This window comes from Narcine bancroftii, chromosome 5, assembly GCF_036971445.1.
Source record: "Narcine bancroftii isolate sNarBan1 chromosome 5, sNarBan1.hap1, whole genome shotgun sequence".
Taxonomy (NCBI): Eukaryota; Metazoa; Chordata; class Chondrichthyes; order Torpediniformes; family Narcinidae; genus Narcine; species Narcine bancroftii.
Window position 1 is genome coordinate 255905780 of NC_091473.1, and position 60948 is coordinate 255966727.

Here is a 60948-nt window from a genome sequence, read left to right on the forward strand (position 1 = left end):
GGCCAATGAAGGCCAAAAGATGAGTAGGAATGCACACTCTCTCATGCACACACACACACACACACACACACACGCACACACACGCACACGCACGCACACGCACGCACACGCACACACACGCACACTCACATCTACACACACACAGACACAGACATACTCACACACACACACACACACACACACACACACACACACACACACATACACACTATACCCTCACACACACTCGCACACACATACTCTCTCCCAATCATAAATTATATATTAAATATTTAATCATCTTTAACTTCCCTCAGCTCTGATTTTGCCAAATCATCACCGTTCACCTCTGTCAGAACTTGCTCACATGTGTGTCAGTCAGCGGCTTTTGGTGCTTTGACACGATACCCAATGAGTGATCATCTGTAGATTGTACGAGTGAGGATAAAGGTTTACTACTCACACAGTCAATATTCAGATGGGGAGAGGAAATGATTGAAGAGAGAGATGAGAATGAAGTCCAGCAAATGATGATGGATGGTTGGTGGGAACTCACTGATCCTAAAACTAACTTTATGGAGGAAAAGTCCAGACCTGTTAACATGATCTCATCGGGAAAAGATTTGTGAGATGGTTTATTTTAGTGCCCAGGACTGACCACTTCATCCCGGGCTGGGCTGACCACGTTGACCTGGGCTGGACGGACCACATCATCCCGGGGTGGGCTGACCACATTGACCCAGGCTGGATGGACCACATCGACACCGACCAGTCACACAGGACTGACCCCAACTCCTTCAGCAAGCAGCTTGCAGATGCAACTGCTCTGACTTGGCTGGTGGAACTCTCCAACAGTTCTAGGCAAGTTAACAAGGGAGCAGCATCAGGAAGGCCAACAGGCAGAGAAGAACAATCGCTGGAGGGTGGACACAAACTTTGAGCCTATAAGGGGACTGAGAGTTGGTTATTGGACAGAGTAGAGAGGGGATAGACATTCCCCTTTATGTGAGAGACCCTGTCTTGTGGGAACCACAGTTGTGGGCAGAATCACATGCGGCAATGAGGAAATGTACAGGAGGGAGAGAGATCAGCTCGGTGAATGGTGTAATGACAACAACCTTGTGCTCATTGTTAGCAAAACCAAGGAGATGAGTGTAGACCAGCAGGAAGTTAGGTGAACATGAACCAGTCCTCATCGAGGACAGTCAACATCTCCAAGGATCTTCCCTGGAGCCTCCATGTCGATGCAATCACGAAGAAGGTTCACCAGTGGCTGGACTTTGTGAGGTGGCTGAAGAATTAGGTAGGTCACCGGAAACTATTGTAAACATGGAGAACATTCCATCTGGTTACATGGTACGGAGGCACCAACTCTCAGGACAAGAATAAACTCTAGAGGGTTGTTAACTCGGCCTGCAACATCACAGGCATCTGACTTCATTCCATTGAGGACATCGACATGAGGTGGTGTCTTAAAAAAGCAGCCTCTATCTTCAAAGATCCCCACCAGCTAGGCCAGGCCCTCTTCACTCTGCTACCCTTGGGGAAAAAGTACAAGAGACAAAAGGCAACCACCCAGTGGCACAAGGACAGCTTCTTCCCCTCTGCCATCAGATTCTTGAATGATCAATGAACCACAGACACGGCCTCACTTTGACTTTTCATCCACTATTTTTATTGATTGTTGTAGGTGGTTTATATGAACGTTTGCCCAGTGAAGCTGCTGCAAACATCAAATTTCGTGACTTGTTCATGACAGTAAATTCTAGTTCTGATTTGTTCCTGGAGCCTAGATAGTCAATGTCCATAACAAGGCATCAGATATCATATGCAAAACTAGGAGTGGTTGTGAACAGAGAGGGGGATGGAGAGAGGATTAGGGGATATGGACAGATGGAGGCAGTGGAGAGATGTTCAATGGTTTTCCACTTTGGTGAACAAACAAAAATAGGGTAACTCTGGATTGTAAGAGATTGAATAGTGTTGACAATCCATGATGGTGGGACCCATAAATCCTTTCAACTGAGAGAGGGAGGTGTCGGTCCACGAACTGGAAGAGGGATGTGTCAGTGAGCTGCCCATTGTCTGACACTGCACTGGGAGGGTGATCTGTTCACTGCCTATCCCTGACTGGGGGAGTGATCTGACCGACCTTAGACTGGGATAGGGATAGGGATCTGTCGGACCCCGACTGGGGGAAAAATCTGTCCGCTGTTGCTGGGATTGAGATGACCATCTTGTGGGAATCAACATAATGGACCAGAGACTTTCCACTAGCCATTACCAGCTCCTTCTGTCTCCATCCAAATAACTCTCTGTCACTTCAATCAACTAGATGAGCGAAGTCTAGATCACAAGGAATTCAGTGTTTACGTGGAAGTACATTTTGTATTCCAGCAACTGTTCAGACCCAAGTCGATATTTCTAGTTCTTGCAGAATTAAAGATAAATCTGCATGTGTACTTGTACAAACCTCACTGTTAATCACATCTATCTGCTACATGTGTTCACCAAGGTTGAAACACAGTTAAATAATTGCTTCTAACAACTCAGCTTTCTTACTAACTGGTCGCTCCCTGAAGCAGGCAAAATCCTGATGAACTGCTTCTGCACCCTCTCCCAAACCTCTGGATTAAACTCCCTCTGCATTCCTCTTGGCAAAACATGCAATGGGTGCATGGTGTAGAACGGATCCACTCCAACCTTGCAGAGTTGTGCTCCTCAGAAGGAGGGGGTCTGTGAGGAGTGTGTGCAATCTGCTTGGGTGAAAAACCTTGAGGGTTGATGGCCTCCATTACTCCCACTCCCCCTCACCTGGAATTCACCGTGAGACACATTCCCTGTAACAACAGCTCCTCACCAGTTATTGTCTCGTCATTTTGTTTGTAAGCACCGTTGTTGACGAGGCAGACCTCTGTAGAAAAGTGAACTGCCTGAACAGTGAACACTTGAAGCTGCACTTTCTACTTCTGTGCTCCATTTTTCTAGACGCAAACTGGAGAGATATTTATTGTCACCTCCTGGATGGAGAAGAGATTGTCAAAATGGTCAACACCAAGTCAGAATGACAAAGCCTGAAGGCTAGCACCCAACAGCACAAAGACAGCTTCTTCCACGCCCCATCACCTTGCTGGATTGACAACGACCCACTCTCACCACCTCACCTTCTCCTATTTTCTTGGACTCTATTTTTGAAATATAATTTGAGGCACTGAAATGTTGCCACAAAACTTTTAATTTTGTGATGTTCATGACAATGAATTCTGATTCTGATACTGTGATTCTGTCTGTGAAGACGTGTTGGTGGAGAAAGCAATGAAACATTAAAGACTAGAACTTTCCCTCGTGAACTGTACACCATCCAATTCTCCACAGTCCTCTCTGACCAGTGACTGACTCCTCACGACCAATTTCCTGTGAACGGTTCCCCTGTGACCAATTCCCCAGTGACAGACTCCCTAGTGACCGATTCCCCTAGTGACTGATCCCCTGTGACTGATTCCCCGTGACCGATTCCCTCGTGACCACTGACCCTCTCTGACCAGTGTGGGATGGAATTATCCATGGTCAAAAGTCCTGGTCTACAAATCGAAGGATTGCCAGGTGGCCCTCAGCCCCATGCATCCGGGAACCACCTGGGATTCCAGATAAGTCTGGATATTTTTTTTCCTTGGCATGAGATCGATGAATTCAATTAAAACTTTTCTTTTTGTTCTTTTTGTTTTTCAATTCTATTGACTATTTCCCTGGATGGATGGGAGGGGGGAGGGTTGGGGCTTTTTCTCCTTTTTTTTCTTACTCAAAATCAACATCGAGTGATAAGATTTTATGTTTTTTTATGTAATTAATGGATTTCATGTTTTGACGTTGATTTGAAAATATAAATAAATTAATCAGAAAAAGATACAGGTTATTCAATTGCTACCTGTGGAAGCTCCATGAAAATTCAGTTGCCCCCTTGTCTAACCAACGTCATCCATCAGTTCCACGAAGGTGTGGAAAGCCACATCTGTATGTGTTGCGAGTTGTCAGATTGGGCTTCCTGATCATTTCAATCTGTGTTTTGGCTCCTGTTCCGTTTGGACAATTCATGATGTGTTTTTCAGGATGCCACATCAGCCCTGAAGTTAGGGGTCTTCGTCCAAACAAGGACTGACAGTGGGCTCCTCAACCTCGAGTGAAAACAAAAGTTGGGACATTGTGGTGCACGAGTTACAGTTTACTGATGACTGGGCACTGGTTGTCCCCACTCTTGAATACTTACAGGAGGTCACCAGTCGCTTTGTCAGTGCTGCTCAGAGCAACGGATTGACAATCATCCTGAAAAAGACAAATGTTTTGTTCCAACTAGCCCCTGACTCAAGCTACAAAGAACCAAATGTCCTCATTACTGACCCTCGTCTCAATGCTACCAACAAGTTTGGCTACCTGAGCAACACAATAATGTCCTCAGCTTCTTTAGATGTAGAGATGTAGTCATGAACCAGAAAGGCCTGCTTTGCCTTTGGTCAGCGGAAAGATTGGGTTTTGTCCACAGATAATCAGGTTGGTCATCAAGTGCAGGGTGTACAGACCATTGTCATATCAGCCTTAAATATGGATGAGAGACGTGGTGCCCATATCAGTCACTTATGTCATCTTGACCAACTGCAGCAGCGTCACCTATGTTCTCTGATGAAGATCACCTGGTGGAGACAAGGTCTCCAATATCAAGATCCTTTCTTGAGCTGGAATACAAGCAGTTTCACCATTGGTGATATCAGCCCAACTGCACTGGGCAGGACGTGTTGTCAGAATGCCTGACTGAAGATTGCCCAAGAACATCTTGTACAGCCAACTGTCCTGTGGGACCCGAAAACAAGGAGGCCAGCAACTACGGTACAAGGATGATCTGCACAGGAGTCTCAAGAAAGCTGACATTACCCCATCAATGTGGGAGGATCTGGCTCAAGATAGCTCAGAGTGGAGGGACGCCATTAGAAAAGGCGTGGATGCTGGTGTGAACAACCTCAGAGGTAATAGAGGAAAGGCACAGGAAGCACCACAACAGAGCTTCTGCCCCTGTGCTTCTCCAAGCCTCACCTGCCAAGAATGTGGCAAACAGGGCCTGTCAAGGATTGGCCTGTACAGCCACATATCAAACCCCACAAACTGACTGGAAGGAACCATCATCATCCTACGGGAATGGAGAAGAAGAAGAGGAGGAGGAAGAGGAATAAGAATAGAAGGAGGAGGAAGAAGAATAAGAGGAGGAGGATGAAGAAGAAGAAGGAGAAGAAAAAGAAGAAGGAGAAGGAGAAGAAGAAGAACAGATGAAAAGGAAAAGAAGAAGAAGAAGAAGGAGGAGGAGAGGAAGAGGAAGAAGAAGAAGAAAAGATGAAAAAGAAAAGAAAAAGAAGAAGAAGAAGGAGGAGGAGAAGAAGAAGAAGAAGAAGAAGAAAAAGAAGAAAAGATGAAAAAGAAAAGAAGAAACGGAAGGAGAAGAAGAAGAAGAAGAAGAAAAGGAAAAAGAAAAGAAGAAGGAGGAGGAGAAGAGGAAGAAGAAGGAAGAGGAGCAGCCTTTAACTGCTCTTGTTGGAATTACAGATGTAGGTTGTTGACCTACTTCTGCAGATCGAGTTGTAGCTGTTTCTTCACGATGAGCTGGAAGACCCACTTTACTTAAATGGAAAGACTCTGATTCTCCGACATTATTTCTTGTTATGTCTTTCTTAACTCTAGAAAAAAAATCAGAAGTCGTACTTTACATACAATGACTAAATTTGAAGAAACATGGAAATCATTTATTGATGAATTTTATGGGATATAACTGGTGTTGTTCTATGAATGAAATCTTTCTTTCCAGATGTAATAGAATTCTTGCCGTTTTTGTTGTCTGTAGGTTTGGACTGGGGCGATGTTTTAAACTGGTCGAAAGATACTCTGGATAGGCTGCTCAGTTGGGTTTTATATTATATGGTTTTTTTTAGCAGATTAGTTGGGGGTTTTTACATAATAATTATAATTATTACTTTATCTCGGTTTCCTTTGTTAGGAGAATTAATTCTAATATGTCACATTTTCGCTCTTTTGAATTTATATCTGGACTTGGACAGACCATTTTAATTGTGTTATTTTTATTTCTATTACGCTCTGTGAATTAGGAAATGTTAATAAAAAGATTGGAAAAGAAAAAGAATTTTGGTGTATGTACATAGAACATAGAACACGAGAGCACAGGCCCTTCGGCCCTTGGTGTTGTGCCGAACCATTTGTTCCATTAAAAAATGACTAAACCCTCCCTACCCCATAACTCTCTACTTTTCTTCCATCCATTTGCTTGTCTAAGAGTCTCTTAAATGCCCGCTGTGTGTGATTCTAGCAACATTACCCATGTCTCAAAGAGCAGAGTCATTTCCAGTCATCATGTGACCAACTTTGAGACTGTCACTAAGGGGTTAAGTTTTCATGGTGTGTTTTCCCAATACAGAAGTCTGAATCCATGCAGGGTTGGAAGGAAAATAATTCTCTGTCTTATATCCTGACATTCCGAGTCATTTCAACGTAAAACTTAGATAGAGAATCGACGTGAGCAGTGCTGGACGATCCCAAACGCGACCATTTGAGGGACGTCAGCAGGTCCCCTTTACTCGCTGTAGCTGGAGTGTGTGGGGCTGGTTGTCTCTCTCTGCAATCCCTACAACTGCCATTCCTTGTGTAACACAGGCTCATTTGGGGTACATCCAAATTTAGAAACACTGCTGCATTAAATTTGATTGAGATTCTTCCTTATTCCAAATATTTTGTGTGGCTCTCAGTGAAATTGTTGCCATAGTGACCCAGCCTTCCCAAGCTGTTGTCAGGTGATTATTAAAGGCCCCGGACACATTCTGGGATTTGTAGTTCTTTGTATTCCGGGTTAACTTTGAAATTTAGCAAAGGTTCCCAACGTTGGCAACTGGGCGGCATTAAGACTGGACCAACTGACTATAGACAGCCTCCCCAATCTGAAAAGTAGGGTGCTGTTGAAAGGGGCAGGACTTGTTGAAGGCTGCAGGTGGGCATGGATTAAAAGGGACACCGCCATGGTTGGTGTACAGGACACACACAGCGAAGGGTAACATCCAGGGGCCTTTGAGGAGTAGAGGGAGCTCAGTATGCTCCAGCTGAGGGGTCCCTGAAGAAGGGAGAATATGGCACAAGGCCACAGCAGGAGTATTCAGTTCTGGTCGGTCACCACACTCGAGGAAGGATGTGTCTACACAAGAGAGCGTGCAGCTATGTAAAACTCTGGTGAGACCACACATGGAGTATTATGTTCGGTTCTGGTCACCTCATTATAGGAAGGATGTGAAAGCTATGGAGAGGGTTCAGAGGAGATTGACCAGGATGTTGCCTGGATTGGACAACATGTCTAATGAGGCAAGGTTAGCAGAGGTGAGACTTTTCTCCTTGGAGCATGGAAGGATGAGAGGAGACTTAAAGTGGTCAACAAGATTCTGAGAGTAAGGTGGACAGACAGCACCTTTTCCCCATGTGGGAGTAGCAAATACCAGAAGAGATGTGTAGAAGGTGAGGGGAGGGAAGTTTAGGGGAGACATCAGGGGTAGAGTGGTGGGGGCCTGGACTGCCTTGCCAGGGGATGGTGGTGGAGGCTGGAACATTAGGAGCATTTTAGAGTCTCTTAGACAGGCACATGGATGGAAGAAAATTCGAGAGTTATTGGTGTAAGGTAGGGCAGGTTGAGATTGTTGAGTAGGTTTAAACATTAATCATCTCCTCTCTGAGTAGAAAAATTTTGGGATGATCTCAATCAGATATTAAATAAAATAACAGAAAACAATATACCAAAGAATCCAGAGATCTTTCTCCTAAGTAACATAAAAAATAAAGAATTTGGAATTGACTTGGAAGATGCACAAAAAAGATTTGTTAAGATAGCCCTAGCCGTAGCAAAAAAATGTATTATGTCAACCTGGAAATTGGAGGATAATTTGAAAATACAACAATGGTATATAGAAATGAATAAATGTATTCCATTAGAAAAAATAACATATAGTTTAAGAAATAATATTGAAATATTCGAACAAGTATGGGAGCCTTACATTAAATACAATAGCGAAAATCTACCGGGAACAAACATTACCTAAGTTGATGGAAGGAGAAGAAAAGAAAAGAATGGACTCAGTAGAATTTCTGGTGTATTTTTGTTGAATGACAACATTGTCTGACTGGCTTAATGCAACCTAGATTGTATACCTAAAATGGATGAGGGGGGGGGGGGGGTGGGGGGGTGGCTTGGGAGGAGGGAGGGGGGGGAGAAAAAGTCACTGTATATGTGTGAAAAAGAAAAAGTGTATATCATGGCTAACGTGATTTATGGTGTGAAAAATAAAAAATTAAAAAAAAAGGAAAAAAAAATCATCTCCTCTCTCAGGCCCTCTCCCCTTAACCTTTGAACCCATCAATCTCTGCCTTAAATACACCCAATGACCTGGCCTCCACAACCGCTTGTGGCAACAAATTCCATAGGTTCACCGCCCTCTGGCTGAAGTTCCTTAAACATGTAAATGGTTCATGTCTTTTAAAACTTTTTAAAAAATTTTTCACACTATGAACCGTACTGACCAAAATACACACAAACATTTCCCTCTTGAATATACAAAGTGTCATTTTCTCCCCTTTCCCCCCTCCCTTCCCTCCCTCCTTCACCCCCCCCCACCCACTCAATGTTCAACATACATGATACATTAAACCCGTTAAACAATTTCATCACACAATGAAAATAAACAAGAAAATTGATTCATCTACTTTTACCCACTGGGTCAGTTCATTTCGTCTTCTCCTTTTGTCATTTTAGGGGGTGGAGGTCCGCGGTAGGCCTTCTCTGTTGTGTTCCATGTACGGTTCCCAAATTTGTTCAAATACTGTGATGTTATTTCTTAAATTATGTTATTTTTTCCAATGGAATACATTTATTCATTTCCATGTACCATTTCTGTACTCTCAGGCTCTCTTCTGATTTCCAGGTTGACATTATACATTTTTTAGCTACAGCTAAGGCTATCATAATAAATCTTTTTTGTGCTCCATCCAGTTTGAGTCCAAGTTCTTTACTTCTTATATTACTTAGAAGAAAGATCTCTGGATTTTTGGGTTGAAGCAAAGAGTTGAACCTGATGTCAATGCTCAGATGCTGCACAGGATGGAGAGGCCATAATGCCCTCGCTACAAAAGATCAAGGTCATATCACTCCAGGTTTACAAACTCCTGATTAGTTTTCCATAAACGTAGCCAAGATTCTAAGCTCTGCAATTGAATGCGTTTGGTGAACTTACTCTTTTTGTGCAATTTAAATCACAGCTAAATTTTAAATTTCAACATACAGCACGGTATTAGCCCTTCTGGCCCATAAGCCCATGCTGTCCAATGATACCCAATTAACCTACAACCCCGTATGCTTTGGAGGGTGGAGGAAACCCACACAGACATGGGGAGAACGTACAAACTCCTTACAGACAGCGCCGGATTCAAACTCGTGTCACTGGCGCTATAACGGTGTTGTGCTGATCGCTTCACTGACCCTGGCATCCACTGTGTTTACGAATAAAGTCTGTGCAAAAACACAGATCCAGAAATTGAAACAGCACTAATTGGAATGTCCAACAGATCACAAAACTCTGAAATACCCTGTGTTTGAGGACACTGAACTTGTCCCATCCAGAGCATGTTCCTCAGTCAACCCTTGGTCAAGGCTGAACACTGATGACCACTGTTGACAGAGACGCAGGTGCATTCAGCAGGACCTGGGCAGGACAGAGGCTGGCACCCAGCTCCAGGTTCAGCTCAGACCCCGTGAGCCTGCTCTTCCAGAACACTCCACTGTGCTAGGCACCTTGGGCACGCTTTTTTGAGCCCTCGCCCTCTGACAAGGTTGGCACTCCTTTTGCTGATATCACGGCTCCACACTCACGTGGTTGATCTTGACTGTCTCTCCAGGTGCAGGTGGCACAGGGCCAGAACCCCGTCTGAGAGGGGGCTGGAGGAACCATTCAATTGTTTAAATGGACCACTGGATAAGGAGAGAGCGACCAGAATTCATCTTGTGCATTGGGGCAGAACATCAGTTCAACGGATTCACAACTCAACTGCAGCATCCTGGAGTGTGAGAAATCTGGCTGTTCTCCCAGCGCTACCACACGGCTACACTCTCAGACCATTGTACTTGGTTGATGCCCACTCCAAGGCTTTATTGGGACTGAGGGAATTGTTGACATTTTTCAACCTCTCATTTGAGATTCTCCTACAAGAGGAAACATTTTTCACATTTGCCCTGTCATGACCCTCAGGACTTTCAATCAAATTCCCTCTCACTCTTCTGATCTCCAGAAAACACTGGCCCAGCCCTGACCCACATAACAACCAGACACCAGACCAGCCTGTCCCACATATCAACCATTCATTGCAATCCCCGAGGTTGCCAGGAATCTAGATCGTCTATATTTAGGTTCAAACCATAACCAAGTTGTCTACAGAAATCACTCTGTTGCATTGGAGGTGGAAGGACCTCACTGCGGCAGTCTCCGAGCTGACAACTTCCCAGGGTTTAAACGAATCACATGGACGAGGTCCCACTTCCAGTCTTGTCTCACACATGCTCCTGGCTAACCAAAGAAGGTCCCTGGGGATGGGGCAGGTGCAGAATGTGGCCCATCTGGCTCAGGCACTTACCACTGAATTCAAGAGAGAGCCCACCAGATCAATGAGGTTGCAGGAGCCGAGCTCACGAGAGACAAACTGCAGGAGAGAATCTTTATATTTTAAACATCAAGATGTTACTGTATTAATGATGTGAACATCATTATCTGCGTGTATCTGCATGGGTTTTCCTCAGGGGCTCAGGTTTTTTTCCCACTGTTCACAACGTACTGGGGGCGTAGGTCAATTGGGTGTAATTGGGCAGCATGGGCTCGAGGGCCTGAAGGGCCTGGGTGTACCCACATTATCTAATTTACCTGTCGATCAAGGAACTCTAGTCAAATTGTCAAACAGCATTTCCCTCAATAAACCTGTGCTGAAACGCCAAAGTCTGCAGATGCTGTGATTGTAGTAGAAACACAGAAATGCTGGAGGAACTCAGCCGGTCTTGTAGTGTCCACAGGTAAAGATGGATACCCAACGTTTTGGGGATGAGTTCTTCTTCAAAGGAAGAACGGCTCAGGCCCAAAATGCTGGTTAAATATATATTTGCCTCCAAGATCTGCTGAGTTCTTCCAGCATCTCTCTGTTTTTACATCAATCCGTACTGAGTCTGTCAGACCTACGGGAATGACCACCCTTCACTGCACATCAGCAACTCTGCAGTGGAGAAAGTGGAGAGCACCAAGTTCCTTGGATTTCACTTAACTAGAGACCTATTGTGGACACTCAGTATCTCCTCACTTGTCAGGAAGGCACAACAGGGACTGCACTTCCTGAGAAAACTGAAGTGGGTACAGCTACCAGCCGCCATCATATCAACCTTCTACAGGAGCTCTATCGAGAGTCTCCTGGCTGGCGGAGGAATAGTTTTGATGGGTTCAAAGGGAATCAAGGCAGAACACGAGCTATCAACAAACAGTGGGCTTTATTTACGCACAAGGAAATTCACAAAAGGGTACTCACACAGACTAACATACAGAGCACACAGTCATGGCATACCGAGAAACAAAGGTTTAACCTCTTCAGCACCCACCACCCACGGACATAGTGTACTGCGTAACTAACGAGTATATACGTATGAACCTGATCACCACTGTCGCCGCTGCTCGGGATCCGGGATGGGCCTGTTGCATTTGGCCCTCTGGAGCTGTCTGTGGCCTGCAGTTCAGTGACGGTCTCCTTGCAGCAGCAAACAAAAAAAAGAGAGGGCAGCGACGGTATGTGCTTGGCCTTCTCAATTCAAGGCCCATTCGTGTGACCTGCAGGGACCAATGGTGCATCAGCCTCGCCTGTGGGCAGATCTAACCCTTGATTGGCAGGTGAGGTGACTTCCAACTAGGCTCCAGCCAGAGAGGTCATGTGACTCTACAGCATCACAGTGTGGTGAGATTGCTGGAAAGAAATGGATCGGAGGTCAATCCACAGGACCATAAGAGCGGCAGGGAGAATCACTGGGGTCTCCCTCCCCCTATCGACATGATCCACTGGGATCGTTGTCTGAAGAGGGACTGGGCACCATTCTGATATCCAAAGCCATTAGACAGATGAATGAATGGGAAGGCTTTAGAAGGAAATGGGATAGCTCAGACATCAACATGGCCAGCATGGGGTAGTCGAGCTGAAGCACCTGTTTGCTTGCCGTAGGACTAAGTTGTTCTGATATTACGTGCTTCCGTGTGGACTCCAGCACTCTCCCTGTACACTCAGAGGTGGAAGGCACATGGAACCAGACGAGAACACAGATAAATCCATAGATGGTTTGGATTGGAGGGCTCTGGGCCAAACATGGGGGAGTGGGGGTAAAGCAGAAGGGTAAGTTGACGGGCAAACAAGCTGGGTCTGACACCTGGTTTCCTGCTGTAAGACCCTGTGACTCAAAGACCAGACGGAGAGAGTTTAAAATGGGGAAATGTGGGGATTGGGTGCAGTTTGGTATCCACATGGGGGTGTGGGGGAGACTGTGAGTGAGGGAAGCTCAGAGGGGTTTGTGTGTCCTCGGGCATGAAACATAAAACACTCGCAGGCAGGTGCAATACATCATTAAAAAGGCGAAAAGAAACGCCGGCAATTCCTCTTCTCCGCAGATGCCTGCTCAACATGCTGAATTCCTCCAGCTGTTTAACATCATGGGGTGCTGGAGAAACTCCGCAGGTCACGCAGTGTTCTTTAGAGCAAAGGTATGTAACCATTGTTTCAGGCTTTGTTCGGGCCAGGCTAGGGGTTTATTCCCTGGACCGTAGAAGAATGATCAAGGTATTTAAATTATGAGAGGGGTAGACAGAGTAAATGTCGGCTTTTTCCATTGAGGGTGGGTGAGATACAAACCAGAGGACATGGGTTAAGGGTGAAAGGGGAAAAGTTTAGGAGGAACATGAGGAGAAACCTCTTCACACAGAGAGTGGTGGGATTGTGGAACAAGCTGCCAGCTGAAGTGAATGCGGGCTCAATGTTAACATTTAAGAAGAATTTGGACAGGTTCATGGATGGGAGGGATGTGGAGGTCTATGGACTGGGTGCAGGTCAGTGGGACTCAGGATATAAAATGGCTCAGCACAGACTTGAAGGGCTGAAGGGGCCTGTTTCCGTGCTGTAATGTTCTATGCAAAAACATAATACTGGAGGAACTCAGCAGGTCAAATAGTGTCCTTTATATCATTTATTCAGGGGCCTCGCCAATCGGTGTGGCTGATCAAGTCTCTCTATCCATCATGATCTCTGACCCTTCAGTGAAGACTCCATCTTTGAGCTGAGACTGTAGTCAATATTGAGTTCATAATTATACAAGGGGAAAACAATGAAGTGGTTTCCTGTTGCTTTTTTCATTTGCAGTGTCCATACTGGACGGATAACCCTGGCCACTGATCAGCAGATTCTTCTGCCTAGTGTTTTTAGTTTTACATCTATAAATTCCAGTTTGTAAAATCCATCCACCATCTGCAATCCATGGCTTCACGTAACCCTGATTGGGAGGCTAAACAGGTCCTATACCGTGCCCAAGGGAGACCTGTAGGCTATCGGATAGAAGGATTGCCTTACACCTCCTTTTGCTGAACAAATGCGCAGAACCAACACCGGGATCCTTTATATAGCAAAGGTTAAAAAATACATAACTGACGTTTCAGGCTTGAGCTCATCATCAAAGTCTGGTCTTGCTGACCAGTGAACTGCTTGTTCCCCCACAGTATAGTCAGTGAGCCACAGGTGAAACATCAGGCTTTACGCTCAGGGGTATTGGTGTCCTGGTACCAGACCGTGATGTAGCCAGTCAGCCCACTTTCCACCACACATCTGTAGAAATTTGCCAGGGTTTCTGGTGTCATATCAAACTTCCGCAAACTCCTGAGGAAGTAGAGGTGCTGACGTGCTTTCTTCACGATACCGTCGGTGTGTTGGGTCTAGGAAAAATTGTCTGAGATCGTGACCAAATGTGCTCACCCTCTCCATCTCTGAACACCCAGTGATCACTGGATTGTAAGCCTCTGGCTTTCCCTTCCTGGAGGCTGCAATTAGCACCAACCTACTTCAGGCTAACTTCCTCTGAAATTGTTAACTCGTTTTAGTTCCAAGTGCAGGTTCATTTTCTCTATTGCGCAGAATTATGGACACATTGCAGTTACTCCCAGAACCACTGAAAGCAACACCAAGGTGAAGCATGAGGACGTGAATGACCCTGAATCACTCTACACCCAAGACTGTGTGGCTATGCACAATTCCAATGCTTTCTACAAATTTTCTGATGACACTACAGTGGTCGGCAGAATCACAAACGGCAAGGAGGAAGTGAACAGGAGGGAGATAGATCAGCTCGTTGAAGGTTGTAACGACAACAACCTTGTACTCCACATCAGCAAAACCAAGGAGATGATTGTAAACTTTAAGAGGAATTCAGGGGAACATGACCCAGTCCTCATCAAGGCCTCAGTAATGGAGAAGGTAAAGAACTTCAAAGTCTTGGGTGTCAACATCTCCGAGGATCTGTACCAGAGCCTCCTTAAGCATATCCTCCCTCATCTCCAATTTAAATTCCATACAGAATATTTTGGAGGAGCAAGAACCAGCCAAGAAGAATCACAAAGAAGGCTATATCATCTGAGGAGATTTGGTGTCACTGAAGACTTTCAAAAACTTCTACAGGTGAACCACGGAGAGCATTCTGCTGGTTACATCACTGCCTGGTATGGAGGTGCCAGTCTCAGGACAAGAATAAACTCCAGAGGGTTATTAACTCGGCCTGTGACATCATGGGCACCAGACTTCACTCCATCGAGGACATCTACTTGAGGCAGTGTCTTAAAAAAGCAGCCTCTATCCTCAAAAACCCCCACCACCCAGGCCAGGCCCTCTTCACTCTGCTACCATCAGGGAAAAGGTACAGGAGCCTGAAGACGAGGCCTCAGCGACACAAAGACGGCTTCTTCCCCTCCGCCATCAGATTCCTGAATGATCAATGAACCCATAGACGCAGCCTCACTATTTTTATTTATTGCTGTAAGGTGGTTTATACAAGTTTTTGCTCTGTGATTGCTGCCGGAAAAGAACAAATTCCATGACTTGCTCCTGACAATAAATTCTGATTCTGGTTCCATCAGTGAAGTTGGTCCAGGTTCTGCCAGCAAGTGGCAGCACAGAGCCAGCTGGTAGGCCATGTGTGATGGAAAGGTTCATGACCTCCCAAACTTAGCCAGGACAAGGTTTATTCATGCACTCAGGCGGCTGCAGAAGTGGGCTGTGAAATGTTCATTAGCTGAAGCATAAAGTAGGTGTGGCGCCTGTTAATTGTACAAAACTGGAGGAACTCAACAGGTCAAACGGTGACCTTTGCACAGCAAAGATAAAGATACAGAACTGACATTTTGGGCTTGAGCCTTTCATCAAGACATAAGCAAAATGTAGGCAGGTGCCAAACTGAGAGAGCGGAGGGGCGGAGAAGGGGAGAAGGAAAGAGAAGGGGGGAAAGAGGGGAAGAGACCTGTAGAACATTTAGGGTAGCCGGACAATGCGATTTCAAGGACTCTGTTCTCCAACAGACTCCACCTCGAGCCAGACATTAATTTATCCTCTCTTAACATCCCTATCTACCCGTGACACCACCTTCAGCGAATTATTTATCTGTATTCCCTGTATTCTCTCTTCTACCGCACTCCTCAGGGCCCGACCATTTACCGTGTACGTCCTACCTTGATTTGTCCTTCCAAAGTGCACCATCTCACCTTTGTCTGTATTCAATTCCATCTGCCATTTTTCAGTCCATTTTTCCAGCTGGTCAGATTGTAGCGCTATCAATTAGACCCGATAGACCAGGTCGAGGTTAACTGGTTTTAATTACTATAAACTTACAGGCATATCTTACATACTGTTGGCTCAATTCCAAAGCCGTCACTGAGGGAGGGGATTGGGTGATATTCCCTCTATTAGGGATCCTGGAGGGGGAGCAGTTACTGTATCTGGGTGGGCCAACCAGTACAATGCCTGTATTACAGTGTCCACCACATTCACCCCTTGTTTTGAAACAGAGTCCAGTGGGGTGAAGTGTCAGAGTCCATTCAGAGTCTATTTCCAGGTTCAGCCTGGCCGGTGGTTTCGTCAGGTCGACTGTCGCAGAGCCGGCTGAGGTGTTGGTCTAGGCTTCTAGGCAGCACTCTACGTGATGGACTGCAATTTGGATGGCTGAACAGGATCAGTTGGAGCTGGATCTGGAGGGGGGAGAGGCTGAGTGGGTTGGGACAGTGCAATTGGTGCTGATGGTGGGGTTGGATCCTCGACCATGTCTCTAGTAGTTTTGGGGAAGGGGGAGGGATGTATTACCTGCCACTGGCTTACAGTCGGGAGTGAGGTTTTTGAACAGGGTGGGGGGGTGGTGGGATCGGGAGGGTGGACAGACTGCAGGTCATGAGCAGTGGGCTGTATTCAGGGAGACGGACGGGTGGTTTAAAAGTTGGTTATTACAGACAGTGGGGGTGGGGTGGGGCCTGTCATATTCCATCAGAACACTATAAGTTGGCCCTGGGAGTCGAGCCCCAATCTGACCGGTGCACAGAGTCGTGGCATCACGAGCAATTTCAAATTCTTGTTCTTGGTGCCACCCACAGTTAACATTACTGTACAACTCCCTCGGGTTTCGGTCTAGTGGGATTTGGAGGCCAACAAGATTTTACACTGGGCTGGGGTCACCGTGAGGGAGCAGCGCTGGACAGTGCTCGGGTGGATGAAGCTTTCGGTGCTTCCCGTGTCAAACAAGCAGTTTGCAATGCAGCCATTTACTTTCTTATCCTTGGTGGACCTCACTAATTAGTGTGGGCTTCTCTGGTCCAGAACGATGAGATCAGCATTAATTCGTTGTCTCACTCACTGCTGCTACATGGGTGTGTTGACGACTTCCAAAATGTCCGCACCGAAGATGGCTGACCTCGTGGTCTGCACATGGTTGATGTCTGAAGTGAATCTGGAGGTGATGCTGACCCTGGCCACCATGCCTGGGTTTTGGCCATGCTGTTCTCCAAGACGAAGTGGAGCCAGAAATGACGTGGTCCAAGATGGCGTCGGTCGCTGTTTATATGCGGTGCTGCAGTGAGAAGGTCTGGACCAACATAACCTTGCTTAGTGTCCTGCTGCTGGAGCAGGTCACGCTTCTGGCAGGACAATTCTTCTGCGGGTGCTTTGTCTGGCTGCTGTAATAGCACTTTGGGTGCTTGGCGATAGCAGCTACAGTTTGGGATCCCATGTCCCAAAATGGCAGCGCCCGTACTCCTCATGTGGCAACCGCGTTGCTAGAGGAGTAAGCCTCGGGGCTCTGTTGGGCCATCTCTAGCGCCTTGACGAGATTGACCATATCCTGCGGGGTCCAATCAGCCTTCTCCAGGAGCCTTTGTCTGAAATGATCAGACCTGAGACCGACCATACAGGCGTCGCTGATCAGCTCCTTCTAGTTGATGGCTGCCATAATGTTGGTGCAGCTCCTGCAAGGCCCGAATGTATTCATCAACAGACTCACCAGGTGCTTGTCGGTGAGGAATCTGGCATAGATCATGTTCTTCAGGGCCAGGCACTGCTTCTGCAGGAGCCCCATAGCGACTGAGTAAGTCCCACAGTCTCCAATCATCTGGAAAACGTGGTGGCCGACCTGTGCAAACAGCAGGTCTCTCTTATTGACCTCGTCCCAGAAGTTGTGTCGCCTCATAAATGTGGTCCAGCAGAGCAGCCACTGGTCAGATTTCACGATCCTTAGGTTCAGTGTCCAACTTCTCCGCTTGAATAGCCATGACACGGAGGTATAGGGATTAAATTGTAGCGCTATCAATTAGACCCGACAGATCAGAAGTCGAGATTAACAGGCTTTAATCACTATAAACTTACAGTCATATCTTACATGCTGTTGGCCTGATTCCAAGGCAGTACTGAGGGAGGGGAATAGGTGACACCCCCTTTATTAGGAATCCTGAGGGGAGGAATTACAGTATCAGGGACAAGCCAACCTGTACAATGCATGTATTGCAGTGTTCCACCACACAGATCCCTCTGCAAGCTTTGAAAACTTTTCTCGCTGTCCACAATGCCTCCAATCTTAGTGTCATCATTAAACTTTCTGATCCAATTTACTACATTATCATCCAGTTCATTCATATAGATGACAAATATCAATGGTCCCAGCCCTGATCCCTTAGGCACACCACTAGTCGCAGGCCTCCAGTCAGAGAAACATCATTCTCCACCACTCTCTGGCTTTTCCCGTCCAGCCACTGATGAATCCAGTTCACCCCTTCACCATGAATACCGAATGTCTAAACTTTCCTGACTAACCTCCCACATGGGACCTTGTCAAAAGCCTTACTAAAGTCCATGTTGACAACATCCACAGCCTTTCCTTCATCAACTTTCCTGATAACCTCCTTGAAAAACTCTACAAGGTTCATTAAACACAGTCTACTATGCATAGAGGCATGTTGACCATCCTTAATCAGTTTCTGGCTATCCAAATAATTGTATATCCGATCTCTTAGAACACCTTCCAATAATTTACCTACTACTGATGTTTGGGTCACCAACCTATAATTTCCAGGGTTACTTTTGCAGCTTTTTATAAACAATGGAACAATGTGAGCGACCTTCCAGTCCTCTGGCACCTCACCCGTGGCTGAGGTCATTTTAAATATTTCTGCCAGAGCCCCTGCAATTTCTACTCCAGCCTCTCTCAAGGTCCAAGGGAATATCTTGTTAGGCCCTGGGGATTTATCCACCCTTATTTGCTTTAGGACAGCAAGCACTTCCTTCTCTTTAATCTGTATCGGTTCCTGCTTGTTTTCCTTCCTTCCCACTGTGCTCGTTTCCTGAGTGAATACTGATGAAAAAAAACATTTAAGATCTCCCCCATCTCTTTTGGCTCCAGACAAAGCTGACCCACTCTGATCTTCAAGGAACCCATTTTTTCCCTGACTATCCCTTTGCTCTTAATCTACCTGTAGATTTTCCTTCACATTGTCGGTCAAAGCAACCTTGGGTCTTCTTTTACCCTTCCTGATTTCTTTCTTGAGGTTTCTCTGGTATTTTTATACTCTACAAGTACCTCATTTACTCCTTGTTGATCTGAACCAGATCCCCAATATCCCTTGGAAACCAAAGTTTCTTACACCTTCTAACCTTGTCTTTAATCGTGACAAGAACATACAAACTCTATGCTTTCAAAATGTCATCTTTGAAGGTTGTCCATTTACCTCGCACGTCCTTGTCTGAAAACAATTCATCCCAATCCACACATTCCAGATCCTTTCTCATTTCCTCCAAATTGGCTTTCCTCTAATTTAGAATCTCAACCTGATGCCCAGACTTATCCTTCTCTAATGGTATTATGATCACTGGACGCAAAATGTTCCCCTACACCTACTTCTGTCACTTGTCCTGTCTCGTTCCCTAATAGGAGATCCACTATTGTACTCTCTCTAGTTGATGCCTCTATATATTGATTTAGAAAACTTTCCTGAACACATTTGATAATCTCCAATCCTTCCAGCCCCTTTACAGTACGGGAGTCCCAGTCAATATGTGGAAAGTTAAAATCTCCTACTATCACAACCTTCTGTTTCCTGCATCCATCTGCTATCAGATTATACAGCTCCACAGATTAGCTCCTCCAATTCTCGTTGACCATTGGGTGGTCTATAATACAACCCCATGAGTGTGGTCGCACCTTTCCCATTCCTCAGCTCCACCCATATAGCCTCAGTAGATAAGCCCTCTGGTTTGATCTGTTTGAGCACAGCTATGTTATTTTCTCTGACAAGCAATGCTACTCCTCCCCCTTTCATCCCCCCCTATTTTGAAGAAATGGAAGGCCGGAATCTTGAGCTGCCAGTCCTGCCCCTCCTACAACCAAGTTTCACAATGTCATAATTGTCACATTACAAACAAATGTTAGAATAAAATTAAACCAATTGAACTTTGGAAAAGTAAGCTTGATGTACTAACTTAAATTGTAAAAGCGAATGGTGGGCACACAAAGAAGATGAATTTACTGATTTTAGCATAGAATCCCATGTAGTATCCGAGAATGAAAGTTGAAGATCTTGAACCCGTAATTTTTTAATCTTATCTAGGGAATTACCTGGAGACTTTAATAGTAAATCATATATAACTGATATCAGCTTTTTTGACTTGGTTTAATATTTTAGACCATATCTATTGTATTTATAGCAAGATCTCGGGGAATTCTCAACACTACAGATTTCAAAAAACACGTATTTGTAGGTATGTAAAGAAATGATGTTGGGTTAGTTTAAATTTAAAAGATAGTTGTTCGAATGAAGCTAAATTATTATCAATAGGAGGTGCTTCAGGCAATTTCTGCCGATGGTGAATCTGTCTGCCTTACGGTTGATGAAGACAATTCTGTGTAATATTACATTCTCTTTATTACATGACAATAAATTTAATCTTGAGCCTTGAATATGGTGTTTTCAGAAATGCCATTCCTTTCTCCAATGGCAAGTCTATTCTCCGATTCTCACTGGGCCTGAACATTCACAAGTCAAATATAAATCAATTCCATCACCTTTATTTCCGTTTAAAAAACATTGATCAATTTTGAACCATTCTAAGCACCCATCCCAGAAGCAGGTCTATGTTAGTTATTTCAGCACCTGTCGAATCCAGACGATGGGAAGGCAGCTTCACTGTGAATTTACATTCACTGTTCTCCATGCATTGTTTGTTATTTTTATTTTATTTTTTAAATTTTTTTATTTTTCACACCATAAATCACATTAGCCATGATACACACTTTTTCCTTTTCACACATATACAGTGACATTTTCTCCCCCCCACCCCTCTCTCCTCCCAACCCACCCCCCCCCACCCCCCTCCCATCCATTTAAGGTATACAATCTAGGATACATTAAACCAGTCAGACAATGTTGTCATTCAACAAAAATACACCAGAAATTCTACTGAGTCCATTCTTTTCTTTCCTTCTCCTTCCATCAACTTAGGTAATGATTGTTCCCGGTAGGTTTTCGCTATTGTATTTAATGTAAGGCTCCCATATTTGTTATTTTAGTCAAACACAAGGTATTGAACGTGTCTTAAAGCTCTCAGACATGGAAGAAGAATGCAACAATGCGTTTCACATTTTGCCATCTCTGAAACCAGCTCTGAAGACAAATGTTAGTGGCACACTAACATACTATTACATACCAATAATCACAACTTGAAGACTTCTCAGCCCGTCAAGATATAGAGCCCCACACAGGAGGGAGAGCAAAGGCATTTCTCCAGATTTCCTCACGTCGTCCAAACTTATTATGTAACAACACAGCCTACAGATGCAGTATCGACCCTGTTGAGTGTGATTCTATGGTCACACAGAAGAGATAAACAGACTGGGTTCATTAAATTAGATTGTACACAAAATCAATGACATTCCAACTTCATGATCCGACAATAACGAGTGGATGTCGTAGAATGTATTCAGAATCCAAGGTGGGGTTGAGGAGGATCTTCAGTGACAATATAGGGATATGGTTTTAAATGATTGCTTGCAGAATGAGCTCAGCTTTAAAATGGGACTGGGACAGGTTAGCAAAAGATTTGATGGGCTGAATGGCCAGTTTCTGCTCCTATATCATATGGTTTAAGATCCAAGAGCAAGGACAGTAAGGGTGGGAGGTGGCTGTAGAAGATAATCAGGGACCCTGGTCGAGGAGTGTGAGGTGGAGATGGAGGGAACAGTCCCTTGTTTCTGTAGCTCTCTGTAGAAATATCCAAGCCATAAGCACAGCGTGGGCTTCCAATATTCCCCACCCACCCACTAATACCAGGGGCTTCAATACCCCACTCACCCACACAACACCAGGGGCTTTCAATATTCCCCCATCCACCCAACACCAGGGCCTTCAAAACCCCCCCATAACCCAGCCAACACCAGGGGCTTCCAATATTCCCCTCTCCATCCAACACCAGGGGCTTCAATACTCCCCCCACCCCACCCAACACTCGGCTTCTCTACCACATTTAACCAGTCTCAATTAAAGGATTAGACCCTACCCTGATGTTGGAGGCGAGGAACCCACAGAGGTGGTGGACCGCTGGAGACTGGCTCGAGACTGGCTGAATCTGTACCAGGAAGGACACCGAAGATTTTTGACTGTGTTGGAGGTTCAGATCTGGAGCTTGGGTGGCCAATGGACTGGATCCTGTGCCGCTGCAGAAACGCTGGAGGCGAATCCACGGACACTTGGTGACTCTTTTGCTTTTCTTTCTCTGACTGTAAGGGGTGCTTCAAGCAATTTCTGCCGATGGTGAATCACAGGAGGGTAAAGGAAATGCTGTGTTTAATTACATGACAATAGAAGAATCTGGAATCTTGCAATAAATCCCCAGACCGTAGATTCGACAGATGTACATGATGAAGTCTTCTTCCACCAGGTACCTAGTCTGAACCATTAATTAGATCGCAGACTGAACTATTCTCGGGGAATTTATTCTATTCCATTTTAAAATCAAATGCTTCTGTGCTGAGATCCTGAAAAACAGTAATGTAGTTCTTGTTGTGGAGTCAGACATCAGGATCAGGGATCAATCACTGGGACCTAGGCTAAGACACTGGAATCAGGGCTCAGATATTGGGGTCAAGGGTCAGATGCTGGGACCTGGGCTAAGACACTGGAATCAGGGCTCAGATTCTAGGGTCAAGGCTTAGACACTGGGACCTGGGCTTGGAGACTGGGATCAGGGCTCAGACTCCTGGGTCAGGGATCAGATACTGGGGTCAGACATTGGGATCAAGGCTCAAACACTGGGTCCTGGGATCAGACATTGAGACCTGGTCCCTGCTACAGCTCAGTGTCCCCCTCTTCCTTGGCCTTCTTGTCTTCCTTCTGCTCCGCTCCTGCAGTGGCTTTAACTTGTTCTCCATTCTGTTGGCCGTCCACCACCTTGGGCTGATCGTGAGCCTCGGGTTTGTCCCCTGATGTGACAGGAAACCTGATGATGTCGTGATCTTGTGCATCAGCTTCCTCATCCTGCAAAGACAAAGGACAGTTTCAATAACTGTGGGCACCGGGGCAAGGAATTCAGGACAGTGGAGGGGCTTCATGTCCTCAGAGGCTGGGGGGTGTGGCCCTGCCCTCCCCCTGCCCTCCCCCTCCCCTTCCCCCAAACCCTCTCCTTCCCTGAACCCTCCCCTCCCAAACCCTTACCTCACCTCCCTTCCCCTCCCTCTCCTTGAGACCTCCCCTCCCCAAACCCTTTCCTCCCCCCAAACACTCCCCTCCTTCCTCCTCCTCCCAAACCCTTGCTTCACCTCCCCTCTCCACCCTCTCCTCCCTCCCCAGACTTCCCTCCTTCCCCTTCCCTCCTCTCCCCTCACCATCCCTCTCCTCTCCCTCATCTCACCCACCTTTTCCTCATACCCCTTACCTCCTCCCCTCACTTCCCCTCTACTTCCCTACCTTCCCCTCACCTCCTCCCTTCCCTCCTCTCCCCTCATCCACAGTTATTTAATGGGTCTCTTCCACAGACCTTGTGATGTGGGCAATGCTTTAGAGAGGAATGGGCCTCTGTTCAGCACCTTCTCAATGCCTAGGTCTACCCTCATATTACTGACGCTTTTGGAATGTCACAGAGATCTGTGGCTCGGCCAATTACCAGTCTCTTGCTTGGGGGAGCTTTGTTCTTCTTGCTCTTGTGGTAGTAGCCACCCAGCATCACTGCAGCAGCTGCTATTCCAGTGACCAGAACAGCGATGAGCACGACAGGTTGCTTGGACTTGGACTTTTCACCCTGAAAAAAAGGCACCAAACATGCTGTGAAAATGGGGACCTTAATTCACCTTCAAAAAATAGTTGGCTGCAAAATATCCTTGAATAACTAAATGTTAATGGAGAGATTCTCCAGCCACGAGGCATGGGATCCACGGAACCTTGGCTGTTTGGATTCAGAATTGGCTGGCCTGCAGAAAGCAGGGAGTAGTAGTAGATGCAACGTATTCTGCCAGGAGGTCGGTGGCTAGTGGATCTGCGCTGGGACCCCTGCTCTTTGTGATTTTTATAAATGACCTGGATGAAATAATGGAAGGATGGGGTCAGCAAGTTTGCCCAAAGTTGGAGGAGTTGTGGATGGAGCTGAAGGTTGTCGAAGGTTACTGCAGGATATAGACGGGATGTAGAATTGGGCAGAAATGTGGCAGATGGAGTTCAATCCGGATAAGTGTGAGGAGATGCATTTTGGAAAGTCAAACTTGAAGGCTGAGCACAGGGTTAATGGTAAGATTCTTAACAGTGTTGAGGAACAGAGGGACCTTGGGTCCAAATCCATAATCTCTTACGGTTGATGCGTAGGTTGTTAGGGTGGTTAAGAGGCTTATGGTGTGCAGAGCTTCATTATTCGGGGGATTCAGTTAGAGTCATGAAGTAATGTTACAGTTTTATAAAACTCTGGTTAGACTACACTAGGGAGCATGGTGTTCAGTTCTGGTCACCTATTTACAGGAAGGGTTTGGAAGCTATGGAGAGGGTGGAGAGGAGATTCACCAGGATGTTGCCTAGATTGGAGAACAAGGTTAGCAGAGCTGGGACTTTGTTCTTTGGAGTGAAGAAGGATAAGAGGAGATTTGATAGAGGTTTATTAGATTATGAGAGGCATAGGTAGGGTAAACAGGCAGTGCCTGTCATTGGAATCACATCGGCCACTGGGCTCAATGCCTATGATCCAGGGAGGAGCATTAGGAAAGAACTAGAGCTGCCACCATCTTCCAAGTAGCTTAGAGAGGAAATCTCTGGCCAGCCGCAGGCTGCGTCGACAATCCAGGTGGAGGAAGGAGGCAGCTTCAGGGCGGAGGGTGGGGTGGAGGAGAGGAATCCAGGGAATTATTCACAAATGTTGTCAGGGGATACCCTGAGAATGTTCATCTGAATACGAGTGTGGCGTGGGAACCCAGAGCCGGAGTGGTGGTGATCCATAGAGGGGGTGATCCAGAGAGGTGGTGATCTGGAGAGGTGGTGATTTGAAGAGGTGGTGATCCAGAGAGGAAGAGATCCAGAGAGGAGGAGATTCAGAGAGGTGGCAATCCAGTGAGATGGTGATCCGGAGAGGTGGTGATCCATAGAGGGGGTGATCCAGAGAGGTGGTGATCTGGAGAGGTGGTGATTTGAAGAGGTGGTGATCCAGAGAGGAGGAGATCCGGAGAGGAGGAGATTCAGAGAGGTGGCAATCCAGCGAGGTGGTGATCTGGAAAGGTGGTGATCCAGAGAGGGGGTGATCCAGAGAGGTGGTGATCTGGAGAGGTGGTGATTTAAAGAGGTGGTGATCCAGAGAGGAGGAGATCCGGAGAGCAGATTCAGAGAGGTGGCAATCCAGCAAGGTGGTGATCCGGAGAGGTGGTGATCCAGAGAGGAGGTGATCCAGAGAGGTGGTGATCTAGAGAGGTGGTGATCTAGAGAGGAGGAGATCCAGAGAGGTGGTGATCGGAGAGCTGGCAATCCGGAGAGGTGGTGATCCGGAGAGCACAACTCAAGGCTGAGGGACCAGCAATTTGGATGAAGTGCAACACTTACTACAATCCCAGCAAAGTGAGCATATGCGAAGGCATCGGGGGCAGACGTGCACTGAGAAAGCTTCCTTTCAAAGCACAGTCAAAGCACATCACCAGCCAGAGATAAATGCGGAGATTGTCCCTAGAATAAAAATTTAGACTACAAATAGACCAGGTCAGGTGGGGGACCACAATAGTTCCTTGTTTGGGGGGAAATACCGTGAATGCTTCCACCCCACCCACACCCCCCCACCCCCCACCCTTGATGCCAACTCTGATCTTAGATGATCCTGCTACACAGTGAAACCCCAATTTAGAGCAATGAGATTTTCTGGACTCCAACAATTGCATTGTAACGGGGTTCCACTGTCTTACATTCTCTCTGACTGTCCCCAAAATTGAAATCAATCAAGCCCTCTCTGAAGACATACACTGAAGCTGTATTGTATCCAAACATAAAGTTGCACACATCTCAGGGAAAGGGAAGGCTAGATCATTGAAGCAGATAGGTTTGTGGCACTGTGTGAGATATTAATTAACACAAAACTTTCCTGATGGAAATGTTGAATAATAGCAGGACTTTTGCAGGAGTGTGGGGTTGATAGTTTGTTGGGTAAATTAAATAGTTCTTTCCCACTGAGGGTGGGTGAGATACAAACCAGAGGACATGGGTTCAGGGTGAAAGGGAAAAGGTTTAGGGGGAACTTCTTCACACAGGGAGGGGGTGGTGGGGGTGTGGAACAAGCTGCCAGCTGAAGTGGTGAATGCAGGCTCAACTTTAACATTGAAGGAGAGATATGGATGGGAGAGGTATGGAGGCCTGTGGACTGGGTGCAGATCAGTGGGATGGTTCGGCACAGACTAGAAAAGCTGAAGGGGCCTGTTTTTGAGCTGTAAATTTCTGTGGATCTACAGTGAACAATGCTCTTTCAAGAGCTGTACAGACCGTTGATTTTATTCAAATTGCCACTGGACAGCCCGGCTGGATCTATTTGTGTCACAGTGTAGATGAACACAATTGACACAATTAACACAATTACATCAACACATTATCAAATCAGACTCCTCATTCAAGACATTAATTAGAAGCCCGACAATACAACTTTATTAAAGTATTTCCAACCCCATTTAGGATGCAGTATACTCTTTGTGGTGCCCAATGCTCCCAAAACCCCTCCATGGACTCCCCATGCTCCTCTTCTCAGGGCTCATACATACTCCCAGAAGATGGCCAAGCATCGCTGTGGGTGCAGCCCTGAACTGATCACTTCCAGGAACAAGGCTACCAGGACATACCCCTCCCCTCCCGCTCCCCTCCATACTGGGCGGCCAAAGATAAAGAGACTGTGGCTGAAATGCAATTGGAATGTGAGAGCAGCGTCTTCAGAAGGTAAAGCGAGGCTGCAGCCTGTCAGATGTACATTGACTGTGGAGACAAGAATTCCAAGATTCGAGATATGAAATGCTGGAAATAGTTACACCAAGGCACTGTGTCACAACACAGACAGACACAGCACAGACAGACCCAACGTCAGTGTCACACTGGCCATATGAGCTTTGAGTTGATTTGCTCTGTTACTCAGAGGTGGAGCTGGTGCGATGTTTCTCCAAAGAAGGAGAAGAGAAGGTATTAAAGGAGAATAAGTCAAGCCTACAGATTCTCCCGCGAGATGAAGGTGTCTTGCACGCTGAAGTAAACTGGGTGATAATGTTTACATTTCAATATGCCCAGATGTTGCTGCCCAATGGAGAAAAACCAGCTGCTGTTCCCAATTCCTCAGTTTGCCTCTGGGGACCACGGAATTTGCCCCATGGTCCAAGCTGTGGTGGAAGTCTGTCAAGTTGCCTGTCTCCCCTCTGGCGAGCCTTGCTGTTCTAACATTGACTGTGCATTATCTCTACTGTTAAGGACACTCCCCTTGGGTATAACTATATATGCATCTATTGTCTTTCATTATTGTACCATGAGTTTCTGCTAATAAAAGCCATGATTATTGTTTGACCACATCGTCTTTCTCTACTTTATCAACTAGCACTTCAGTTTTGCTAGCAGAAATGAATGCAGCCCTCAAGCCAGAGTGGCTGATAATCGACCAGTCTGCCCTGAGGGTCAGAGAAATTTTCACTGGATTGCTTGTTTCGATTACTACATGGCTCGAAACAACATGGTCGATGAGGCGATACAGTGGGGCCACCTGAACTCTCTGCTGGATGAGGTCCCTTTCACCATAACGCAAGGAGCTACCACTCTGGCTATAGCCCGAGAACGTCTGACCGCTTACTATGCAGCACCACGGAATGTGGTGCTTGCTCGACACCATTTGCTGACCAGACGCCAGAAACCCGGGGAAAGTGATGTTGCCTGTGCACTGGCCCTCGACTCACTGGCAAACGAATGTGATGTCAGGGCAGTCAATGTGCAACAACACCGCAATGCCTTGAAGCTGGATGCTTTTGTCAACGGGATTGACTCCAGTTACGTCCAACAGAGGCTGCTGGAGACAGAGCCCTTAACCTACGACCGGGCAGTCACTCTAGCCAAAACACTGAGGAGTGCCTTGCGAACCAGTGAAATGCTAGAAACCGAAAAGGAAACATTCAGAAATGCTGGAACCCCGAAGGAAAGAAAAACTCCTGAAAAATGCTACCTCTGTGATAAGAGCTGGCACCCCAGACAGAAGTGCTCGGCTCGATTTGCTACCTGCAGCTATTGTGGGAAACTCGGCCACTTCGCTAAAGCGTGTAAGGCGAAAAGTACTCCCACTGATAAGAAGAAGAAGAGAAGCACCAAGAAAATGTGTCCTGGGGCTGCATGGAAAAGGGGAAATCTTCAGACGAGCAGGCTGAATCGACTTCAAGTGACGGTGAGGTGAGATCCCCTGTGATAGCTCAATTGACTGTAAAGCGGGGGATGTTACAGACCGGAACGGTTGACTATGAAGGGGGAAGTGAATGGTGAGACTCTTGATTGTCTAATAGACTCAGGGAGTGCTGACAGCTACATCCATGAGAGAGTTGCCAGAGCCTTAAACTTGCGGAGATATCCAGTGAACCAAAGATATCGATGGCGTAGTGAACTTACAAAAACTGTATGGGACAAGTGTAAAGTTACTTTAAATTTGCAGGGACATTTCCTTGGTGATGTGTGGCTCTTTATTATGCCAGAGCTCTGCGTCCCTGTGTTACTGGGGTTAGATATTCAATCTCAGATGAACAGTGTAGTGTTAAATTTCGGTGGGCCACTACCCACACTTACCATTCCCCGTGCTAGTTACTGTGGTCTGTCCGCAATAAAGATCAAAGCTCCTTCCCTTTTCAGTGATTTATCCCCTGAGTGTCAGCCGAGTGCCACTAAGAGCCATTCTTACAACAAAGAGAATCGTGAGTTTATCAAAGCTTAAAGAGGGAGTAATTGAACCTAGTAAGAGTCCATGGTGGGCCCAAGTGGTAGTCATGAAAAATCACACTAAGAGACGACTGGCTATTGACTACAGCCAGACAATCAACCGTTACATGAACCTGGATGCCTACCCCCTGCCACGCATCAATGAAATGATTAATCAGATAGCGCAATACAAAGTGTACTCCACTATCAACCTCAAAGCTGCTTATCACCAAATCCCCATTAAGAAAAGGGAATGGCCAAGGCTTTTGAGGCTGATGGGGGGGGGGTTATACCAGTTTAAAAGGCTACCTTTTGGAGTCACTAATGGTGTGTCAGTGTTTCAGAGGGAAATGGATAAGATTGTTAGGACATACGAGTTACAGGGTACGTTTCCCTGTCTGGATAATGTCACTATCTGTGGGAAAACACAGGCTGAGCACGAAAACAACTTAAAAGGACTCAACCTTACATTTAACGATGGCAAATGTGTGTTCAAAGCGACAGAGCTACCCATTCTGGGCTACATTGTCTGCAAGGGAGAAATCCTCCCCGACCTGGAAAGAATGGCCCCCCTTAAGAAGTTACCACCCCCAAACTCAGCAAAAGCCCTTAAAAGGTGTATGGGATTCTTTTCCTACTACTGCAAATGGGTTCGGGACTACGCCACGAAGGCACACCCTCTGTTTGACACTAAATCTTTTCCTCTCTCTCCAATGGCCTTGAAGGCTTTTGAGAGTATTAAAGCTGATATTGCCAAAGCAACACTCTCGTCCATTGACGAGGACGTCCCATTCCAAGTGGAAACTGATGCCTCAGATTGTGCCTTGGCAGGAACCCTTAATCAAAAGGGCAGACCTGTGGCATTCTTCTCCCGCACGTTACGTGGACCTGAACTTAAACATCCTGCCATTGAAAAAGAAGCCCAGGCTATTATTGAAGCTGTTCGCTACTGGAGACACTTTCTAGCTGGCAGAAAATTTACTCTTGTCACTGATCAGAAATCTGTAGCCTACATGTTCAGTACTAAACACTAAAGTAAGATCAAGAACGATAAGATGGCACGCTGGCGAATAGAACTCTCAACTTATAATTATTAGATCCAGTACAGACCGGGCAGGTTAAATGATCTCTCTGACGCATTGTCACGATCTGCTGCTGGTGCTCAGCTGGAGGGGCTAAAAGAGATCCATAGCAGACTGTGCCACCCAGGAGTCATGAGATTCTTCCACTACATAAGGGCTAACAACCTTCCTTACTCTCTGGAAGAAGTCAGGAAAATTACTAAAAGCTGTCCTGTTTGCGCAGAATGCAAACCGCAATACTTCAAAGCTCCGGAGGCCACTCTCATCAAGGCATCCCGACCTTTTGAGAGGATTAGCTTAGATTTTAAAGGACCGTTACCTTCCAACAACAAAAATGTACATTTCCTCACTGTAATTGATGAATATTCCAGGTTTCCCTTTGCAATACCCTGCCCTGATGTCTCGTCAGCGTCTGTCATGAAGTCACTTGACAGAATTTTCGGTTTTCCCGATTACATTCATACCGATAGGGGCACATCATTCATGAGCGCTGAAATGCGGTGAGCCCTGCTACAAAAAGGAATTGCCACCAGCCGTACCACGAGCTACAATCCTCAGGGCAATGGGCAGGTTGAAAGGGCTAATTCTACAGTCTGGAAGATTGCTCATCTTGGTTACCCTGTTACCCGGTGGCAGGAGGCGCTGCCTGAGGTGCTACATTCTATTCGGTCTTTATTGTGTACTGCAACAAATCAAACCCCTCATGAATGTATGTTTGCCTTTCTTAGGAAATCAGGAACTGTGATGGACTGGCCAGTCTGTTCATCTGAGCCTGGAACCGTGCTGCTGAAGAGCACGCTCGGGCGTGTAAAACAGGCCCCCTAGTCCAACCAGTTCAGCTACTGCATACCAACCCCAACTACGCTCATGTTAGATTCCCAGATGGGAGTACTGACACTGTACCCCTAAGAAATCTGGCCCCGTCTGGTTTGCCCCTTCCTTGCACCCCTACTCAGAGTGAGCCTGAGAGGTTGGACTCACCCTCCCGCCCCCCCCCCCCCCACCCCCCCAGCCTATGATCCCTAGTAAGCTTTCAGATGGCCATGCTGAGGCTCCACTGCCTCACGCTGGCGATTCTGGAGCGGGTCCAGAAGTCAGTCCTTCCCACACAACAGACCCAGGACCTGTACCAGTTCCCAAGGTTGCAAAGGAGCCACCTGTTTTGAGACGAAGCACCAGAATTCGTGAACAACCTGATAGGCTGACATATTCATAAAACATCTCATTATATTTCGATTGCTTGCTAGATACTGGGGTATTTTGGCTATTAGAGTATTCTCAATACCAAACATAGTATCCATGTATCTCTTGCTTCAGTCTTTCTTAGCAGCTGTCCTTTAGATTTTAACCCTTCTTCTGCTGGGGGGAGAGTATGGTGGAAGTCTGTCAAGTTGCCTGTCTCCCCTCTGCCGAGCCTTGCTGTACTAACATTGGCTGTGCATTATCTTTACCATTAAGGACACTCTCTTTGGATATAACTGTATATGCACCTATTGTCTTTCATTATTGTACCATGAGTTTCTACTAATAAAAGCCATGTTTGATCACATCGTCTTTGTCTACTTCATCAGCTGGCACTTCACAAGCGTGAAGCCTGAGAGTGTGGCGTAAGAACTGACTCGGGACGATCCACCTGATGTTTGGCGATAATACAGGCTTCAGGGACAAGTCAGACAGAAACACCTTTAGTTGAAAATGTTTCTGGAAGGTGACTGCTGGAAGCCCAATGTCATGGTATGAGATGCCGCCAGAGGCACATTCAAGCTGGGTTAAATAGGTGAGTGTTAACACCATCTCATGGTCTCTACACACTAAAGCTGATGGACCCTGAACCATATCATTGCTGGAATTTGCTCTCCAGATTTTGCAGGTTAAAACTTCAGGACATTACTTATCCATGCTGTATTTACGTAGTCTTCTATGTGGGCTCAGCTGGTCATTAATTAAGTCTGCTCGTTCTTCCATTCACTATCTCAAGGTCTTAGTGTTTCAGGAATTCACTGTGGATTTAGTGCCATGTGTGGAGTGTGGTTTGAGCTCTCAGCTTAACAGCCACATCTACACCTCGAGGAAGGTCGATGCAATCTGAGAGAAGATTGCAGACGCTATACCTTAATTTGTTGAGTCACAGAGCCTCAGAGATGGACAGTGCGGAAACAAGTTCTTCGATCTATCAGTCCTACCGCAGGATCACAACCTGACCATTGCTCTGCCTCCATGCATGATGACTGACCTGCTGAGTTTCTCTGGTAGCCCCTCTCTTGGTCCCAGTAAGGGTGTTGGTTCCTGGTTACAGGGCAGCCAGTCCCACTTGTACAGGTCCCATTCTCCCCTGAAACCAATGATGCAGGGACAAAACCCACCATCTTTCCTTTGCCAGGAAAGCATCCTGTCAGGGTGTGTCACTGTGTAAGACGAGAACTGTTCTACCAAGCCCACAAGAATCCGCAGGGTTGTGAACATGGCTCAGACCATCACATATCCCCCTCCCCTCCATTAACTCCATCTCACCTCCCCTCCCCTTCATCAACTCCATCCCATCCCCCTCCCCTCCATGAAGTTTTGATGTGGATCTGGCGGTGGTGAAGTACAGGAGAGGTCCGTCACAGTCCATCGGCAATGAAATAGCAAGTGTCTGCTGGATATCTTTGCCTTGAGACAGACGAAGGGCTGAAGCCCGAAACATTGGTTATCTTTGCTGTATGAAGCAGGGAGCTGCCTGCTGAAGATGTCTGGGATTATCCCGAGCATCTTACAGAAAGGTGATGTGTTTACAGACATTCAGATTAACAGAGGGTCGAGGAATTAGATGAAGATGCTCTGACTCATTCTCAATGACAGGAAACTGGTTCTTGGCCGTTTGAGAGAGGATGTGAAAGGTTCACAGCGTAAACATGACAGTTCCATAATCTATTGTCAGCGTGAACATGCGAGCGAGCACAATTCTTCTTATTGAAGCAAATATACGGAAACACAGCATTTATGGAAAAATATTCAGTCCAGAACTCTATTGAGGAAAAATAATAATTTTTATCTATTCGCCTTAGAAAGTTTCAAAAGACAGTTTTGTTCAGAGGATGTGTACATTTTCCCAGATATTCAATTTAATTGTGATGTGATCTAACTGATGTCTGTCCGATCGAGAGGTGTAAATCCGTCCTCCAATAACTCTGTACAAATGCATCAACATCACGTAACTGCCCCTGACTAGAGAGGATGGTGATTGAATGCCAGTGAGAATTGGTTTCTGTCAGGCAAGGTTTAACACCGAGAAAAAGAATTGTGCTGAAGTTCAGAATTCTGTGGGAAATGGAAATCAGGAAGCCTTGATTAAATCAGACAGACACGTTCCTGCTAACCAAGGAATCTAGCAACAGTGACAAATGAAATTCGATCAGAGATTGGCTTGATCTCATGGAATTTGTGAAGAGGCTTCTTGGACTGGACCACTTCTTTCTGTCCTGTTCACAGAGTGACTACATCAATGTCGATGCTTGAAAGTTGAAGGAAGGGCTGTGGATGTTGTCTACAGGAGCCTAAAGATGAGCACTCAGTGGCTCAAGGACAGCTTCTTCTCCCCACCGCCCCCCACCCCCCTTCACCTCCACCATCAGATTCCTGAATGATCAATGAACCAGACAAGGCCTCACTTTTCCTGCTCAGTTACTGTTATTTTATTTATATTGATGTTGTAGGATGGTTATAATCTGAACGTTTGCCCTGTGACGCTGCCGCAAAACATTGAATTTCATGACTTGTTCATGACAATAAATTCTGATTCTGATTTAGAAAAACCTTTGACAAGGCCCCGCATGGGAGATTAGTAAGAAAGGTTCAGACACTGGGTATTCAGGGTGAAGTAGTGAATTGGATTTGACAATGGCTGGACAGGAGAAGCCAGAGAGTTGTGGTGGGTGATGCTTCTCTGACTGGAGGCCAATGACTAGGGGTGCCTCAGGGATGGGTGTTGGGACCATTGTTGTTTGGCATCTATATCAATGATCTGGATGATAATGTTGGAAATTGGATCAGCAAGTTTGCAGATGACACTAAGATTGGAGGCGTTGTGGACAGTGAGAAAGGCTTTCAAAGCTTGTAGAGGGATCTGGTCCAACTGAAAAAATGGGCTGAAAAATGGCCGATGGAATTTAATGCAGACAAGTGTGAGGTGTTGCATTATGGAAGGACAAACCAAGAAAGTACGTACACGGGTGAATGGTCGGGCACTGAGGAGAGCAGTAGAACAGAGGATAGAAGGTTGAGAGTAGAAGGTTGAGAGGGGATTTGATAGAAGCATTTAAGATTATGAAAGGGATAGACAGAGTGGATGTGGATAGACTATTTCCGTTAAGAGGAGGAAAGATTAAAACAAGAGGACATGAGTTAAGAATTAAGGGGCAGAGGTTTAGAGGTAACATGAGGGGGAACTTCTTTACTCAGAGAGTGGTAGCCGTGTAATGAGCTTACGGGAGAAATAGTGGCGGCGGAGTCAATTGTATTATTTAAGAAAAGGTTGGACAGGTATATGGATGAGAAGAAGATGGAGGGTTATGGGCATTGTGCAGGGAGGTGGGACTAGAAAGGGAAGTTTGGTTCGGTGCGGACTAGAAGGGCCTAATGGCCTGTTTCCGTGCTGTAATTGTTATGTTATGTTATGTTATCTGGGAATACAGATACGTCATTCCCTGAAAATGGTTTCACAGGTGGATAGGGTCGTAAAGAGAGCTTTTGGCATATTGGCCTTCATAAATCAAAGTATTGAATACAGGAGTTGGGATGTGTTGGTAAAGTTGTATAAGACATTGGTGAGGTCAAATTTGGAGAATTGTGTGCACTTTTGGTCACCGAACTACAGGAAAGATATCAATAAGATAGAAAGAGTGTAGAAAAGATTTACTAAAATGTTGCCCGGACTTCAGGAACTGAGTTACAGGGAAAGGTTAAGCAGGTTATGACTTTATTCCCTGGAGCATAGAAGATTGAGGGGAGATTTGATGGAGGTATTTAAAACTGAGGGTAGGTGAGATACAAACCAGAGGATATGGGTTAAGGGTGAAAGGGGAAAAGTTTAGGGGGAACATCTTCACACAGAGAGTGGAATGAGCTGTGAGTTGAAGTGGTGAATTCGGGCTCAATTTTAACATTTAAGAAGAATTTGGACAGGTACATGGATGGGAGGGGTATGGAGGGATATGGACTGGGTGCAGATCACTCCAGGGGGTTCCAAACCTTTTAGATCATCTATCCCTTGAGGGAATCCTTGATCCTTCATGAACTCCCAGGCGTAGAATCCCCGGCAACATTCTTGCATCAAGGGGAATGGTGACGCTGGCCAGAGGGGGGCCAGGGCTGCCTGAGGTGAGGGGGGTGGGATCTGCCAACCCCTCACTGATGTACAAAGAACATACAAATCTTTCTTCTCTGCTCCATCCACTCTCCACGTCCTCTTGCTTGTTCTCATCTTATTATAAGGAAAATGCCAAATAAAACATGGCGGACACCAAAGTCCACTCTCACAAGAGGTTGGCCATCCCTGCCCTAGGTGCTATTTTCCATAGATACACCCCTGCTTTTGACCACAAAAGTTCAATTGACCCCCATCCTGGAGTTCATCGACACCCTTTCAACCCCCAGGCATTGAGACTCCTTGGATAGTCCCATCTACTACTTTGGAAACCCCTGGACTAGACAGAATAATAGTTAGGTACAGACTAGAAAGGTTGAAGGGCCTTTTCTTTGTGCTATAATATTTTATGGTATGAAAGTAACAAACATTTACCCGCTGTTCGTAATGTCCTGGACTACTTTCCGCTACAGACCCATGGCCAGAAATGATTTCCGACTCCACCGTATGTGTGATAAATTCCACTATGGAATAGTTGTGAAATGAATTTTTTGGAGCAAAAGTATTTATGTCCTCTGGTGTAGGAGTGCTGGCTGAATCCAGTGGGATGGTTATTGCCGGAGTACCTGTGGTGGCAAGACAAGATGATGTTAACACCCCCTTCCCAAACTGCCTGGCTTCCCAAGACCCACAGAGAAGGCCCAGGACACAATCACACTTCTCATGGAAATTAATGCTAAACAGGCAAGTTTAACATTGAATTTTGATATCATGCCTTGAATTTATGAAGTTTCTGTAACAGTTTATGCACATCTACTCCAACATGTTCCAGCAAAATTGTACTGTCTGTTAACAGCTCGTAAGGCATGACTCTAGCCCAACTGGTGAACTGAGTCAGTGCTGTGGACGCTTCAGCCAGTGGGAGTCCTCACAGAGGGGAGGTTTCTCTTCCTGTAATAACTGATGCACCATCCATTACTTGAGAAACCAATAGGCTTTTATTCACCAATGAACAAAGGCGCATCCACTCTGCTCAACTGTCCTGCACTGGGGAGGGGGCTGTGGAACAGTCACCTTTATACAGGCACCTGTGGGAGGGGCCACAGGTATAATTGGCCAATGGGTGTGCCCGACCAGACAAATACATGCCTCAGTACAATAATAACAAGTCAGAGATCAGAAAGATAAGAGACACATATTTGACAGAGGTGGGCAGGTTCTTGGGAGCCCCTTGAGGAATGTGAGGAAGGCAGGAGGGTAGAGAGATGTAAGGAGAGCTAAAAGTGATGGCTTTGGTGGCTAGGGTAAGGGAGAATCCCAAAAGATTTTATATACATGAAGGACAAAAGGATCAGGAGGGTCCCCTTCAGGATCAGGAAGGGCATTGATATGTCTAGCCAGAGGGAAGGTGGGGAAGATCTTAAACGAATATCCTGCAAATGTGTTTACTGTGGAACAGGATAGGCAGGAGTGGGGGAGGGGAGGGGAGGAAACTAAAGACAGCGCAGGAATGTCTGCATCAGTAGTGAAGAGGTTTTAGCATCCTGGATCCCATCAAGGTGAATAAGTGACGGGAATGAAGGTGGGATCACTAAAGGATAAAGTAGGCAACATGCGCCTGGAGGTGGAGGAGGCTGGGGAGGTCCTAAATGAATACTTTGAGTCAGTATTCACAAGACAAAAGCACCTTGATCATGGTGAGGTCGAAATTAAACAGGTCTGTGTGGTGGACAATGTGGAGATTAAGGAAGAGGAAGTGTTGGACCTTCTTAAGATTGCTTAGTCCCCGGGGGCAGACGCGATGTACCCCAGGCTGCTGTGGGAAGGGAGGGAAGAGATAGTTTGGGCAGTAGCTATGATCTTTGAATCCTCTTTGGCCACAGGGGAGGTGCCGGAGGATTGGAAAATGGCAAATGTACTCCCCTTGTTTAAAAAAGGTAACAGGAAGAATCCTGGGAATTCTAGACCAGTGAGTCTTACGTCAGTGGGGTGCAAACTAATGGAGAGGGTTCTTAAGGACAGGATCTATGAGAATTTAGAGAAGTCCAGTTTACTCAAGGATAGTCAACAGGGCTTTGTGAAGGGAAGGTCGGGCCTCACGAGTCTAACTGAGTTTTTTGAGGAGGTAACAAAAGAAATTGATGAGGGTCGGACGGTAGATGTGGTCGACATGGATTTTAGCAAGGCATTAGACAAAGTCCCAATGAGAGACTCATCAGGAAAGTTGTGAGGAATGGGATCAGTGGAACTTTGGCGTGTGGATGAAAAATTGGCTTGTAGGAAGAAAACAGAGAGTAGGAGTAGAAGGGGCCACAGGGATCTGTTCTGGGACCCCTGCTCTTTGTGATTTTTATCAATGACCTGGATGAAGACGTGGAAGGATGGGTCAGTAAGTTTGCAGATGACATGAAGGTCAGAGGAGTTGTAGATGGAGCTGAAGTTTGTTGAAGGTGACAGCAGGATATAGACAGGATGCAGAGTTGGACGGAAAAGTGGCAGATGGAGTTCAATCCAGATAAGTGTGAGGTGATGCATTTTGGAAGGTCAAACCAGAAGGCTGAGCCCAGGATTAATGGTTGGTTACTTCAGAGCATGGATGAACAGAGGGACCTTGGCGTCCAAATCAATACATCCCTCAAGGTCGCTGCTCAGGTTGATAGGATAGTTAAGAAGGCCTATGGGATGCTGGGCTTCCTGAATAGGGAGATTGAGTTCAGAAGTATAGAGGTCACGTAACAACTCTTCAATTCTCCGATAAGACCACCCTAATGTTCAGTTTTGGTCACCTCATTATAGGAAGGATGTGGAAGCTGTGGAGAGGGGGCAGAGGAGATTTATCAGGATGTTGTCTGGATTGGGAAACAAGTCTTATGTGGCAAGCTTAGTAGAGCTGGGAGTTTTCTCTTTGAAACGTAACAGGATGAGAGGAAACTTAATGGAGGTCTACAAGATTCTGAGAGGCGTAGATAGGGGACAGCCAACACCTCTTTTCCAGGGCAGGAACAGCAAACACCAGAGGATGTGTGTACAAAGTGAAGGGAGGGAAGTTTAGGGGAGATATCAGGAGAACATTTTTTTACACAAATTGTGGGTGCCTGGAGTGCATTACCAGGGATGATGGTGGAGGCTGAAACAGTGGGGGCATTTAGAGACTCTTAGACAGGCACATGGAATGAGTCAAATAGATGGTTATGGGGTAGGGAGGGTTTAGTACTTTCTTAAAGGAATATATGGTTTAGCACAACAATGAGGGCCGAAGGGCCTGTAGGCTGTATTGTTCTATGTCCAGGTCAAGTGCATCACAGAACTTTGTGGGAAGGTAGAAAGGGAAGTGATGGGGCCTTGACAGGAGGGTGACAAATATGGTGCTGTTATTTAAATGGGCTGTATGGATAATGAGGGAACTCCAGACCTGTTGGACTGATGTCAGTGGTAGGGAAACTGCTGGAGAGGATCCTGAAAGATGAAATCTATCACTATCTGGATGGCCATGGACTTGTGTGCGAGCAATCGTGCCACATGGACTTGATGGAATTTTTTTTGTAAAGTAGATAGAGGAGGGCAAAGCAGTTGATGTATTTTTCATGGACCTCAGTAAATCATTTGATAAGGTTGCATGGTAGTCTGGTATAGAAGGTTAGGGCACATGGGAGAAGAGGCCAACTGGATAAAGAATTGGCTCAGTGATAGGAGTCAGAGGGGGTTTAGAGGGTAGTTTTTCAGACTGGAAGCTTGTGACTAATGGAGTGCCTTGGATCAGTACGTTAGTGGCAAGGTAGCTATGTTTGTTGATGACATGAACATTTTTGCCATGGTGGAAAGTGAAGGCGACTTGGTTTTTACAATGGGATCTAGACCAGATGGGGAACTGGGCAAAGGAACAGCAGATGCAGTTTAACTCAGAGTGTGTAGGGTTAATCAAACCAGGGCAGGACTTACTCTGTTAACAGCAGTGACCTAGTGAGTGTTACGGGGCAGGGGGATCTTGCAGTGCAGGAGGGCAACACAGGGAGACAGGGTGGTGAAGAGAGAGTAGGGGACATTTGTCTTCATTGGTCGGGGCAGTGTTGGGATGCCTTGTTGAAGTTATGCCAGATGTTGGTGAGACCACACTGAGAATATTGTGTGTAGTTTAGGTCGCTGAGTGGCAGGAAGGATATTATAAAGTTGGAAAGAGTACAGCAGAGGTTACAGTTATTGCCAAATTGAGAGAAGTTGAAGTATCATGAGAGACTGGAAAAACTCAGCCTGTTTTCCTTTGAGTGTAGGAGAGGGGGTATCTCACTATAAAGTCATGAGGTGCACGATAAGATGGATAGTGGCAGTCTGCTTTTGAGAGTGACAGAATCTAAGATGAGAGGGTATAATTGTAAGGTGAGGGAGTAGGATTTAGTGGGGAGACAGAAGGATAGTTAGAACACAGAACAGAACAGCACCATGGACCACATCTGGATTCCCCACTACAATCGGATCCTTCATTCAGAGGGCGCTGGCCTGCCACATAAAGTGTGTGTGTGTGTGTGTGTGTGTGTGTGTGTGTGTGTGTGTGTGTGTGTGTGTGTGTGTGTGTGTGTGTGTGTGTGTGTGTGTGAGAGAGAGGGAGAGAGAGAGAGAGAGAGAGAGAGACTCACTGGAGGTAAACAATTAATACCCTGCAAACTGCCCGTTAAACACAAAACAAACATTGTTCTGCCTTCCCAAATGGATCACCAAGAGCAGACAATGTGTAACAGGCCGTAACAATAAATGCACATTAGCCCATTTCTGTTTCACAGCCTGCTTTTATTCACTACTGGAATCATTTTCTGGGCACATCTTTGGAATGTTTGGCCTGGAATCTGGCAAAGAATTTACGAGTTGGTTCGCTGAGGTTTCTTTATGATTAACCATTAATAACTTGACATATTTTGTTGAGTTCATATGTTAATGATATGTTAAAAATCTCATCATTCCCCTGGGAGTGTGCTCTAATGTTAGAAAGCTTCAGAAGAATTTTCTTTGGATTTTTCAGATCAATTTTAACAATTGCAGAGTGTCCAAAGGAACAGGGATATTGAGGATTAACAACGTCCCCCCACCCCCCCACCACCCCCAACCCCACCCCACACTGGTTTATCCACCAATTCATCTTTAAGTAGAAAATACTTTCACTTGTAAGTAATTGTTTATGTAGAAATCCAGAAGTATTCATGACAAGAACATTACCTTTTGTTTCTCTTTCCTGACCTAATGAGACTTCCAGCATTTTCTTTTTTATATAAATGCACTGGATGTGGGGTTTAGGGATTTTAGTGAAATGTTTGACAAGGTCCCTAATGATAGGCTCATTCAAGAAATTATGAAGTACGGAATCCAGGGAACCTTGGCTGTGTGAATTCAAAATGAGCTTATGGGCAGTAAACAGAGGGAAGGAATGGAAGGAAAGGATTCTGCCTGGAGGTCGGTGACTAGTGAAGTCCGCAGGGATTTGTTCTGGGACCGTTGCTCTTTGTGATTTTTATAAATGACCTAGATGAAGAAGTAAAGGGGTGGGTCAGTAAGTTTGCAGATGACACAAGGTTGGAGGTGTTGTGGATACTTTAGAAGGTCGTCATAGTTTACAACAGGCTATAGACAGGATGCAGAGATGGGTGGAGAAGTGGCAGATGGAGTTCAATCTGGACAAGTGTGAGGTGATGCATTTTGGAAGGTTGAACTTGAAGGTGAGGTATGTGGTGTGGAAGATTGGAGCGAACTTGGTCTAAGTCCATAGGCCTGCTGTACAGGTTGATAGGGTAGCTAACAAGGTGTATGGTCTCCTGGCTTTCATTAGTCAGGCGATTGAGTACAGGAGCCACGAGGTAATGTTCCAGCTCTATAAAATTTTGTTGAGACCACACATGGAATATTGTGTTCAATTCTGGTCACCTCATCACAGGAAAAATGTGGAAGCTTTACCAGGATGATGTTTGGATTGGAGAACATGTCTCATGAGACAAGGTTAGCAGAGTGAGGACTTTCCTCTTTGGAGCAATGAAAAATGAGAGTCTACAAGATTCTGAGAGGCATCAATTGAGTGGACAGCCAGTGCCTTTTCCCAGGGCAGGAGTAGCAAACACCAGAAGACATGCACAAAATGAAGAGAGGAAAGTTCGCGGGATATATCAGGGGTAAGTCTTTTTACACAGAGTAGTGGGTGCCTGGATTGCATTGCTGGGGGTGATGGTAGAGGATGAAACATTAGTGGCCTTTTGTAAATCTCAGACAGGCACATGGATGTATTAAAATAGAGAGTGATGAGTGGGAGGTAGGGAAGGTTTTGAGTAGGTTTGTATAGGTCAGCCCAACATCATGGGCTGAAGGGCCTGTACTATGCTGGAATGTTCTATGCTATTAATCATAAGATTAAGTTTATAAATTTGTATCTTTCCTCTGACCTTGTAATATCAACCACAAAAGCTTGGTCCACCAGGACCAGACTGAAAAGCATCTCACAAATATAACTTCCACTACAGGATGGTGCTGTTAACCATGGCTCAGGGCAGCAAATCAACTCAGGGGAGAATCAATATATAATCTTGTACTTTCAATGAATGACAGATCTACATTTAATATTTTTTAAAAATTTAGACACACAGCACAGTAACAGGGCCTTTCAGCCCACGAGTCCGTGCTGCCCAATTTCACCCAATGACCTATAACCCCTGCTACACTTTGAAGGGTGATAGGAAATTGGAGCCCCCGGAGAAAACCCAAGAAAATAGGGACGAGAACTTGAGTCCAGTTGTGAGTAATTTATGATTGAATTAATTACTGGCAAGATAAAGTCTTGACCAACACTCACCTGAAATATTAGTCCTTGCATCAGAGAGAGGATCCATGGTCTCCGCCAAACTGTGATGACACCATTGCACTGTAATTTAAAGATAAACATCAATTCAAGGTTTTACAAACAGCCGTGTTTTCAATTCAAACTCTCGCACACAACTTAACAGGATACCTTGATGAAGAGCTCAAACTCAAAACATTGGTGATCTTTTGCATCTATAAAGTCCACCTCTTGATCTGCTGAGTTTCTCCAGCATTTTCTTTCAACCACAGTGTCTGCAGACTTTTGTGGTTTTAATATAATCTTGTCCTGGATCTGTTTCCCTATTCAAGGGAGTAGAGATAACCCAGGAAATTAGAGACCAGTGAGTCCCACTTCAGTGGTGGGCAAGCTGTTGGAGAAGATCCTGAGAGACAGGGTTTATATGTATTTAGAGAGGCATAATCTGATCAGGGATAGTCAGCGTGGCTTCGTTGGGGGAAAGTCGTGTCTCACGGGCCTGAGGTGGTTCATATTTTGCAGGGGAGGTTGGTGACCAGTGGTCAACCCAATGTTCTCAAGGGCAGTCAGGCATGGGTGATAACTGTGGCCTCACCTCATGAAAAATGAATGAATGAAATGAAATAGAATCTATTGTCAATCCACAGTTGCAAGAGTGGAGGGCCACAGTGGGGTGTCCCTGCAGGGGTTAATTTGTCCAACATAGCCTGGATTTTGTTTTCCAACTGCTCTCTGGAAAATGTTACTGATCTCAAAGCTTTAATCATGTTTCAGGGAGAGTCTGAGCCAGGCCTTGGCAACCTACAGACCTCTGGGGATTCTCGAGCACGTCTTGGAGAGCATTACTTGAAGAAAGCCCTGGAGACAACATTAGTGGCTTGACTTTACTTCAGGTCCAAACTGCAACAATGGAAAATTCATTGTTAAGTAATATTATCCCAAAGCAGCACCAAAGGCAAAACAATTCCCTCTTGAGGATTTTGGCCAGTATGATGCTGACATGCCACTGTAACTATCCTTTGAAGATAGACAGCACTCCCTCCGTCAAGGACAATGCAGGAGGCTCGACAGTCATACCAGCACCAAGCTGTCACCATCCTGACATGGAAATCAGTAAAGTCACAACACTGGAGAACTCAGCAGGTCAAACAGTGTCCTTTATGTGATAAAGTTAAAGATACAGAAGCAATGTTTCGGGCCTGAGCCCTTCATCAAGGTAGCAAGTTGCTGGTTCCAGTTGCAGAATCTCCCTTCCTGACAGAGCTGAGGAATCCCTTCACCATTCACACGGCACTGGTCCAAGCACACAGTTCACCCCCACCTCCAGAGCAACTGGGGATGGGCAATTCAATGCTGAGCTTCATCAATGGTCTGACCCTAGTAAACAAATAAACCAAGCAGTCGGTGCCAGGAAAATTAATGCTTTGCCTCCAGTTAAAGAGCCTGCTGAGGTTTTAAGTGTCGTGTTTTTATTGGCTGCAGCTGGTCACTCACACCCTGCCAGAAACTTACCCATTGAATCTTAGCACTACCCAGGTCCCAGCAACAGTGGCGCTGGGTACGTCACTGTGAAAACAATGTTGGATCCTTACATTTCTAACAGGGGTTAGATCACACAAGATACAGGAGCAGAAGGAAGCCCTTCAGCCCATCGAGTCTGCTCCATCATTCTAATCATGAGCTGATCCATCCACCCACTCTGCCCCCCTTCCCGGCCTTCTCTCCATAACCCTTGATGCCCTGACAAATCAAATACCTGTCAATCTCTGCCTTAAATACACCCAATGACCTCATTTCCACAGCTGCCCGTGGCAACAAGTTCGACAGAATCGTACCTCTTTCTCTCAGCCAGGAACTTTGTGAAGGCAGGGGGATGTATGTTCCCTTCTCCTTATTGACAGTGACCTCTTAGGCCAGCCTCACCTGCCAAGAGATCTGACGTGCGGATGATAACTTCGCACTGCCCCTACACACCCGGCACAGGAAGGCCAACTCTGTGATCCCAAATACACCTTGTGTCTGGCCTGCAGGAAGAGGAATTTCAGGGTTGTACATGATGTCATGTAGGAATGAAGCTGAAACGATGGGACAGTTGCACGGCTATTCATCACGTTACAGAGTCGATACTCTGTGCAGAAATAACTCGGTGTTTTGCAGAGGATATAATCAAACCGGCCCATGGATGCAGGAAAGGCGAGCGTTCTTTGGCAAATTTGCTGGAATTGGTTGAGGAGATGACAGGGAACATCAACATATGGGGCTTGTATATGAGGCTATTGGCATGTTCAGAGGCATTTGATGAGGTGTCATGTGAATCTTACAGTGAGGAAGAGCATTAAAACTGGTCATCATAGAGCTGGACAACAGAATCCGATCAATCCATAGAGTGGGTCCCCAGGGATCAGATCTCCACCCGTCATAGCAATGATTGGGGGGGAGGAGGGGGAGGGAGAGGGGAGGAAGGGGGGAATGGAGGAGGGGAAGGGAGAGGGAGGGGGAAGAGGGAGGAGGGGAGTGAAGGAGGGGGAAGGTGGAACAGGAGGGAAACAGAGGGAGAGGGAGGAGCAGGCAGGAAGGAGGAGGGGGAAGGTGGAGCAGGCGGGAAGGAGAGGGAGGGGGAGGGGCAGGGGTTTGGAGGGTGGATGGAGTTGTTAAGCAAGTGGCATGTTTTGCTTTGTTCCCAAACAGTTGGAGGACAGGAACTGATATTTACCTTCCTTTGTACTGAGTGCTGGTGAAACCTCTCTGGGACATCTGTTCCCTGTATTAGTCACACATTGAGAGGAGATAGAGTGAAGGAATCTCAGCAGCAATAACTCCTGGGTTCCACTGACCAAACAGGCTTGGCCCAAACTCTTTGGAGTTTAGAAGAAGAAGAGGTGAAATTATTGGAACAGTAGATTTTTCAGAGGGTTTGACAGGGTAGATATTGGGATGGCTTTACAGATGGGAGGGTCTCAAGCAAGGGGACATTTAACCCTTTGGACTCCGGCCATTTTTATCCTTTCCTTATATATATCGTGCTCTGGACTGAGTCGGTGGGTAAACGTTCACAGTACAAACACCAGTCTGGACCAGCTGGAGGTTGGGTATAAAACCAGTCCTGGAAAACTGGGGCACAGAGTCTAGAGGGTTAAAGTAAGGGGCTGTCAACTCTAAGTGAGGTCCATGGAAATTTCTTCTCACAGATGGTGGTGAAGTCCTGGGATTTATCTCTGCAGAGAGTTGTGGAGGCTGGATCTGAAATGGTGGTAGATAATGTTTGAAAGGCTGTGGGAATGTGGAACAGATGCCAGGGGAGATCAGCCACGGTGGTGTAAAATGACGGGGCAGGATGGAGGGACTGGCATCTTATTCTTTGAAGGAAGTCCCACCCTAACACATCAGGGATTGATTAGGTGAACAACGAGGAGAAGTTGGGGAACAAGATCCTCAACAATGCGTGGACTCATGAGGGATATCACCTTCCCTGGCTTCCGTTCACAACCAGCTCTGTAGTCAGGACATGGAAATCCTCCAACATTTCTGGATGCTGAGGCACAGGCTGCCTGCTTCAACATGTAATTCAAAGTAATTTGGGTAATCTAAATAACGGACTGGAGAGAATATTAGAGAACATCAGATTCGTTTGTATGTTACATCTGTTTGTTTGAACTACACATGTTACTGATTATCTGCAATGAAGCCAACAAGTTCAGGGGTGGTCGAGGGAATAGTTGTGCAACTCTCCAAGTTCACTTCAATCGTACTTTGGCTCCAATTAACTTCTCATGCAAATTGTGTCCACTGAGCTGCCACAGTTGGATAAACCACTGCTTCTAATCACCATCCCTGCATTAATCAGGCAGTTTTCAGATCCAGGGATTAAAGGAACTTGTGATAAAACCAGACTACAATTTCTAAACATCACAGAATTAGAGTTAACAGGGTTGTTAACTTGGCCTGGACATCATGGGTCCAGACTTCACTCCATAAGGACATCGACATGAGGTAGTGTCTTAAAAAAGCAGCTTCTTTCCTCAAAGACCCCACCACTCAGACCATGTCCTCTTCACTCTGCTACCACCGGGCAAAAGGTCCAGGAGCTTAAAGACGAGCACCCAGCTTCGCGTGCAGTATGTATGACAATCAGGTCAACATTCATCCCTACAGGAGCAAGGGAGGCAGAGGGCATTTCACGCAAGGCTACCCAGCACGGACACATTGACACCTTCTCCTGCCATTCTTCTGGCAATATTGAGAAAACACAACTCCTATGTAGATTCACGGAGGCCCTTCAGCTACCATGTCCACACCAACCTCTTTGCCCAACTTGCCTGCATTCAGACCCTCTGTTTCTCTGCCTCACCTATTCAACTGCCTCTTTGAATGTCTCATTAATGGAGAGATTGTATCTGCTTCCCGCACCTTCTCTATCTGTGAGTTCCAGATATCAACCGCTCTCTGTGTAAAAAAAGAACAAAACCCTCAAACTCAGTGGTTAACACAACGCTGTTCCAGTGCCAGTTTCAATCATTACCAATTCCCTTAACAGAGAAATTCTTCAATGAGCTAAAGAAAATAATAAGGAAATTCTTATGGAAAGGGGGAAAACCAAGGATAGCGAGAGATAAATTAACAGAATGGTACAAACAAGGGGGCTTACAGCTACCAAACTTTAAGAATTATTATAGAGCAGCACAATTAAGATATCTATCAGATTTTTATCAAACAAGGGAAAAACCAGATTGGACCAGATTAGAGCTAGATAAAATAGGGGAGAAGGTAGCTGAACATATAATTTATAAGTGGGATAAAAAAAACTGGTGCAATAAATTAGGCCTCACCAGTACTGCACCATCTGCTCAACATTTGGAAGAAGATTCACGTAGAAAGGAAAAAAAAACAAATTACCAACTACCAAAATTATTATTGACGCACAATCAACTAATCCCTTTCACAATAGATAACCTTTCCTTCAGAGAATGGGAGAGAAAAGGGATTAAAAGAACATAAAATTGTTTTTTGGGAAATAATTTATTATCATTTAAACAAATGAAGTACAAATATGGATTAACTCATGGTACAATGTTAGCATATCATCAACTGAAAGCCTACTTGAAGGACAAATTGGGAAGCAGACTGAGATTACCAGAAAGAAGCAGCTTTGAATATGTGATTACAGAAACAATGATAATAAAAAAATTTATAATGAACATATACATCAAACTGCAAGAGAGAGAGAATGATGAAATAAGCTGTAAACCCATACAAAAGTGGGAACAAGATCTAAACATAAAGAAAAAAAATGAAATATGGGAAAAGCTATGCTCCGGAACTATGAGAAATACAATAAACACGAGGTTACGCATGATACAATATAATTGGTTACACAGGTTATATATCACGGCCCAAAAGTTAAATAAATGGGACCCAACAGTATCAGATAGATGTTTTCGCTGCAAGAAGGAAACAGGAACAACAGGACATGCAATTTGGACATGTGAGAAAGTGAAAAAGTTTTGGGAAGATCTAAATCAGATATTAAATAAAATCACAAAAAGCAACATCCCAAAAAATCCAGAGATCTTTCTTCTAAGTAATATAAGAAGTAAAGAATTAGGCCTCAAACTGGATGAAGTGCAAAAAAAGATTTATTATGATAGCCTTAGCTGTAGCAAAAAAATGTATAATGTCAACCTGGAAATCAGAAGAGAGCCTGAGAGTACAGCAATGGTACATAGAAATGATTAAATGTATTCCATTGGAAAAAAATAACATAATTTATAAAATAAAGTCACATTATTCAAACAAATTTGGGAACCGTACATGGAACACAACAGAGAGGTCCTACCGCGGACCTCCACCCCCTAAAATGACAGAAGGAGAAGAAGACGAAATGAACTGACCCAGTGGGTAAAAGTAGATGACAATTTTCTTGTTTCTTTTCATTTGTGTGATGAAATGGTTTAACGGGTTTATTGTATACGTTGAACGTTTAATGGGTTTGGAGGGGGGGTGGGAAGGAGGGAGGGAAGGGAGGGGGGAAAAGGGGAGAAAATGTCACTGTGTATATTCAAGAGGGAAATGTTTGTGTGTATTTTGGTTAATATTGGTATTTTGGTTCATAGTGTGAAAAATAAAAAATTATAAAAAACATAACATCCCAACTCCTATATTCAATACTTTGATTTATAAAGGCCAAGATGCCAAAAATCTTTCTTTACAACCCTGTCCACATGTGACACCACCGTCAGGGAACAATGTATCTGTATTCCCAGATCTCTCTGCTCCTCCACACTCCTCAGCGCCCAACCATTCACTGTGTATATCCTACCTTGGTTAAACTTTCCAAACTGCATCACCTCACATTTATCTGCATTAAACTCCATCTGCCATTTTTTGGCCTATTCTCCCACTTGGTCCAGATCCCTCAGCAAACTTTGAAAATCTTCCTCACTGTCCACATTGCCTCCAATCTTTGTGCCATCAGCAAACTTGCTGATCCAATTCACCACATTATCATCCAGATCATTGGTATAGACAATAAACAACAATGGTCCTAACACAGATCCCTGAGGCACTCCACTCATCACAGGCCTTTAGTCCGAGATGCAACCATCCACCACCACTCTCTGTTTTCTCCCACACAGCCTATTTTGAATCCAGTTTACAACCTCTCCATGGATACCTAGTGTCTTAAACTTATGAACCAACTTCCCATGTGGGACTTTGTCAAAGGCCTTACTGAAGTCCATGAGAACAACATCCACAGCCTTTCCTTCATCTAACTTCTGGGTAAACTCCTTGTAAAACGCCACAAGATTCATTAAACATGATCTACCACCACAAAGCCATGCTGACTGACCTTAATCAGCCCATGACTGTCCAAATACCTATATATCCTGTCTCTCAGAACTCCTTCCAATAATTTACCTACTATTGATGTCAGGCATTCTGGCCTATACTTACCTGGTTTATTTTGGAGCCTTTTTTAAACAACGGGATAACATGAGCTACCCTCCAATCTTCAGGCACCTCTCCTGTAGCTAAGGACATTTTGAATATATCAGCCAAGGCCCCTGAAATTTCTACACGAGTCTCCTTCAAAGTCCAAGGAAATATCATATCTGGCCCGGGGGATTTATCTACCTTTGTTTGCTGTAAGGCAGCAAGCATCCCCTCCTCCTCCTTAATCTCCATCTGTTCTATGACCCTTCTGTTTGTTTCCCCTCCTTCCTTATACACAATGCCAGTTTCCTGCATAAATACTGATGCAAAAATACTGTTTAAGATCTTCCCAACTACATGAGGTTCCACACATAGTTGACCATCAGATCCTCTAGGTGACCAATTTTGTCCCTTACTATCCTTTGACTCTAAACATATTTGTAGAACCTCTTCGGGTTTACCTTCACACTATCTGCCAGGGTAACCTTATGTCTTCTTTTTGCCATCCTGATTTCCTTCTTGAGTATTTCTTACATTCCTTACATTCTCTTCTAGTTCCTCATTAGCTCCTGTTGTACACCTCCCTCTTCTTCTTAACCAGATCACCAACACCCCTTGAAAACCAGGGTTCCCTCTGCCTGGTAACTTTGCCTTTAATCCTGACAGGACTCCACACTCTCAAAACTTCACCTTTGAAGGTCTTCCACTTACTTAACACACCCTTGCCAGAAAACAACATATCCCAACCCATTATTCCTAGATCCTTTCACTTTTCCACAAAATTTGACTTCCCCCAATTTAGAATCCCAACATGAGGACCAGACTTATCCTTTTCCATAATTAACTTGAAGTTAATGACATTATGGTCAGTAGTCCCAAAATGTCCTCCTATGCATACATCTTTCACGTGTCCTGTCTGGTTCCCTAATATGAGATCAAGAACTGCATCCTCTCTCATTAGTATTAATTTAGATAACTGCCCTGAACACATTTCACAAACTCCAAACCATCAGGTGTACTTTTTCCATTTTGTTATAAGATTTCAGATTTATTGTCAGAGTACAGACATGACAACACATACATCCCTGAGATTCTCTTTCCTGTGAGCCAGGCAGAATTACCACTTATTGGTCGTGCAAAAAAAACTGTACTCAAGCTATACATGAAAACAAAGAATTGCAAACTGTGCAATACAGAGAGAAAACAATCAGTAAAGTGCACAAGTATGTGTCCTAAATGAGTCCCTGATGGAGTTTGCCATTGAGGAGTCTGATGGTGGAGGGGGAGCAGCTGTTCCTGAACCTGGTGGTGCGAGTCTTGTGGCCCCTAGACCTCGTTTATGTTTTAAAATAATGGCTCAGTGTCGCACCTAAACCTTTCATAAAGCTTCATGTGAACACGTAAAAATGGGAATCATAAAATATGTTTGAATCTTTAAGTGCAAAATATTAAAGATGAAATGTTGAGATTTTTAGAATAAATCAGTAGTCAGAATTCTCATCCAAACCAGCTCACCAGAAGAAGATTGCCAATTTCTTGCCATTTACCTCATTGTCTTGTTATTCTTTAACATTCTTAAAAACAATCTGCTTTTTTCTAAAAACAATGGAACTGATTTGTGGAGTAAGAGTTATTTTTCCTTCCTTCATGGATTAAATATTACCCGCTCACACTGAACAAGTCAGCTCTTTTGTCAACCCTGGAATAGCAACCTCTGGAAGGCACCATCCGGTTATATTTTCTGAACTTCACTTACCAGTCAGGCTCAGGACACACACAAGGAAGGAAACCTTCTGTCTTTTCAAAACATCTGCCAATCTCCAGAAGATAGACATTTTGTTAAAAGCTCAATCTTGCTGCAGTTCCTTTTTCAAAGTCAGTGCCTAAGGTCCCACCAGACTGAATGGTGTGGTTCAGTGGAGAATGGATGTTTTATTGAGAATTGCCGAGAAGCCCCCTCCCATTCTCTCCACCCCCTATGCTACAAACACACTCAGTACATAGAATGGAGAGGCAGTCTTCTGGTCGAAAGTGTCACACGCAGAGGAAATGTGCGTGTGGAATTCATGTCTGCCTAGATGTGCAGCACACATCAGGAAACAACAGAGAAACAAAACAAAACTGGCTTGAAAATGTTCCCTGTGCTGCACATCAGTCCGTGAGACACATTTTCCCCTGTATCCTGACCTGGTTCATTTTCTCTGGGATACCACACCAGAGTACGCTTCAATTGTGTGTGGGTCCATTAACCCCTACTTTGCCAAATTAGCTGGAATCCTCAACTCTTACAATGAAGCTCGTGAGTCAGTATGCATTTCATTCAGTTTACAGGGGCTTTGAGTGGAATTGGGGATAAGAGACATCTGGTGTTGACAGCTTCATTCATAAACAACGGACTTCCTAAAGGGATTACATCAGTGGTTTTCAAACTTTTGCTTCCCACTCACATCCCACCTTAAGCAATCCCTTACTAAACACAGAGCACCGATGGCCTAGGGATTACCTAAAGTGGGATGTGAGTGGAAAGAAAAAGGTTGAGAACCACTGGTTTGCATCATATGATAAGGCCTTAGTGTGGTGATATGTAATTACACCACTTAGTCACCAGGGGTCATCCTGGTGACCTTGTATAGAAAGCAGTCCAGAGCTACAGTCCAGCCTTCCAGGTTTGTCTCGCAGAGAGACGAGACCTCTTAGTGTCCATATTAGTTTATTAAAGCTGTCTTATACTCGCACTGCTGGTGTGGTTATTGTCAGTACATTTAGTAAGTAGGCTGAATCTGTTCTACACATTCATGAAGAACAGAAGAATGACTAAGTGAGTTTGGTCTCAGGAGTAAAGTGAGACCATGTGCCTGGAGGCAGAGGAGGTGGGGAAGATTCTAAATGACTACTTCAGTTTTCATTAGGGAGAGGGACCTTGGTGAATGCGAGGTCAGTGTAGAAGGTGGCACAGTTCAGAATCAGAATCAGGATTTATTGTCATGAACAAGTCATGAAATTCAGAGATTTGTGGCAGCGTCACAGGGCAAATATTCATTTATAACCATCTTACCACATTATTATATAACAGTACATGAACAGTGAGGCAGTGTCTGGTTCATTGATCATTCCGGAATCTGATGGCAGAGGGGAAGAAGTTGTCCTTGTGTTACTTGTCTTCAGGCTCCTGAACCTTTTTCCCCGATGGTAGAAGAGTGAAGGGGGCATGGCTTGGGTGGTGGAGGTCTTTGAGGATAGAGGCTGCTTCCTTAAGGCTCCTCCTCAATGTCGATGTCCTTGATGGAGTGGAGTTTGATGCCTGTGATGTCGCAGGCCAAGTTCACAACCCTCTGGAGTTTATTCTTGTCCTGAGAGTTGGTCTCTCTGTACCAGGCAGTGATGCAGCCAGACAGAATGCCCTCCATGTTTACAAGAGTCTTCGGCTACATACTGAATCTCCTCAGACAGCTCACAAAGTCTAGCTGCTGGTGAACCTTTTTTGTGACTGCATCTATGTGGAGGCTCCAGGACAGATCCTCAGAGATGTTGATACCCAGGAATTTGAAGTTCTTGACCCACTCAATTGCTGAGCCCTCGACGAGGAATGGGCCATGTTCTCCTGACTTCTTCATCTCCTTGGTTTTGCTGACATTGAGCACAAGGTCATTGTCATGTCACGATTCAACAAGTTGATCTCCCTCCCTCCTGTACGCTTCCTCATTGTATGCACTCAACAAGCTGATCTCTCTCCCTCCTGTACGCTTCCTCATTGTATGCACTCAACAAGCTGATCTCTCTCCCTCCTGTACGCTTCCTCATTGTATGCACTCAACAAGCTGATCTCCCTCCCTCCTGTACGCTTCCACATTGTATGCACTCAACAAGCTGATCTCTCTCCCTCCTGTACGCTTCCACATTGTATGCACTCAACAAACTGATCTCTCTCCCTCCTGTACGCTACCTCATTGTATGCACTCAACAAGCTGATCTCTCTCCCTCCTGTACGCTTCCTCATTGTATGCACTCAACAAGCTGATCTCTCTCCCTCCTGTACGCTTCCTCATTGTATGCACTCAACAAGCTGATCTCTCTCCCTCCTGTACACTTCCTCATTGTATGCACTCAACAAGCTGATCTCTCTCCCTCCTGTACACTTCCTCATTGTATGCACTCAACAAGCTGATCTCCCTCCCTCCTGTACGCTACCTCATTGTATGCACACAACAAGCTGATCTCTCTCCCTCCTGTACGCTTCCTCATTGTATGCACTCAACAAGCAGATCTCTCTCCCTCCTGTACACTTCCTCATTGTATGCACTCAACAAGCTGATCTCTCTCCCTCCTGTACGCTTCCTCATTGTATGCACTCAACAAGCTGATCTCTCTCCCTCCTGTACGCTTCCTCATTGTATGCACTCAACAAGCTGATCTCTCTCCCTCCTGTACGCTTCCTCATTGTATGCACTCAACAAGCTGATCTCCCTCCCTCCTGTACGCTTCCTCATTGTATGCACTCAACAAGCTGATCTCTCTCCCTCCTGTACGCTTCCTCATTGTATGCACTCAACAAGCTGATCTCCCTCCCTCCTGTACGCTTCCTCATTGTATGCACTCAACAAGCTGATCTCTCTCCCGCCTGTACGCTTCCTCATTGTATGCACTCAACAAGCTGATCTCTCTCCCACTTGTACGCTTCCTCATTGTATGCACTCAACAAGCTGATCTCTCTCCCTCCTGTACGCTTCCTCATTGTATGCACTCAACAAGCTGATCTCTCTCCCTCCTGTACGCTTCCTCATTGTATGCACTCAACAAGCTGATCTCCCTCCCTCCTGTACGCTTCCTCATTGTATGCACTCAACAAGCTGATCTCTCTCCCTCCTGTACACTTCCTCATTGTATGCACTCAACAAGCTGATCTCTCTCCCTCCTGTACACTTCCTCATTGTATGCACTCAACAAGCCGATCTCCCTCCCTCCTGTACGCTACCTCATTGTATGCACTCAACAAGCTGATCTCTCTCCCTCCTGTACGCTTCCTCATTGTATGCACTCAACAAGCCGATCTCCCTCCCTCCTGTACGCTACCTCATTGTATGCACTCAACAAGCTGATCTCCCTCCCTCCTGTACGCTTCCTCATTGTATGCACTCAACAAGCTGATCTCTCTCCCTCCTGTACACTTCCTCATTGTATGCACTCAACAAGCTGATCTCTCTCCCTCCTGTACGCTTCCTCATTGTATGCACTCAACAAGCTGATCTCCCTCCCTCCTGTACGCTTCCTCATTGTATGCACTCAACAAGCTGATCTCTCTCCCTCCTGTACGCTTCCTCATTGTATGCACTCAACAAGCTGATCTCCCTCCCTCCTGTACGCTTCCTCATTGTATGCACTCAACAAGCTGATCTCTCTCCCTCCTGTACGCTTCCTCATTGTATGCACTCAACAAGCTGATCTCTCTCCCACTTGTACGCTTCCTCATTGTATGCACTCAACAAGCTGATCTCTCTCCCTCCTGTACGCTTCCTCATTGTATGCACTCAACAAGCTGATCTCTCTCCCTCCTGTACGCTTCCTCATTGTATGCACTCAACAAGCTGATCTCCCTCCCTCCTGTACGCTACCTCATTGTATGCACTCAACAAGCTGATCTCTCTCCCTCCTGTACGCTACCTCATTGTATGCACTCAACAAGCTGATCTCTCTCCCTCCTGTACGCTTCCTCATTGTATGCACTCAACAAGCTGATCTCCCTCCCTCCTGTACGCTTCCTCATTGTATGCACTCAACAAGCTGATCTCTCTCCCTCCTGTACGCTTCCTCATTGTATGCACTCAACAAGCTGATCTCCCTCCCTCCTGTACGCTTCCTCATTGTATGCACTCAACAAGCTGATCTCTCTCCCTCCTGTACGCTTCCTCATTGTATGCACTCAACAAGCTGATCTCTCTCCCACTTGTACGCTTCCTCATTGTATGCACTCAACAAGCTGATCTCTCTCCCTCCTGTACGCTTCCTCATTGTATGCACTCAACAAGCTGATCTCCCTCCCTCCTGTACGCTACCTCATTGTATGCACTCAACAAGCTGATCTCTCTCCCTCCTGTACGCTTCCTCATTGTATGCACTCAACAAGCTGATCTCCCTCCCTCCTGTACGCTACCTCATTGTATGCACTCAACAAGCTGATCTCCCTCCCTCCTGTACGCTACCTCATTGTATGCACTCAACAAGCTGATCTCCCTCCCTCCTGTACGCTTCCTCATTGTATGCACTCAACAAGCTGATCTCCCTCCCTCCTGTACGCTACCTCATTGTATGCACTCAACAAGCTGATCTCCCTCCCTCCTGTACGCTACCTCATTGTATGCACTCAACAAGCTGATCTCCCTCCCTCCTGTACGCTTCCTCATTGTATGCACTCAACAAGCTGATCTCCCTCCCTCCTGTACGCTTCCTCATTGTATGCACTCAACAAGCTGATCTCTCTCCCTCCTGTACGCTTCCTCATTGTATGCACTCAACAAGCTGATCTCCCTCCCTCCTGTACGCTTCCTCATTGTATGCACTCAACAAGCTGATCTCTCTCCCTCCTGTACGCTTCCTCATTGTATGCACTCAACAAGCTGATCTCCCTCCCTCCTGTACGCTACCTCATTGTATGCACTCAACAAGCTGATCTCTCTCCCTCCTGTACGCTTCCTCATTGTATGCACTCAACAAGCTGATCTCCCTCCCTCCTGTACGCTACCTCATTGTATGCACTCAACAAGCTGATCTCTCTCCCTCCTGTACGCTTCCTCATTGTATGCACTCAACAAGCTGATCTCCCTCCCTCCTGTACGCTTCCTCATTGTATGCACTCAACAAGCTGATCTCCCTCCCTCCTGTACGCTACCTCATTGTATGCACTCAACAAGCTGATCTCTCTCCCTCCTGTACGCTTCCTCATTGTATGCACTCAACAAGCTGATCTCCCTCCCTCCTGTACGCTACCTCATTGTATGCACTCAACAAGCTGATCTCTCTCCCTCCTGTACGCTTCCTCATTGTATGCACTCAACAAGCTGATCTCCCTCCCTCCTGTACGCTACCTCATTGTATGCACTCAACATGCTGATCTCCCACCCTCCTGTACGCTACCTCATTGTATGCACTCAACAAGCTGATCTCCCTCCCTCCTGTACGCTTCCTCATTGTATGCACTCAACAAGCTGATCTCTCTCCCTCCTGTACGCTACCTCATTGTATGCACTCAACAAGCTGATCTCTCTCCCTCCTGTACGCTTCCTCATTGTATGCACTCAACAAGCTGATCTCCCTCCCTCCTGTACGCTACCTCATTGTATGCACTCAACAAGCTGATCTCCCTCCCTCCTGTACGCTACCTCATTGTATGCACTCAACAAGCTGATCTCCCTCCCTCCTGTACGCTTCCTCATTGTATGCACTCAACAAGCTGATCTCCCTCCCTCCTGTACGCTACCTCATTGTATGCACTCAACAAGCTGATCTCCCTCCCTCCTGTACGCTACCTCATTGTATGCACTCAACAAGCTGATCTCCCTCCCTCCTGTACGCTTCCTCATTGTATGCACTCAACAAGCTGATCTCCCTCCCTCCTGTACGCTTCCTCATTGTATGCACTCAACAAGCTGATCTCTCTCCCTCCTGTACGCTTCCTCATTGTATGCACTCAACAAGCTGATCTCCCTCCCTCCTGTACGCTTCCTCATTGTATGCACTCAACAAGCTGATCTCTCTCCCTCCTGTACGCTTCCTCATTGTATGCACTCAACAAGCTGATCTCCCTCCCTCCTGTACGCTACCTCATTGTATGCACTCAACAAGCTGATCTCTCTCCCTCCTGTACGCTTCCTCATTGTATGCACTCAACAAGCTGATCTCTCTCCCTCCTGTACGCTTCCTCATTGTATGCACTCAACAAGCTGATCTCCCTCCCTCCTGTACGCTTCCTCATTGTATGCACTCAACAAGCTGATCTCCCTCCCTCCTGTACGCTACCTCATTGTATGCACTCAACAAGCTGATCTCCCTCCCTCCTGTACGCTTCCTCATTGTATGCACTCAACAAGCTGATCTCCCTCCCTCCTGTACGCTACCTCATTGTATGCACTCAACAAGCTGATCTCTCTCCCTCCTGTACGCTTCCTCATTGTATGCACTCAACAAGCTGATCTCCCTCCCTCCTGTACGCTTCCTCATTGTATGCACTCAACAAGCTGATCTCCCTCCCTCCTGTACGCTTCCTCATTGTATGCACTCAACAAGCTGATCTCTCTCCCTCCTGTACGCTTCCTCATTGTATGCACTCAACAAGCTGATCTCCCTCCCTCCTGTACGCTACCTCATTGTATGCACTCAACAAGCTGATCTCTCTCCCTCCTGTACGCTACCTCATTGTATGCACTCAACAAGCTGATCTCTCTCCCTCCTGTACGCTACCTCATTGTATGCACTCAACAAGCTGATCTCTCTCCCTCCTGTACGCTTCCTCATTGTATGCACTCAACAAGCTGATCTCCCTCCCTCCTGTACGCTACCTCATTGTATGCACTCAACAAGCTGATCTCCCTCCCTCCTGTACGCTACCTCATTGTATGCACTCAACAAGCTGATCTCCCTCCCTCCTGTACGCTTCCTCATTGTATGCACTCAACAAGCTGATCTCCCTCCCTCCTGTACGCTACCTCATTGTATGCACTCAACAAGCTGATCTCCCTCCCTCCTGTACGCTTCCTCATTGCTGGTTCTGCCGACAACTGCGGTATCATTGTGTAGTGGCTGTTGCAAAGGATAGCGCAATGCCTTTACAATGACGAAGGTCGGAACAGGTTTGGAATCCCACACTGTCTTGTGAGACAAGCACTGACTGGGATCAGTATGGGCTCACACAGCCAAACGTTCAGAATTTAGGAGATAGGTGATTCTTTTCCACAGCCAGGAATGACTACACTCAGTCCATGAACTCTGCAAACTCCTGCCGGTAATTCACTCCACTCCCCTATGTCTAACATCAGAGCCTCTGGTGACACCAGGATGGGGGGTAGGCAATGGCATTTTGATGATGGGGTCAGGTCTGAAACATTGACCATTCTTGTTCTCTTATCATGGCTGCTTGACCTGCTGAGTTCCTCAGGCAGAGTGTGGCAGATGTCCTTCTGAAGATGTGGATTCTCTATCCAAGCTTTGAAGAGCAACTTGAGATAGTCAGGGTTCACTGAAGATTTCTTTATAGTCATGTGCAGGAACAATGGCAATGAGGCATCAGAGAAACTAACCATCCACGATCTAGGAGATAAAAACTGCTGGTGAAGAGGTTAACACAGCAATAATACGGATTGAGGATAAATACTACTTGAGGCAGTCGTCAAGAGGACTTCATAGAATGCATCCAACCATCAAGGGAACAGGTTATCTTGCATAGAGCCCTGTGTAAAGGGGCAGGGAGAATTAATGATTTTGTAGTCAGGAATCCTTTCAGGGAAAGAGGTGAGAGAGAAGTTGGTTAGTAGTGACTGAGACCATTGGCTACACAGTCGGACAAATGAGGAACAGTGGAAGACTTTCAGAGAGATTTCCAAGTGCTCAGTTTAAAGCAAAGGCAGTTGGGGAGGGGATAGCCAACTTTGGATAACAACGGGAAAAAGGAAGGCTTCAAACTAAAAGCTCAGGTGCACGTTGGCAAGAGAAGTGGGAATTGGAAAATTGGGAAAATGCTAAAAAGCAACAGTGTGTGACTAAACACTAAAGCATTACAGCACACAATGTTGTGTTGACCTTTGTCAACACAATTTTAATTTTCCTTATCTTACCCCCATAATACTCTATTTTTCTTACATCTATCCTAAGAGCTTGTGGTACCAGTCTCTCCCACCAACTCCTGGGAATGCATTCCTGGAACCTGCTCACTTTCTGAGTAAAATAAAAGGACCTTTGACGCCTCCCCTAAAATTTGTTCCATGTCCTCTGTTATTTGTTATTGTCTCCCCAGGAAAAGACTTTGAAGTCACCTCTCACCCCTCATCGTTCCAAAGAGAAAACCCCCCAGCTCTGTCAGCTTGTTACGTATGACACATTATCCAATTCAGGCCTCATCCTGGTAAATCCCCTCTGCACCCTCTCCACAGCTTCCACATCCTCCCTGTCCTGATACCCCAAGTTTCTGCCTCTACTCCTGAATCTACAAATTTCTGAATTCATGGGCCACACGATTAGTGTCGTGGTCAGCACGTCGCTGTTACAGTGCCAGTGACCCAGGTTTGAATCCGTCACTGTAAGGAGTTTGTACGTTCTCCCTGTGACTGCGTGGGTTTCCTTCTGATATTCTGGATTCCTCCCCCCCCCTCCAAAACACTCTGGAGTTGGAGGTTAATTGGGGGAGTTGGGTGGAATGGGCTTGTGGGCTGGAAGGGCCTGTTTGAAATTTAAAAAAATGTAAAATTGAATCACAGGATTCCATGTTCTTTCCCATCCATTCAGAGAACATCCTGACCATCTCTGTTTAAGACTTTTGAACCTTGCCTTTACAGTGATTTGCCTCTCTTTAAACTTTGGGTGAAGTTCCTTACATTACATCCTGTGTGTTATATTTCATTTGCCTATTTAAAATTATGACTCTTGGAAGAGGAAGTCCAGATAACTAAACAAGGTTTTCTTGTTTGCGGGAGGCTCTAATCTCCCTTCTCACTAACCGCTGGCTAATTAGCTCCCTGCCTGAAAGGTTTGTTCCCTGGCCTTGCCTTCACTCTGTTAGAAGCAGAGCATGCTCATTACTGGCTTCCCGGGAACTTTGTCTGACGTTTTCACTGAGTTTTCAAGAAACAACAACAGTGAGGTTGGCTGGAAACAATTTTCACTGCAGACAGAATTTGGGCTCTTCTCTGATTGGCTGGCACACTGGCACTCGACTGGAAGGGACCTCCACTAGGGTACTAGCAGCAGTGTATTTGAAAGCCAGTTTTATGCTCTTCCATCAGAGAAAGGAAAACAATCCTAAACAAAGTCTCTGGAGGGTTGTGATCAGAAAGGCGAGCTCTCAAATCAGCCGAAAGTACCCAGCGGAGATTGTTGTAAAGATGAGTTCAGTAAATAACCCCTGTGGAAGGTCTTGAATGTTGGCCCATTTGAATCTAATGAGCTGCCAAGCAAGTATTATTCTAATAAATTTCCTGCAAATCTATCTTTAAAAATATTATGGCCAGCAACTTGGGAAATATTCAAGGCAATCAGGCAAAGTCGACAAGGTCTTTTGAAAGGGAAATTGTGTCTGACCAACTTATTGTTCTTTGAAGAAGTAACATGTGGACAAAGGGGAACCAGTCGAAGTCCACCCCTAAGATTTCCAACTGCATTTTGGCAGGTTTCACCTCAGGGTTTATTGCAAAAAACAAAAGCTTTTGGTGGAGGATTCGATGGGCTGAAGATTGACTGGGTCTTAAGAAACAGAGTGAAAGATGAAAGTCTGCAGATGAGGTGATTGTAGTAAAAATGCAGAGATGCTGGAGGAACTCGGCCGGCCTCACAGCAGATAGGATATAAAGACAGTTAGCGCAGGACCATTACAGTGCTAGTGACCTGGGTTTGAATCCACCGCTGTCTGTGAGGTGTTTGCATGTTCTCCTGTGTGGGTTTCCTCCGGGTGCTCTGTTTTTCTCCTGCCTTTCATAATCATATGGGGCTTATAGGTTAATTGGGGTATTTGAGCAGGCACAG

General features: G+C 45.7%; 1 protein-coding gene across 1 annotated transcript; it reads right to left on the minus strand.

Moving 5' to 3' along the window:
• Nucleotides 1–20688: 20688 nt before the first annotated feature.
• On the minus strand, nt 20689–51198 carry LOC138765262 (uncharacterized). Its single transcript, XM_069942302.1, has 5 exons — nt 50984–51198; nt 42313–42381; nt 35925–36115; nt 23794–23928; nt 20689–23168 (listed from the first exon to the last, which is right to left on the minus strand). Exons 1-5 carry the CDS (start codon nt 51060–51062, stop codon nt 22980–22982), a joined length of 663 nt encoding a protein of 220 aa, XP_069798403.1. The 5' UTR covers nt 51063–51198; the 3' UTR covers nt 20689–22979.
• Between the last annotated feature and the right edge of the window lie 9750 nt (nt 51199–60948).

Bases quoted from the DNA above. Each gene is read 5' to 3' on its own strand.
- LOC138765262 (XM_069942302.1), bottom strand. From the start codon at position 51,062: ATGTCTATCTTCTGGAGATTGGCAGATGTTTTGAAAAGACAGAAGGTT. The intron at 42,382-50,983 runs GTAAGTGAAGTT...TTTAAATTACAG, and splicing joins GTGTGTCCTGAGCCTGACTG to TGCAATGGTGTCATCACAGT. The intron at 23,169-23,793 runs GTAATTGGCCGA...TTGTCTTTGCAG, and splicing joins CTCCCCCAAGCAAGAGACTG to GATGAGGAAGCTGATGCACA.